Here is a 71,731-nt window from a genome sequence, read left to right as displayed (position 1 = left end):
GAGATCGAACTCACAACTTAATGATTAGAAGTATATGCCAATTGTCGTTGAACTATGTTCGTTTTAGCAAAAGAATGAGGTCTTTTTAGATTGCTTAACTATACTAGTTGTAATAAAATGAACTTTGCATTTCAAATAGGTCGGGTGCCTGTTAGACACATAAAATTGAAAATTTAAAGAATTATTAGATATTTTTAAAGTTGAAGAATTTATTAACAAAACGTTGAAAGTTTAGAAGCATATCAGACACTTTTTAAAATTAATGAACCTATTAGGATGCAACTCTCGAAGTTTGAGACTAAACTAATGAACCTATTAGAACGCAACTTTCAAAGTTTGGGGCTAAACTAGTAATTTAACCATATATTTGTTTTATAAAAATTCAATTGAATTGAATTTATCTTTTGTAAAAATATTATAACTTGAGGGAGAGATTTAAACCAACATTATAAGGAAAAAAAAATCGATATAAGACGTGAAGGTGGAAGATTCAAACGTATGACCTCCCGATCAAAATGAGGTATCTATTATCATTGAACTCAGGATCATAGTTATCAATTGAATTATGTTTACATTTACTTATTAATATAACTATCTCAATCATTTATAAATTATTCACGTTAAGAATTCCTCATATATAATATATTCTACTTTGAATCTGAATTCATTGTTCGACCAATCCAAACTTAAGCATTCCTTATAACAGTGTAGTAAACGCCCTTCCCAATATTATTATCATTAATAGAATCAACCAAAATTAAAATAATATAATTTGGTGACTTAGCTACTATTTTTTTCTCCTATGTTGAATAGCTGAATAATTGTGATTTAAGTAATCTCATTTTTTAAATTGTATTCAATAAAATAAGAAATTTATTACACTTAAAACATCCATCAATTCTTTTGCTTCTAGAGGAAAACGACTCCATATTCTTTAATTTGTTCAAAATTTTGAAGAATATTTTTCTAGTGATATCTTGTTCAACGATTTTAACAAATAAATATGTTTATGCTTATTTAATAATATCATTGATAGTTTCTTTAATCAAGGGAATACCATTGATAATTTCAACTATTTGTTTACCCATCTTTTAGTTATAGATTGGTTTTTGATAATTTCAACTATTTGTTTACGTTAAGATAGATTGGTTTTTGAGTTTTAAGGTTAAAAAATACTTTTGGTCATGTACTTTAACTAAAATAACGATTTAGTCACTGAACTTTACTGTGTATCGATCTAGTTTATGTACTTTCAAATTTGTAACAGTTTAGTCTTTGAACTTTAATATGTAACAATTTGGTCCTTGTAATTTAAAGTTTGAATTTTTTTGTTAAGTTTTTTTTTAATATATATAGATTAATAAACCAACGAGAGACCAAACATGTTACAAAATAAAATTTGGAAACTAAATTATTACTTTAGTGGAAGTACAGAGACTAAATCGTTACAAATCAAAGTTTAGGGACTCAATCGTTACTTTAGTGAAAGTACGAAGAACAAAAATGTTTTTCTAACCATTTTAATTCTTTTAACTTTTAAATATTTTATTTCAGTTAAATTTTACTTTAAAGAATTATTTTAATTTTTATCGTTAAATCTTTTTTTAATAAAAAGTAAGTTTTTTATTGCCTTGCCAAAATGATTAATCGAAAATTAATAATAAAGTATAAATTAATTGTATTTTTATATGCAGCTTCTGACCTATACAAAACAATTAAATGTGTTGAGGTTAGTAAAATAGAATATTTGAGATTTAGAATCCAAATGAAATAAATATGAAATTTTTATAGAGAAAATGACACGAAAATTAGCTAAAAGCGAGCGAAAATTCATCGAAAACAATTCTAGAAATCTTCATTTTGACTAATCTTCCAAACTAAAATCAAATAAGAAAAATATGAATTAAAAAATCCTTTAAAAAAAATTACATCAATTTTTAAGAATCATCCCTGCAAAAGAAATCTTACGTGCATAAATTTTGAACCATGAGATGATTTCAAAATACATTTCATAAATAAAAAAAAAATTAGAAGTTTCACTTTTTAATATGTATTTTAAAAAAATTTCATAAGTTCATTTTTTAAATATATCATAAATATGACTTTTCATGGTGTATTTAATATTATATTTGAATTTAATTTGAATCATGTTATTTTCATAGATTTCAAACTTTCTAGGAATATATATTTATTTTGTATCATTTATATGTAAATATCTCATAAAATTTTGAAAAAGATAAACTTTACTAAGATATTAATTATCTTTTAAATCATATAACTTCAATCCGGTTTAAATCTTGTGTTGAACCGTTATATCCCAGTGAAAAAATGTTTTGGTCCAAAAGTTTTAATATTGTTTTATTTACGTATTTTATTTGTTCTCTAAACTTTCACAATCCTTAAATTTGGTATAAAAACTATTTTCAATCTAGTTATTTTTTCTAAAAATTACTTAATACAAACACTAATCACAAAATATTTAAATTTCACGTGGTAAGTTAAATCTAGGTTTTCAAAACATTTTCAAAATTTGTGAAATGATAACTAAAAAAACTAACAATGATAACTAATATTCTTTTATAATATTTAAACACTAAAATAAAATATTAAAAAGTTAAATGAGAAAGAAAACAGGGACACAACGAAATTAATATAAACATTTTAATTTCAATACCTTGTTTAAATATTTTTTAAAAGAACTTTATTTATTCAAGATTAATGGTGCTTAATTTGAATTTGACATGATATGAATAAATAATTATATATGATAATATACATGAAAGCATATTTCTTATTCTTTTTTTTTTATTGTTCTTAAAATTTTATAATATATTATTGTTTTTTAATAATATTAGTACAGTTGAGGTGGAATTCAAACCTAGCTTTGTTTGTTTCAATGAGATTTTGGGTAAGTTTAAATCATAATGGATGCTAAATGTTCTTCTGTTTGAATCATAAAGGGACAAGTTGTTAAACCTAAAGTTGTTAAATATGAGGATTAAATTTCGGATGTTAAGTAGTCTTTAATCTATGTTCAAGTTGCAAAGTTTATTAGTCTGGAGTCTGTGTTGTGGTATGTTAAAGGTGCATAGTTATTAAGTTTGCAGTTGTGTGGATTGGAATTTGATTTATGTTAGGCTTTTTTTTATTTATCAAAGTTACAATTAGAGTTAGACTTTAATAATTTTTCAATTAATATTGGTTTATGTCAATTCTAAAATTTAAAATTTAAGTTATATTATGTTATGAATAATTTTTTAAAATAAAATTGATTAAGATTACAATTATATATTGTTTATTTCTTTTATTTTTATTTTATTTCATAATCTTATAATTTTATTAAGTAATGATAAAATTACTTTATATATATATATATATATATATATATATATATACTTTTGGTTATTTTCATTTGATTACCTTAAAAATAAAATACATTCCTTAGCTCTTTTAAATTCACTGTACTAAAAGTAAAACAATATATATTTATATTATGTTAGTTCAAAATGAATATCACACCTCTATATTTTTTATTTTGACTGTGTCTAATTAAATTTTAAATATCTTTTTTAATATAGATTTTATTTTAGTAAGTTCAAAATACAATAAAACTTATTTTGTTATTGTGAATAGCGCTAATTTGAAAAATAAATATATTATTTTATTTTAATATTTATTCACTTAAAATTATCTTTTATCTTTATAAATTCAAAATAAACTATTATTCTTATTTTAAAGTCACCAATGTTATTATTTTGAATGCTAATATATTTAACCAATACTTTCATTCTTTGAGGACGAGTCACGCAACGTTGATTATAGTGTTGGGTGGCTGTTGACACCTCTTATTATAGGAACCCAAGTAGCAAAGCTACACGACATCGATTTCGAGTTATAAAAAAAATTATATATTTTGTTCACTGATTTTTCTAAAAATTTTAATTTCACTTCTAATGTATCGATTTTTTTTCCAGTTAAGTCTTTATCGTCACTAAAAAACAAAATTAATTGACAAAATAATAGTATAATAGCAAAATACACTTTTACTAATTGGATTAAAAGTATTTTGTGCTTTAATTTGATGAAATAAATGGTACTAACCAATAAAAATAGAAAATCTACTCATTTCATATGACATATAGGTAGGAACTTAATTTCTTAACCTTAAATTGTTCGCTATCATAAAACCTTGACCCCTTTAAAATGTTGTTATCTATTAGCAAACTCATAAAAATTATTGGTTTTAAATCACATACCACCACTATTTTAATATTTAGTGACTTAACTAAAAAATATCAATCGACTTTTAAAAAATTATAAATAAATTAAAATTAAATATCCAAGATTTTAAATTATACACGTTGTAACTAATATTATCCTTTTCATGTTCAATATTTGTACATCAAAAAACATAAATCAACTAATTAAAACATTTACGTCAACACCCATCTCCGTATTTTATAATTTGAAAAAAATAATAATAATGAAATCAATATTTGGGTCTTTTCCAACCTATGGAAAAAATATATTATTCTCCATCTATGATTGGTCCGAAGACTTTGACTTTTTTCTTATCTTATTTTCGACAAACTGAAGACTTTTGATTAAACGATCAGACGAATCGTTAATTACAATGGAAATGACGAACGTGCCACTTGTCATCAATCCAAAGCCTGGAACCAACCTGACACTATCCAGAAGATAAATGTAATTTCACCACTAGGCACTAGCCTGATCATAATATCCCATGATTTATTTGTTAGAAAAGAAATAAATAAATAATTGGATTAATTTATTCTTTATGGCGCGTGTTTTTGCAGTCCTCAACATGCTACGGCGGCGCGTGCGCCCTCCACCACTTTCTATTAGATATTATTTTATAATGTTTTTTTTTTCTTTTACCAGTTCTTTTCCATTTATTTATTTTATGTTGTTCAACAATTCGAGAATATTGTATATAATATTACATAACTTTAAGCTATTTGATTTTGTACGTAAATCGTACGTTATTTTATTATAATATTATAATATATTTTTATTTTCAATTTATTTGTTTATTTTCTTGAGAGAGATGCAATTTTTATTATTTTGTAATTATAAAAATAGGAACCAGATAAAGATGTATTTTGTAATTCTTAAAATTGTTAGAAAAGTTTGCGGGAGAATTGGAAAAACAATCATGAACTATAGAAATAGATACAATCTTACCCCTAACTTTTCATTTGAGCAATTACCCCTACAATTATAAAATTTTCATCATTCAATTTTGTCATTATTATTCTTTTTTAAAAAGTAAATACACTATACATTAAAAAGTAAATACACTATACATTTTTGGCTAAATGTATGTTATACACTATACAGTTTAGCTAAATGTATGTTTTAGTCCTAGTGCTAGAGTATTTTTTCAATTCAATTTTTTTATATTATAGCATTTTTCAATTTAGTCTCTCACCATTAATAAATGTTAAATTTCACAAATAATAAAGTTATACGAGACAATTTGGAAGACTATATTTAAAAAATGGAAAAAGACGACAATGTCTAAAACTATTTGGGAAAAAATGCTATGTTTGGGGGAAAGAATACCCTGCACACGTGGAGGACAGCCATTGGTGTCCCAAGGTGACCATGAGTCATGCCTCAGCTCGGACCGCCGAGATCACCACCACTAGCGTTGACAGATGCTAAGTATGAGGGCCGAGGTGAACCTGGCCGAGGTCCGACCTACCGGGAAGCTCGGTGGGGGCCGATGTGAGCTACTGTCAGCGGCGTGATTATCGGGTATAACCGACGGTCCCGAGATTACCGGGTGTAACCGACGGTCTCGAGATTACCGGGTGTAACCGTTGCGAGATTAGCGGGACTACCACCCATAAGTAGAGGACTTCACTCCACGATCAGGTACGATGATTTCTGACCTCGAACTAAACTGGGAATTCGACCTATACTGACTTGATCGTCGGAGTGCTCACCTTTTTGTGCAGGTCCGCCCAAGAATTCAGATCGGTCCGTAGGCCGAGTTCGAGCTGCAATCTGAAATACACTGTTGTGCATATCCTTGCATAAACATTTGGCGCCATCTGTGGGAACGACAATCTAAGTCATCACAATCCTTTTAAACCAATACGCGAGCGAAAATGGTTCAACCAGCAAACTCGACCAATACGGCAGATCGAAGGACTCTAGCTGCCAACGATGCCCACCAGAGGGAGGTCGGAGCAGCAGTGGTAGAGGGGCAAGGTCACGACGGCCTAGCAACAGAACCCCTCCGCAGGTCGGCACGAATCACCGCGCCTGTCCTACCACCTGCGCACCCAAGGACATCCAAGGCCACCCGTGGCCGAGGTGGGACCTCTAAGAAGGGCGCCCGGGGTCCAGCCCCGGCTCCACCAAGTGAGAACTTTGACGCACTCCAGAGAGAAATGGAGGCAATGCGCACACAAATGCGGTCCATGGAGGAAATGTATAACGAGATGATACTAGCTGCAGGCGCAGGGTCCCGATCTGAAAATCGAATGACGCGCATTGACATACGCGAGCAAAGGGGTTCCCACCTCGGCCCAGTCGAGGAGGAACATCCCGAAGACAACGAGAGCGAGGGACACACTCGCCAGAGAGGAGACCTTCGTGAACACCTCAACAGAAAGAGAGGCTCATCTCTCCGAAAAGGACATTCACCATCCCGCTCACACAGGAGCTCCAACCAGCAGGCTGAATCCTCTCACAACCCAGCAACTCCCGCAGGGGTGATCACAAGGGCGGAGTTCGACCAGCTGAGGGGTAAGCTCGACGCTCAGGTGGAGGCCTTAAAGGCCAAATGTGAGCAGAAAGAAGGTTCACTGAACGATGACGACTTGGGAGAATCGCCCTTCACCTCGGACGTTTTGGAAGCACCGATCCCTCCGAAGTTCAAAGCTCCTACCGTGAAGCCTTATGATGGGTCGAAGGACCCCAAGGATTATGTTGAGGTCTTTGAAGGCCTCATGGATTTCCAAGCGGCATCAGACACAATCAAATGCCGCGCCTTTCAGATCGCGCTTACTAGCAGCGCGCGATTGTGGTATCGGAGACTGCCAGCCAGGTCGATCTCGACCTACTCTCAGCTGAGAAGGGAGTTCCTCGCCCAGTTCTCTTCTCGGAATTATGACAAAAAGACAGCGATCCATCTCGCCACCATCAGACAGAAGGAGGGTGAGACGCTGCGAGAATATGTCACCAGATTCCAGGAGGAGCAATTGAAGGTCGCACACTGCTCCGATGACTCGGCCATGTGCTATTTTCTCACCGGTCTAGCCGACGAAGCCCTCACGGTGAAACTTGGAGAGGAGGCCCCGGCCACCTTCGCCGAGGTGCTTCAGAAGGCGAAGAAAGTCATCGATGGACAGGAGCTTCTCCGAACCAAAACCGGCCGACCAGAACGAAAGATCGGCCGGGGCAGAAGTGGAAACGATATAGAAAAGGCAGATCCCAAGTCTAAGGACAAGGGATCCTTTTCCAGCAGCCGAGCTGAGTATCGAAGGGCGGAAATGGACCTACCAGGAGCCGACCTTACGAACGCTTCACCCCGACCACGATTCCAATTTCCGAGATCCTAACGAACATCAAGGAGTCTAGAATGGAAAAACTACTCAAGCGTCCTGAGAAGCTTCGGGGAGCCCCGGAAAGGCGCAACAAGGACAAGTATTGCCGCTTCCATCGGGAGCACGGCCATAACACGTCGGACTGCTGGGAGTTGAAGCGCCAAATTGAGGATCTAATTCAAGATGGCTACTTCAAGAAATTTGTGGGAAAGCCCAGGACCAGCTCGACAGAGAAAAAGGAAGAGCGAAAGCGTTCGAGGACGCCGCCCCGACGCACTGATCGACCTGCGGTCATCAATACCATTTTCGGAGGGCCCAGCGGGGGTCAGTCCGGACATAAAAGAAAGGAGCTAGCTCGTGTAGCCAGGCGCGAGGTGTGCATCATCAGGGAGCAGAGGCCGACCTGCCCAATCACCTTCGACAGTACAGACTTAGAGGAGGTCCACCTGCCCCACAATGATGCACTTATGATCGCTCCCTTGATTGATCATGTGGTGGTCAGGAGGGTGCTGATAGACGGAGGCGCATCTGCTAACATCCTGTCCTTACCGACCTACCTCGCCCTGGGTTGGACGAGGTCACAATTGACGAAAAGCCCGACACCGCTGGTTGGGTTCTTTGGAGAATCGGTCGTCCCAGAGGGTTGCATCGACTTGCCGGTCACACTTGGGCAGGACCAAACTCAGGTCACCCAAATGGCCGAGTTCGTGGTAATTGACGGTAGATCGACCTATAACGCCATCTTTGGGAGACCCATCATCCACTCATTTCGGGCCATTCCCTCGACACTTCATCAAATTTTGAAGTATTCCACCCCCAATGGCGTGGGCACGGTCCGAGGAGAACAGACTGCTTCAAGGGAGTGTTATGCCTCCGCACTCAAAGGCTCATCGGTCTGCGCCCTCGAAACTCTCGCCGGTAGGGATGAGACGCTCGAGTTCGAGGCCGACCTGCCGAGGAGGGAGTTTGCCGCACCCACTGAGGAGCTCAAGCTTGTTCCTCTGCTTAGTCCCGAGAAGCAAGTAAGCATAGGAACCAAGCTGGGGGCCACCGACAGAGAGGAGCTAATCCACTTCCTCAGATCCAACTCGGATGACTTTGCGTGGTCCCATGAGGACATGCTTGGCATTGACCCGAAAATTATGACGCATTGCCTCAGCATAGATCCGTCATTCTGACCTGTAAAGCAAAAACGAAGACCTATAAACAAGGAGCGGAGTGATGTAATTGTTGAGGAAGTTAGCAAACTTTTGAAAGCTGAATACATAAGATAAATTTCGTATCCCGAGTGGCTCTCCAATGTTGTATTAGTTAAAAAAATCTAACGGAAAGTGGAGAATGTGCGTAGATTTTACGAACTTAAATAAGGCATGCCCGAAAGATTGCTTCCCACTGCCGAGGATTGATCAGCTCGTGGACGCCACAGCCGGGCACGAACTGCTCACCTTCATGGATGCCTACTCTGGGTACAATCAAATCAAGATGCATGTCCCAGATCAAGGTCATACCGCATTCATAACAGACCAAGGTCTGTACTGTTACAAGGTCATGCTCTTCGGGTTAAAGAACGCAAGAGCGACCTACCAGAGAATGGTGAACAAAATGTTCGCCCAGCAGATCGACCGAAATATGGAAGTGTATGTGGACGACATGCTTGTCAAGAGCAAGCAGTCTAAGTCGCATCTCTCCGATCTGACCGAAGCCTTCGAGGTTCTGAGGACATATCAAATGAAGCTCAACCTAGCTAAATGTGCCTTTGGAGTCTCTTCGGGAAAATTCCTTGGCTTCATGGTGAACAACCAGGGAATCGAGGCCAACCCCGAAAAGATTAAAGCCGTGCTCGAGATGGAGGCACCTAAGACGCTGAAGCAGCTTCAGTGCCTCAATGGCAGGATTGTGGCCCTGAACCGGTTTGTTTCAAGATCGACAGATAAGTGCCTTCCTTTCTTCAAAGTCCTACGGAGGAAAGAGCCGTTTGAATGGACAGCGGAGTGCGAGCAAGCATTTCAGCAGTTGAAAAGCTACCTCTGTTCGGCATCTTTGCTCGCCAAGCCCATGCCGGGGGACAAGCTCCAATTGTACTTAGCAGTGTCTGACAGCGCCGTCAGCTCGGCCCTAATCAGGCAAGAGGAAGCGCGGCAAAACTCGGTCTACTACACAAGGAAGGCTATGACCGAAGCCGAGACCAGATACCCTCAAATGGAAAAGTTGGCTCTTGCTTTAGTCACCTCGGCCCGACGGCTTAGACCATACTTCCAAGCCCATACTGTGGTGGTGCTCACTAACTTGCCCCTAAAAAACATCTTCCATAAGCCAGAAGCTTCTGGACGCCTGATGAAGTGGGCAATGGAGCTAAGTGAGTACGACATCCAGTTCGAACCCAGAACTGCGTTGAAAGGACAAGCAGCGGCATATTTCATAGCCGAGCTCATACCACCTTCCGAGCTGAGCGAGTCTGACCTACCGTGGACAATCTATGTTGACGGATCCTCCAATAAGAAGGGGTGCGGGCCGGGGTCCTCTTACTCGGACCAGAAGGCGAGCGATTTGAGTATGCCTTGCGGTTCGGCTTCCGGACTTCTAACAACGAGGCTGAGTATGAAGCATTTATTGCCGGCCTGCGAATCGCTGGATCATTGGGGGCCTCTTGTGTTAAGGTCTTAAGCGATTCCCAGCTGGTTGTGAGCCAGATCAAGGAAGAGTACCAAGCCAAAGACTCCCGAATGGAGAAGTATTTGGGCAAGATCAGATCGTACCTCGCCCAGTTTCGAACTTACGAAGTAAGCTGGGTTCCCCGAGCAGAAAATTCTAATGCTGACGCCTTGGCTAAGTTAGCATCGGCGTATGAGACCGACCTGGCCAGGCCGGTCCCCGTCGAGATCTTAGATAATCCATCGATCTCAGAGCCAGATCTGATGGAGATCGGTGCTCCAGAGTCCTCATGGATGGACCCGATTGCGGACTTCATTAGGGGCAATTCACCACAAGACCCCAAGGAGCGCAGAAAGTTGGCAAGACGAGCAGCTCGGTTCGTGGTCCGAGGTGGAGCATTGTACCGACGCGGCTTTTCCCTGCCTCTATTGAGATGCCTAACCCCTGAAGAGGGCCTGTACGTCCTCAGAGAAATCCACGAAGGAGTGTGCGGCAATCACTCAGGCGCCCGGTCGCTGTCAGCCAAAGTGATCCGACAAGGATACTATTGGCCGACCCTCAGCCAGGACGCCAAGAAGTTCGTTAGAACTTGCGACAATTGCCAACGCTACGGAACCATAATCCACCAACCTCCCGAGCTGCTCAGCCCCATCTCGGCCCCGTGGCCATTCGCGCAGTGGGGGGTAGATATCATTGGTCCTTTCCCTTTGGGCAAAGGCCAGACCAAGTTCGCTGTGGTTGCTGTGGATTACTTCACAAAGTGGGCCAAGGTCGAGGCGCTCTCCCATATGATATTTGTCCTTCGTATGGACAAATATCATATGTCGCTTTGGTATACCGCAGGCCATTGTGACAGACAATGGGAAGCAGTTTGACAACGCCAAGTTCAAAGACTTTTGCAGCAAGCTTGGCATAAGTCGCCTTAGCTCGTCCCCCGCACATCCGCAAGCAAATGGACAGGTGGAGGCAGTGAACAAGATCATCAAGCGAGGCATCAAACTTAGACTGGACTCCAAGAAAGGCAGGTGGGCCGAGGAGCTACCAGAGGTTCTATGGTCGTACCGGACAACCCAAAGAGAATCGATCGGTGAGACCCCGTTCTCCTTAGCCTTCGGCTCCGAAGCTGTAGTCCCGGTTGAGATCGGCATGCCATCTGTCAGAGTAGAACATTACGAGCCTACGGCAAATGAGGAAGAGCTGCTCCTCAACCTCGACTTGTTGGAAGAAAGAAGAGCAATGGCCCAGCTACGCCTGGCGGAATATCAGGGCAGAATGGCCAGACATTACAACGCCCGCGTTCGACCTCGGACCTTCCAGGTCGGACATCTGGTCTTAAGGAGGGTCCAAACCCATGTGGGTGCCCTTGATCCGACCTGGGAGGGCCCGTTTGAGGTCAAGGGCATAGTCCGACCTGGGACGTACATATTGGCCGATCTGAAAGGAGACGTCCTCGCGCACCCGTGGAACGCGGAGCACCTGAAGCGTTATTATCCTTGAAATGCCAAAAGGGTTTTCAATGGATCTGTAAAAACTGTTTCAAAAGAATTATGATCGGAATAAATGTGATGATTTAATTTCATGATTCCGAGTTCGACCAGAAATTAAATGGGGGCCACAGACTCCCACGCAATCACATTCCAACAGTCGGTTAAAATTCAATCCTCCAAAACCTAAGGGTACGAGGTGCGATGCCAAAACCACTAATGAACTTAAAATTCAAACCTTCAAGGTAAAGGGACGATGTGAAAAGTTCAAAATGATCAAGCCTCTAAACCTGAGGGTACGATGTACGATATGAAGAACAACTACGGACTTAGGATTTTAGCCTTTTAACGTTTTTAAGTTAAGGGTGCGATGTTAAAAAATCCAGAGTTGGTGCAATGCATTGAACACTAGACAGAGATTCAAATTCAAACTTGCAATTATTTTAATTGAAGGCGCGACCTCAAAGGTAAGAGGTGCGAGGTGACATTGGCTGCAGTTCAAAGAAAAAGCAAAGAAAGGAAAGATGTTGCCAACACCAAAGTAAAAACGAACAAAGCTTCTTCATTAAATGGAGAGCAGAGCCAAGGCTTATAGACCTTGCAGCTCTGCCCTGACACTTACAAACAAAAAAAAGGAGAAGAGAAGAAAGACAGAGAAAGGCCTCATGAAGGATGATCGCCTAAGAGCCTGCCTGAGGAGCGCCCTCCTGAGTGGTGCCGACCTGGTCCTCTTCGAGATCGGAGTAGTCAGAGTCCAGATCTCTGACATACTTATCCACCAACGCTTGAGGGCCAGGGGTGCCGCCAGGCCCAGACGCCCACTGCTCGGCATACCTCTTTTTCAGACCACTGAGATCGATCTGAAAGTCAGGCATGTCGGAAGCAATGCCCTTCATGAGGAACTTGAAACCCGCGTCAGAGAAGTCTTTGGCAAATCCATCGAAGTCAGGATGTTGCCTAAACGATTCCTCCAATAGGACTCCATTGCTGAGACGCTCCTTCGCCGTCTCCAGCTCGGCAGTCGCATGCTTCAGCTCCTCATCCTTCGCTCCAAGCGCCTGGAGCATGTCGTCCTTCTCCTTCAGGAGTTGGAACTTCTCCTTCTCCAAGCCCCTGATGATAGCATGGGCAGCTCGGAGCTGGACCTTGCGTCTGTCCTCTTCCTTCTTCAGCAGCTCGGCCTTGGTCTCCACCTCGGCCTTCAAAATTTCCACTTCAGAGTGAGCCTTCAGCAGCTCATCCTTCATGGTGGAGGAAGCAGCCTCCAATGCAGCAGAGAACTCCTCTTTCTCCCTCGTTGCCAGAACTTCCCTCCCATCCAGCTCGGCCTTTACAGCCAGAGCCGATTGAATGGAAGCAACAAACGCCTGAGGAAAAACACCAAGAAGAAAATTAGACCGAGCTACCTGTTAGGTAAATTGAGCAAAAATGGAGACACCAGTCTTACCTCAGCGGCGTAGTCGATGGTCCTCTGCAGAACGAACCCTGGATCACTTACAAATTTGGACGCCCTCCTTAGGCAGCGGTCCAAACTTGCCGCCGAGATGCGGGACACCTGGTCCCTCACCCCAGAACTTGACGACTCAACTCTGAACCGTGCCGTCACGTCGGACGTCCCGCCCATCTTGGCTTTAGGATCGTCCACCCGATCTGCAAAGCTCGCAGGCAAGACCCCACGAGCTCCGACCTCCAAGGGGGAGGTGGTCTTCTTCTTCTTTCTCCTTCGCTTTAGAGGGACTTCCTCCCTCACCTCCTCGCCCAAGGGCGAGACGTCCACCGCCTCGGTCTGATCCCTGGGGCGCTTCTCCCTCGAAGGACCCCCAGAAGACTCCAGCTCGATCACTGGGGCTGGATCTTCCGAGGCTGGCCCTACCACAGCAGGAGTGGCAGGTTTCGAACTCTGGGCGGCCTCAAAAGCATGGGTTCGGCCCTTGGACTTGCGTTTCACGTTACTCGCAAACCGCAAACCATGGCTGCAAAACAAAGGAAAGAAATCAGCACAAAGTTAGAGGAAAAGGAGGGGGTAGCAAGCTCGGCATACCTAATTCGGAGTTCGGCCTTGAGGATTCAATGGGACGAACTGCAGGGTTGTAATCTAGCAGCTCGGACTCGAGCAGCAGCTTGTCGGTCACCAAGGTTCCGACCTTCCTACCCCTCGAAAAATGCTCCTTGTAATATTTCAACGTGTCGAAAGAGGCTTGCGTAAGCTCGGGGACTGGTCGGATTGAAACTGCATGAAGATAAAATCCGAGTTAGACTTGAGTGACAGGAAAGAAAATCACAAAAAGTAAGAACTACTCCGTACCTAGGTTCCCAAACCTAGTGGGAACGTCAAAGAAGGAACGACCTGACTCGTCCTTTGCAAGCCATTCCCCAGAAGCGTAGAACCACTTCCTCACCCATCCCTTGATGGAGGTCGGCCCCTTAACTATACCGCCTGCACCTTTCCTTGCGCACATATAGAACCGACCAGGCTTCTTAGCTATCCTTTTCGCTTCGAAGCACGCGAGGAGCTGGTCTACGTCCAACAGCTCGGCCTCTTCACTATCCCGAGCTCGTAGCCAAAAAAGGATGGCCAAAGCGAAAATGACACCCCACCTATTGGGGGCCACTTGAGCCGGAGCCAGCCCAGTTCGGAAAAGAAACTCTTGGACGAAAGGGTGAAGGGGAAGTCTGAGGCCGTACTCAAACATTTTGAAGTAGAGAGTGACCCATCCCTCTGGAGGATTGTCAGCTCTCTCCCCCTCCTCCGGAATCCTAAGGAGGATGTTCTCAGGGATAGCGAACCCCCTACGAAGGGATCCGAGGTAGTGCTCAGGTATCCTAGAAGGGTATTCCAAACCCTGACCCGAGGTGGAGGCATCACTATCCTCCCCGTCATCGGAGAACCTAAAGTTTTCTATCTCCTCGAGCTCGGACTCTAACCTACGAGCTAAATCCTCATCGGATCCTAAGTTGCTACTAAAAGAGGACGACATGGCAACTACGTTCGAAAGAGAAAGTGAGGGAAGAGACCGACCTACCAAGGGTTCGAGCTGCCTTCAGATCGAACTTCAAGAATTCAGGAAACGTAAGGTATGACCTGAAGGGTTGGGGGTATTTATAGCTTGTCGGAAAATTTCCCCACCGTACACGTGTAATCAACGAGCGGCTAGGATCCTCCCGGAGATCCGAAGCGTCGGAATATTTGAATATTCCGATGATAAATCCACCGCAACGGTTATGTTTTCCCACGAATAGGGAGTCGCCACGTGTCCGAAGCAAATCAAATGAACTTCTCTGCCAGGTCGGGATCTGACCAGACAGAGAGGGGGCCAATGTTTGGGGGAAAGAATACCCTGCACACGTGGAGGACAGCCATTGGTGCCCCAAGGTGACCATGAGTCATGCCTCAGCTCGGACCGCCGAGATCACCACCACTAGCGTTGACAGATGCTAAGTATGAGGGCCGAGGTGAACCTGGCCGAGGTCCGACCTACCGGGAAGCTCGGTGGGGGCCGATGTGAGCTACTGTCAGCGGCGTGATTATCGGGTATAACCGACGGTCCCGAGATTACCGGGTGTAACCGACGGTCCCGAGATTACCGGGTGTAACCGTCGCGAGATTAGCGGGACTACCACCCATAAGTAGAGAACTTCACTCCACGATCAGGTACGATGATTTCTGACCTCGAACTAAACTGGGAATCCGACCTATACTGACTTAATCGTCGGAGTGCTCACCTTTTTGTGCAGGTCCGCCCAAGTATTCAGATCGGTCCGGAGGTCGAGTTCGAGCTGCAATCTGAAATACACTGTTGTGCATATCCTTGCATAAACATGCTATTTTCTGTGTGTTATGTAAATGAGGAAATACTTGTCTCATCAACGATGGAGAAATATTTTCTTCCTTACTATTAAATATTTCACAACTCATTATTATTTAAAAAAATTATGCTTTTGCATTTCTCTCTCCTAATTCAAATATTTAATGGTGAGGAGGACAATCTTTAAGGAGTTAAGTATTTTGTATCCATGTAAATGCATCTTTCTTTCTTTTTTTTTAGGAAACACGTACATTTCCACGTGGCATGCGACCAGCCGCAGAAAATGTGCGTTCTCAGCTCCTATCATAGTATTTATTCCAAGTTGGTTGGTTGTTGGGAAATTATGATGAATGATTGTACTACCATTAGAGGATCTGGATTTTGCTATTTGGAATGATATGAATAATTTGTACCACCAAAAACAAATTCCTAATCTTCTACTAAAAAATCATATCTAAAATATAAAACAATTAATATATATATATATCATATTCATACTTTAAGAGTGTGTTTGTTTATAAAAAGAAAAAAAAATCAAAAAAGTGTGTTTGGGAGTGGTGAAGATGTTACATAATTAACCATCATAGTTTTTACATTATAAACAATTACATTATATGATAGACTTTCATAAAAACAAATTACAGTGATGGAGTTTGAATTTCAGTAATTTTGTAAGTTTGAGTACATTCTAACAAACTCTTTTACCATTTTTTTTCCTTCTGACATCAACATTAAAACTAACTTTATGGAAAACTAATATGGAAATAACCTGAACTATAGGTCAAATTATGCCAAATAAGTTTCAATTATACTCCAATTGTTTTAAAGTATATTATTTCTATATCATCGACCTTTTAAATTGTTTTAAAACAATCTTATGTCAACTTTTTCGTTTAAATGAGAAGAGAAATATGATCACGTGGTGAGTGATGTGGCAATGAGGTGCAAAAACATAGAGATATACATTTGAGCATAAGTGGTTTCAATTATGCTCTTGAAGTTGGAGTAGATTTCAATTATGCTCTTATCATTTCAAAAATCTCACGTTGACCCTCAACTTTTAAAATTGTTGTCAACTTGATTATATGGCAACTTGTTAAGACATATATAATTGATTAACTAAAATTTTCGAATTCACGCCCTCAAATCTTGAAAAAAAAAACCTTTTAAAACAAAGATGAAAAATTGACATGGTGGCCAGCAGTAAAAGTATTGAAGGGTTTTTGTCACCCTTGAAATGACATGATCATTTTGGGAGAGAGTTTTTTGATGGTAAGAGGTTAGAGTAATTAAAATATTGTTCATTCTCTCAGCATCAAAATATTTTGAAGGAAACAAAATTTTCGAAGTATAACAAAACTCCAAAAAGCAAACAAATTTTAGCACCTTCTACTCATGATCAACTGACAAAAATTAACGCTAAGACATGAACGGGAAAAAAAGAAAAGACAGACAAAGAAACCCAAGACGGTTAAACCTATAAATAATAATTGTTCGATAAATTTTTTAGATTTGAGGATAGAAACCGCCTTCCACATACGCATACTTTCCCCGCACCTGATTTGTTTGGGGATAAAAATATTGTGGACACGTGGAGGACGCTCGGTGGTGCTTAGAAATAAAAGAGTATTCCAGGTCCACTTCAAACCTGCCGAGGAGATCGGATTTGTCCATAAACAAGGCTAAGTGTAAAAAGTCGTGGTTCGACTATGACGGGTTCGATCTGCTCAAACCCGACAAGTTCGACATGAAAAAAGACAAAGGTAACCGCCGGTCGCAAGTACTGTCGGACCCACCACCTATAAATAGAGGGCCTCATTTCACACTCAGGTATCGAATCTCACCTCAAACTTAATATTGAGTCCGACCTATACTGACTTGATCGTCGGAGAGTTTGCCCTCTTTTGCAGGTTCACTCCACGATTCGGGTCGAGTTGGTGATCGAGTTCGAGCTAGGTTCGCAAACCTCGTTGTGCAAATCCTTGCATAAACATTTGGCGCCGTCTGTGGGAACGACAATTTAAGTCATCCCGATCTAAGAAAGATATACAAAGATGGTTCAACCAGCAAACTCAACCAACACGGCAGACCGAAGAGCTCTGGCTGGTAACAATGGCCTCCAGAGGGAGGTCGACGCTAAAGGGGCAGAGGATCAGGTTCAGGAAGGCCTAGAGACCGAGCCGCTCCGTAGGTTGGCACGCATTACCACGTCTGTTCTGCCGCCAGCACATCCAAAACCATCTAAGGTCAATCGCGGCCAAGTTGGTGCCTCGAGAAGAACCACTCGAGGAGCAGCTCCAGCTCCTACTAAGGAGAACTTTGATACCCTCCAGAAAGAAATGGAGGCAATGCGCACCCAGATGCGAACCATGGAAGAGATGTACAATGAAATGGTGCAAGCTGCTGGTGTCGGGTCTCGATCTGAAGACCGAGCAGCGTACGACGAAGTGCACGAACAAGGGGGTCTTCACCTCGACCTAGTCGATGAGAGCACCCCGGAGGCGATGGAGATGAGGAGTATACTCGCCAGAGAAGCGATCTCCGCGACCATCTCAACAAAAAGAGAAGCTTGTCCCACCGAGGAGGACGAACACCAACATGCTCGCGCAAAAGCTCCAACCAGCAGGCCGAGTCCTCTTATAACCAGATAGTTCCTGAAGGAATGATCACAAGGGAGGAGTTCGACCAGCTCAAGAGCAAGTTTGATGCTCAAGTAGAAGCCTTGAAAGCAAGGTGCGAGAAGAAAGAGACAGTGTTTGATGATGGCGACTTGGGAGAATCGCCGTTCACCTCAAATATTTTGGAGGCTCCAATTCCTCCAAAGTTCAAAACTCCCACTATGAAGCCGTATGATAGGTCTAAGGACCCAAAGGATTATGTAGAGGTCTTTGAAGGCCTCATGGATTTTCAGGCGGCAACAGATGCCATAAAGTGTCTTGCCTTCCATATCGCGCTGACCGGCAGCGCGTGCTTATGGTACAGAAGGTTGTCGGTAAGGTTGATCTCGATCTACTCTCAGCTGAGGAAAGAATTTATTAGTCAATTCTGCTCTCAGCATTACGACCGAAAAATGGCGACTCACCTCGCTACCATAAGATAGAAGGAGGGTGAGCTGCTCAGAGAATACGTCATAAGGTTCTAGGAGGAGCAGCTGAAAGTCGTACACTGCTCCGATGATTCGGCCATGTGCTACTTCCTCACCGGCTTGGCCGATGAGACTCTTACTGTAAAACTTGGAGAGGAGGCTCCAGCCACTTTCGCCGAGGTCCTCTAAAAGGCAAAAAAAGTTATCGATGGGCAAGAGCTCCTCCGAGCCAAGACCGGTCGACCAGAGAAGATGATCGACCAGAAAAAGTCTGATCAAGAAAAGAGTAAGGCTGATCCCAAGTCTAACGACAATGGGCCATCTTCCTCCAGTAACCGGACCGATTATCGCATGTCGGACATCGGTTTCGGCCGAAGCCGACCTTACGAACGTTATACTCCAACCATAATTCCCATCTTAGAGATACTTACAAACATTGAAGAGATTGGGATGGAGAAGCTCTTCAAACGACCTGAAAAGCTCCGAGGAGACCCAGAAAAGCGCAACAAAGATAAGTATTACCGTTTTCATCATGACCACGGCCATAACACATCGAGCTGCTGGGAGCTCAAACGCCAGATTGAAGACCTCATTCAAGATGGCTACTTCAAAAAGTTCGTTGGTAAACCGAGGTCCAACTCGGTAGAGAAGAAAGATGAGAGGAAGCGTTCAAAGACGCCACCTCATCGAGATGACCGACCTGCGGTCATTAACACCATCTTCGGAGGCTCGAGTGGGGCCAATCTGGAAACAAAAGGAAAGAACTCGCTCGGGAAGCCCGACGCGAGGTGTGTATTATCAGGGAGCAGAGGTCGACCTGCTCTGTCACCTTTGATGACTCCGACCTGGAGGGGGTCCATTTGCCCCATAATGATGCACTAGTCATCGCCCCTCTCATCGATCATGTTCTGGTCCGGAGAGCGTTGATAGATGGGGGCGCATCCACCAACATTCTATCCCTTCCAACATATCTCGCTCTAGGATGGACCAGGGCACAATTGAAGAAAAGTCCCACACCCTTGGTTGGATTTTCTGGAGAATCAATCTCCCCAGAAGGGTGTATTGACTTACCGTTCACAATTGGGCAAGACAACACACAAGTCAGGCAGATGGCCGAGTTCGTTGTTATCGACGGCAGATCGGCCTACAATACCATTTTCGAGAGACCCATAATCCATTCATTCCGGGCTGTTCCCTCAACACTTCACCAAGTTCTGAAGTATTCAACTCCTCAAGGGGTGGGCACAGTCCGAGGAGAGCAGAAGACGTCAAGAGAGTGTTACGCCTCTGCATTAAAAGGGTCATCAATATATGCCTTCAAAAGACAAACCAAGTGGGACGAGCTGCAAGAATCCGAAACCGACCTGCCAAGATAAAGCAAAAGGGAGTTCTCTGCACCAACAGAGGAGCTCGAGCTTGTTCCTTTGCTTAGTCCTGAAAAACAAGCATAGGAACCAAGCTGGGGGCCGCTGATAGGGAAGAGTTGATCAACTTCCTCAGGTCCAACTCGGACGTTTTTACGTGGTCCGACGAGGACATGTCAGGCATAGACCCAAAGATCATGGTGCATCACCTCAACATAGACCCATCATTCCGACCTATAAAGTAGAAGAGAAGATTTGTAAATAAGGAGATGAGTGATGTAATTGTTGAGGAAGTTAACAAACTCTTAAAAGCTGAATATATAAGAGAAATTATGTATCCCGAGTGGCTCTCTAATGTTGTATTAGTTAAAAAATCCAACGGGAAGTGGAGAATGTGCGTAGACTTTACAAATTTAAATAAGGCATGCCCAACAGACTGCTTCCCACTGTTGAGGATCAATCAGCTCGTAGACGCAACAGTCGGGCGCTAGCTGCTCACCTTCATAGATGCCTACTCCAGATACAACCAAATCAAAATGCATGTCCAGATCAAGATCATACCGCATTCATAACAGACCAAGGTTTGTACTACTATAAGGTTATGCCCTTCGGCCTAAAGAATGTGGGGGCTGTTGGGTGTGTTGCCCTAAACTAGTAGTTTGTATTTTGTGTAAAAACAAATGTATATTCAATAAAGTTTTATTCAATAAATTTGTTGTTGAATTCATAGCATTGCATTGTCCAAAATTCAATAAACTAAACATCCGAGGTTATTTTTGTGTAATCGGGACAGTATATGTACTGGATATATATTTGATATACTAGGTATATATTTGATATATCCCTGATATACGAGGTATATATTTGATATACCTTGATATACAAGTGGATAATGTCCCGTGAATAACCTAAAGGGTCTATAGTATATGGATAAGGCTGGGTACCTTATCCTGGCAACACTATCGATACGACCCACTCTGTAAAGGTTACAGACGGCTCGATCCAGGTCGTTCGTGTGGAGACATGCGAGTGGGGGCATCCTATACAATGAGTTTGTATAAGACCGGACCACGAAATAGCCAATCTTTAGATGTAACACCATTAACTAATAGATTGCTGTTTCTTAGGATGACCAGGCAACTCATCTCAATCTTGAGTGAGTTATGGACTCCTGCCCGTGAGGACTCGTCCTTTGATATGTATGGGTGAGAGTGGCCCAAGTTGCCGACTCAACATTTCTACCATTTCGGGGACGAGACCGAGTGGGAAGTTGGGAACATAACTTCACAAGATGAAATTCACTCCTCTCCGACTTTAAGGGAGTAGGTGAGTGTTCCCTTAAATGCTGACTCTGGGACTTGAACAAGGGGCCCCACCCTCTCATTGGTCCGAGAGGGACCTCCGATTATTGGTCGGACCATAACGGGGTTGTTCATTAGAGGAGCAGTGGTATTTAAGGAGTAAGATGTAACTCAGGGGTAAAACGGTAATTTGACCCAACTTGAGTTACGAGCAATCTTGAAGGATTGACTCGTCATTAATGGTCGTATATCCATGGACACGAAAACATTCTGCAGTGAGAATAGTGCAACTGCGGGTCTTTAGTGGAATGACCCGTAGTTAACGAATCTTGATTAACTCGGTTAATGAGTTTGACCGATTAATCTTGCATCGTTGGAGCTTCTGATATGTAGGTCCATTAGGTCATCTTGCTAGCTCATAACGGGTAAAACGAGGATCAAGTTTTTGGAAGAATTTGAATTGTTCAAATTACTTGAGGGATTATATGTATATTGATATATTATAATATATAGTTAATTATAAATTAAAACTATATATTATGAGAGAAATTATTTGAATGAGATTCAAATAAAATTAATATGAATAAAATTCATATTAAAACTATAGGTTAAAAATAATGTGCATAAGATGTATATTAGAACTATAGGTTATACGAGAGAAATGTTTTAGAATATGATTCTATTCATGTGATAAATAATTAAGGGTAAATTATTTATTTGATATATATATATATATATACATATATATTATTAATTAGATTAATAATTAATTAACATTTATTAATTAATATGATTAATTAATTAATTAATGATTAATTATTAATTATTATATATATATATTATATTAATTATTAATATTAATATTAATATTTAACTCCCCTGCATTGCAGGGAGTGGGGGAGTTATGTGACTGGTTTTCTGTAAAAGCCTACAATTGTTACAAGAAAAGAAAGAACTCCCAATCTCTCTTTAAGTACTCTTTCAAACTCTCCCTCTCGTTCCAAAGAAACGCTCCCACAAGCATGATCTCGAAACTGAAGAGGATAGCAAGGAAGATCCAGTGGTGGTGTTCGAGGGGAATTCATTGAAGAAAAGTTCTTCAAAGGTATAATTTTCCCCTATTTTTCCTTCTTGCACATTTTGATTTTGTTTCCCAAATATCACGAACAACGGTCCGCTTCCACTTCGGGATTCACATCCCTTCAGGAGCGACCTACCAAAGAATGGTGAACAAGATGTTCGCCAAGCAGATCAGCCAGAATATGGAAGTGTATGTGGACGACATGCTTGTCAAGAACAAGCAGTCAAAGTCGCATCTTTCCGATATGACCGAAGCCTTTGAAGTTCTGAGGAAGTATCAAATGAAGCTCAATCCAGCCAAGTGTTCCTTTGGAGTCTCCTCGGGTAAATTCCTCGGTTTTATGGTAAACAACTGTGGGATCGAAGCCAACCCAGAGAAGATAAAGGCCGTGCTCGAGATGGAGGCACCAAAAACTCTAAAGCAGCTTCAATGCCTCAATGGCAGGATTGTAGCCCTAAATAGATTTGTCTCGAGATCAACCGATAAGTGCCTTCCTTTCTTCAAAGTTTTGAGAAAGAAGGGACCATTTGAGTGGACGACAGAGTGCGAGCAGGCTTTGGACCAGTTGAAGATCTATCTCTGCTCGGCACCACTGCTTGCCAAGCCTTTACCGGAAGACAAGCTCCACTTGTATCTGGCGGTATCCGATAGTGCCATCAGCTCGACCCTAATCAAACAGGAAGGAGTATGCAAAAGTCCAGTTTATTATACAAGTAAGGCCACGACCGAAGCTGAGACCAGGTATCCACAAATGGAAAAGCTGGCCCTTGCTTTGGTCACTTCAGCCGGAAGACTTAGGCCGTATTTCCAAGCACACACCATTGTGGTGCTTACCAACTTGCCGTTGAAGAACATCTTCCACATGCCAGAAACATCAGGACGCCTGATGAAGTGGGCAATAAAGTTGAGCGAGTACGACATCCAATTCGAACCCAGAACTGCGTTGAAGGGGCAAGCAGTTGCAGACTTCATCACGGAGCTCACTCCACCATCTCGGCTCGCCGAAACCGACCTCCTGTGGACGATCTACGTCGACGTATCTTCCAACGAGAGAGGGTGCGGGGCAGGAATCCTTTTGCTCGCATCATATGGCATGCGGTTCGAGTATGCCCTGTGATTCAACTTCCGGACTTCAAACAATGAGGCCGAGTATGAAGCACTTCTGGCAGGACTCCGTGTTGCCAAGGGATTGGGTGCCGCCCACATTAAGTTTTTCAGTGACTCCCAGTTAGTGGTAAGTCAAATCAAGGAGGAGTATCAAACCAAAGACTCCCGGATGGAAAAATATTTAAGTAAAGTCAGGTCGCACTTCGCTCAGTTCAAAACTTACGAGGTGAATCAAGTTCTAAGATCAGAGAATTCAAACGCAGATGCCTTAGCCAAATTGGTGTCAGCGTACGATACCGATCTAGCGAGATCGGTCCCGGTTGAAATCTTGGATAATCCTTCAATTTTGGATCCAGACATGATGGATATTGACACACCAACGCACTCATGGATGGATCCAATTGTGGAGTTTATCAAAGGAAACCCACCGCAAGACTCAAAAGAACACAAGAAGATGGCACGAAGAGCAGTCCGGTTCATACTCCGAGATGGAGCATTGTACCGGCGAGGGTTCTCCCTGCCTCTCCTTCAGTGTGTAACTCCTGAAGAGGGGAATTACATCCTCAGAGAAATTCACGAAGGAGTATGTGGCAACCATTCAAGAGCCAGGTCGTTATCGGCCAAGGTGGTCCAACAATGATATTATTGGCCCACCGTTGATCAGGATGCCAAGCAGTTTGTGAGGACTTGCGACAACTGCCAGCGCTTCGCAAACATTATCCATTAGCCTCCCGAACTACTCACCACCATCTCGGGCCCATGGCCATTCGCACAATGGGGGGTGGACATTATAGGTCTTTTTCCTCTGGGCAAAGGACAAACCAAGTTCGCCGTTGTCGCTATGGACTACTTCACCAAGTGGGCCGAGGCCGAGGCACTCACCCACATCACAGAGTTCAGGGTCACGTCGTTCATATGGACAAATATCGTATGTCGCTTTAGTATACCGAACGCCATCGTAACAGACAATGGGAAGCAATTCGATAATGCAAGGTTCAAAGACTTTTGTAGGAAGCTGAACATAAGCCATCTCAGTTCATCCCCTGCCCATCCAAAAGCAAATGGGCAAGTCAAAGCAGTAAATAAAATCATCAAACGCGGACTCAAGCTGAGATTGGACTCCAGAAAGGGAAAATGGGCTGAGGAGCTACCCGAAGTCTTGTGGTCATACCGGACTACTCCAAGAGAGTCAACTGGTGAAACCCCATTCTTACTGGCCTTTGGCTCCGAAGCTGTTGTCCCAGTCGAGATCGGCATGCCAACAGACAGGGTAGAGCAGTACGAACCATTAAGAAATGAGGAAGAGCTGCTCCTCAACCTTGATTTATTAGAAGATAAAAGGGAAATGGCTCAGCTACGCTTAGCGGAGTATCAAAATAGAATGACCAGACATTACAACGCCCGAGTTTGACCCCGAAGTTTTCAAGTCGGACATTTGGTCTTAAGGAAGATTCAGAGTCATGTGGGCACCCTCGACCCAAGTTGGGAGGGACCGTTCGAGGTCAAAGGCATTGTCCGACCCGGAATGTACATGCTGGCTGATCTGGAAGGAAATGTGCTTGCGCACCGATGGAACGCAGAGCACCTAAAGCGCTATTACCCTTGAAATGTCGAAATGGTCCTGAAATGGACTTGTAAAAATTTTCAAGGGAAGGAAACCTTAATAAGACGGAGGAGTTATTTAATTTCACGATCCCAAATTTGATCAAAAATTAAATGGGGGCCACAGACTCCCATAGGGCTTAAAACTGGCAGAGTAACGTAACAATCGCCAAAGTAAATTGTATTAAATTCAATCCTCTAGGCCTACGGGTTCGAGGTGCGATGTTAAAATTGCTCATGAACTTAAAATTCAATCCTTTGAACGTTTAAGTTAAAGGGGCGATGTGGAAAGTTCGACTGCTCAATGTTATCCTTTAGGCTTCCGAGTTCGAGGAGAAATGTTGAAGTTAATAAAGGAAACTTTCAAATTCAAACCTTTAAAGAAGTAAAAGGTGCGATGTGTCGAAGTTCCTCCTAAACTCAATCCTCTAAACTTACGAGTTAGAGGTGCGAGATGAAACTACATACATACGATCAACTCTACAAAAGTAAGTTTAAAAGCTCAAGGGAAAATCAAGAAAAGGACAGAGCTCAGTGAACAGAGTTGTAGAAGTAGAGATTTCATTAATAAAAGGACAGAGCCAAGGCTTATGTACCTTGTAGCTCTGCCCAAAGACTTGTACAGAAAAATAAATAAAAGTGGAAAAGCATTACAAAAAAAGGAAGAGACAAGAAGCATCAGCTACTCCCGAGGTGAGAGGACAACTCACCCTGGGAACCCAGAAGGTTGACCTCCTGGGACCCGCCCTGCTGCGAAGGGACTTCCTCCTGTGTAGTGTCGACCTCGACATGCTCCTGACTAGGAGAATCTTCATCTTCCAAGTCAGAGTAGTCAGAGTCCAGCTCTCTGACATACTTCTCCACCAGTGATTGAGGGCTGGGAGTGCCATCAGGCCCGGAGGCCCATTTCTCAAAGTACTTTTTCTTCAGATCGCTGAGGTCGTTTTGAAGATGAGGCATGTCGGCAGCAATGCCCTTTATAAAAAACTTGAAGCCTGCATCGCTGAAATCTTTGGCAAACCCGTCAAAGTCTGGGTGTTGCCTGAACGCCGCCTCCAGAAGAACTCCGTTGTTCAGACGCTCCTTCTCCACCTTGAGCTTGGCAGTGAGGCGTTTGATTGAGGCGTCCCTCTCCTCTAGGACTTGAAGCATGTCATCCTTCTGCTTCAAAAGCTGAAACTTCTCATTCTCCAGCCCTTTGGTGATAGCGCGCAGCTCGAAGCTGGGCCTTATGCTTGTCGTCCTCCTTTTTCAGCAGCCGAGCCTTGGCCTCCACCTCAGCCCTCAGAATGTCCACTTCAGAGCGAGCCTTTAGCAGCTCGCCCTTCATCGTGGTGGCAGCTTCCAAGGCAGCAGAGTAGTTCTTCTTCTCCTTTGCTGCCATGACTTCCCTTCCATCCAGCTCGGCTTTCATCATGACTGCAGAGTGAATGGAAGCAATGAACGCCTACAAAAATAAATCCCACGAGAGTTAGATCGAGCTACAAGTTGTAAAAATAAAAACAATTAAGGCAGCAGGTCTAACCTCAGCAGCGTGGTCGATGGTCCTTTGCAGTACGGACCCTGGGTCGCTTACAAACTTGGACGCCCTACGGAGGCAGTGGTCCAAGCATGACGCCGAGATGTGGGACACCTGGTCCTTCACCCCGGAGCTTGACAGTTCAACTCGGAACCGTATTTTCACGTCAGACGTCCCCCCATCCTAGCTTTGGGGTCGTCCACCACATCAGCATGACTCGTGGGCAGGTCCCCACGAGGTCCGACCTCCGAGGAGGAGGTGGTTTTCTTCTTCTTCCTTCTCCTCTTCACAGGAGACTCTTATCTCATCTCACGTAGAGGCGACACGTCCAGCGCCTCGGACTCGTTCCTCAGACGCTTCTCTCTGGAACGTTCCCCTGCAGAGTCCACATCGATCACTGGAGTTTGGGCTTCAGTAGACGGCCCAGCTTTGTTTTGAGCCGGAGGTTGAGTAGTAGTAGGAGTCGTTGGCTCCGAGCTCTGGATAGTCTTAAGGGCGTGAGCACGGCTCTTGGACTTGCGTTTCATGCTGCTTGAGAATCCGCACACCATTGCTGCAAAAGAAACAAGCCCAAAGGTCAAAGACCAAGATCGAAAAGGAAATTCAAAATTGAGGTCGAGCACGACTTACCGAGTTCGGAGTTTGGCCTTGAGACTTCGACTGGACGAACCAAGGGGTTGTAATCTAACAACCCAGATTCAAGCAACAGCTTGTCAGCCACCAAGGTTCTGACCTTCCTGCCCTTTGGGAAGCGGTCCTTGTAATACTTAAGGGTGTTGAAGGACGCTTGAGTAAGCTCGGGAATTGGTCTGATTGACACTGCACAAGACAGAAAAGAATTAAAGTTAAGTATGAGAAGCAAAGGAGCTGTAAGATATAAAGCCACAAAAATAATTGTAATGACCTCGTACCTAAATTCCCAAACCTAACGGGAACGTCAAAGAAGGGACGACCAGACTCGTTCTTTGCCAGCCATTCTCTAGAGGCAAAGAACTACTTCTTCACCCATCCCTTAATAGAGGTCGGCCTTTTGACTATACCACATGCGCCCTTCTTTGCGCACATATAATACCGACCTGACTTCTTAGCTATCCTTTTGGCTTCAAAGCATCCTAGAAGTTGCCCAACATCTAGCAGCTCGGCCTCGTCCTCTTCCCGAGCTCGTAACTAGAAGAGGATGGCCAAGGCAAAAATGACGCCCCATCCATTGGGGGCCATCTGAGCGGGAGCTAATCAAGTTCAGTGTAAGAACTCTTGGGCAAGGGGGTGAAGAGGAAGTCTGAGGCCGTACTCAAACATCTTTAAGTAAAGAGTGACCCACCCCTCTGGAGGGTTGTCAGCTCTTTCCCCTTCCTCCGGAATTCTAAGGAGGATATCATCCGGAATACTGAATCCCCTACGGAGGGATCCAAAATAATGCTCGGGCATTCTTGAAGGATATTCTAGACCCTGGCCTGAGGTGGAAGCATCACTATCTTCCCCATCATCAGAAAACCTAAAGTTCTCTATCTCTTCCAGCTCGGACTCTAACCTAAGAGCTAAGTCTTCCCCAGAGTCACTTGACTTAGGGGGCGAGCTGCTTATAGTCCGACCTACACTCTCTAAGCTATTGCTACTGGAGGGGAAAGACATGAAGACTACCATATTTCAAATCAAGATTAAAACAAAGAAAGCGACTGACCTATAGAGAGTTTGAGCTGGTTTCAGATCGAAATCCAAGAATCATGTAAGGTTTAACCTAAAGTTTCGGAACTATTTATAGCCAACCGGAAAAACCTCTACACCGTACACGTGTAATAAACGAGCGGCTGGGATCACCTCGGAATTTCTAACGTCGGAATACTTGAGTGCTTCAACAGCCTGACAGATCGAAACATCTTCCAGTTCCACAACGGTTATATTTATTCTACGAATCAAAAGTCGCCACGTGTCCTAACTTGAACCAGGTAACTTCTCTGTCAGATCGAGATCGAACCTGACAGAGAGGAGGCCAATTTTTGGGGATAAAAATATCTTGGACACGTGGAGGACGCTCAGTGGTGCTTAGAAATAAAAGAGTATTCCAAGTCCACCTCGAACCTGCCGAGGAGACCGGATTTGTCCATAAACAAGGCTAAGTGTAAAAAGCCGTGGTTCGACTATGACGGGTTCGATCTGCTCAAACCCGACAAGTTCGACATGAAAAAAGACAAAGGTAACCGCCGGTCGCAAGTACTGTCGGACCCACCACCTATAAATAGAGGGCCTCATTTTACACTCAGGTATCGAATCTCACTTCGAACTTAATATTGAGTCCGACCTATTCTGACTTGATCGTCGGAGAGTTTACCCTCTTGTGCAGGTTCACTTCACAGTTCAGGTCGAGTTGGTGACTGGGTTCGAGCTAGGTTCGCAAGCCCCGTTGTGCAAATCCTTGCATAAACATGATTATTCTAAAATTTTTCTCTTACAAATATATTTCTCTCAAAGTTGTCTCTTGATCCCACTTGGACTTTATTAATGTGTGGTTTTTAGTCCATGACATTTCTCACGATGCAACTTGCTTTAAATGATGTAATTTTGAATGAAACTCTAATTCCTAAATTTGCTTTCCCTTCCTAATCAGCACTATTATGAATATGACTAAAGCTCTCTTCAACTACCATCTATGCTCCTACTTAACCTCTATTTTTACAATTTATTCGTCTTGATTTTGTGTCTTCGTGCTAATGGAGAAAATTAATAAAATAGCTGTCTTTAAACAATTTTAGGGTTAAGAGTTATTACGAATGTGACTAAGTCACTTCAATTGCCATTTATGCTCCTAGTAACCTCCATTTTTACAACCAATTACCACACATATTTTTGTCTTCATGTTAATGGAGGAAAGTTAATAAGTTGTCTTGAAACAAGTTTAAGGGTTAAAAGAGTTATTATGAATATGACTAAATCTCTTTCACTGCCATCATAGTAACCGTTATTTGTACAACCAATTACCACACGTGCTTTTGGCTTCATGTTAATGGGAAAGTTAAATAAAATAATTATCTTGAAACAATTCTAAGAGTGGTGAAACTTTTGAAATAATAAGGGCGTAATTGAAATTTATCAAGTAAAATTTACTATCTACGGGCACGTGTGATCTCTATTTTTACAACTCACCGACACTTCCCCTATTATATCATATTTATGTTCTTTTTTAATGAAAAACAATGATAGAATAGTAATTATAAAATAATTTTAGAAGATGATTATAGAAATGAAGCTTTTGAAACGGTAAGAAGATGATCGAAACATTTTCCAAATTTGAAGGGCATTTGAATAAGAAATGAGAATTAAAATTTTCATTCACATGATGTTTACCAAGATCCCACCTCAAACTTCCTAATTATATTAGGTAATCTCATTTCTCTCTTACAACCTCATCAATCCCATTTTCATTCCTTATTTTGTAAACCCTACATATTTTTATAATCACTTTACAATTTTTACTCTAAACCCGTAACTCTTTTAATTAATTGTTTTGTACTTTTATTATTATTTTTTTATTTATACTACTAATAATTTCACTTCTAATAAAAAATTATATCATTTTTATGAGGGCTATGTGATTTTATTATATAATATTATTGATTTCTTAATTTTATTATTAACTAATATCAACAAAAAATTTTAAATAGAATTCATTAATATTAGATATTATAATAATAAAATTTAATATTAAATGATGGTTGTTTTGATGGAAATAAAATTATTTATTAATATGAAATAAATTGTTATAATAAAAAATATTTACTATTAATAATATAGTAATAAATTAAATTAAAATTTATTATTATTATAATTAAAAAATTAGTACAATAATTAGTTAGAAGGGTATGATAGTAATTATAATATAATCGATTCCGATTCCATATAATTTTAGTAAACAATATCAAATGACTTTTGATTTTGACCTCAAAAAATTTATTAATAAACAATATCGAACTAATAATATTCTTATTACGATTGAATCAAATACTCATAGGATTTTTTTTAAAAAATAATATTTTTTAAAAAACAAATGACACAAATAAAGTAGGTTTGAAAGTATTTTCAAAAGTAGGGTAGTGAAATCGCAGCCATTAGATGCGACTTCAGGTAAATCGCATTTAATGGCTGCGATTTTAGGCCGAAATCACAGCCAATGACTGCGATTTTGTGAAAGTCGCAGTCATTGCCCACGACTTCGGTGTGACATCGCTTTAAGGATGCCATGTGTTGAGCATGCAGTTGCTGCGAGTTATATATACTATATATATTATTTTGTCATTTGATTCAATGGTAGGAATTGTGCAGCATTGGTCATAAAGGACATTATCAATCCACAATATCGGGGTTCGAATCACCGCTCCGGCGTTTTGACCTTCATTTTTTTCAATCTTTCTCTTTTTACTTTCTTTTAAGTTTTTTTTTTCTTTCAATTTCTCTTTTAACGTTTTCTATTTCGTTCTCTTTTGACTTTTATTTTAACTTTTATTTTTCCATTTCTCTTTTCACGTTTTTTTTTATTTATTTCATTTCTCTTTTTACTTTTTTTTTAATTTTTTTCAATCAATTTTTCTTTTAATCTTTTCCATTTCGATTTCTCTTTTAATTCTTTTTTTTTTTTTTCCAATTTTCCTGCTCCACGTTTTTTACATTTTTCTATTTCAATTTCTCTTTTAACCGTTTTTTTATTTCATTTTCGCTATTAACTTCTTTTTATTTTCAATTTTTACTCTTCCAACGTTTTTTAACTTTTTTTTCTTCAATTTCTCTTTTAACCTTTTTTTTAATTTAATGTTCTCTTTTTACTTTTTTTTTAATTTCATTTTCTCTTTTTTAACTCCTTGTTATTTTCAATTGTTTGTTGCCGTTACATACATGCGATTCTTTTTATATAAATTATTGTAATGTTTAGTATGATCTAAGATTTATTGAAAAAATATGTTATAGACAATTATACTTTTACTTATAATAAAATAAATTATATTTTATAGGTAAAATAAATAACAACTATATAGAAAATAGAAAATATAAAATAAATAAAATATTAATAAAATAAAATATTTTATTCATAAAATAAATAAAAGACTAAATAAATAAATATATAAATATTTTAAATGAAAATCGCGTTCATTGTACGCGACTTTCCATAAATAGAAATTGCCTACAATGTACGCGATTTCTATAAATGGAAAGTCGCGTACAATGTACGCGATTTCCTTGCTGTGTCATTATTCGAGGTCCACCTCATCTATGTCATGTTGGCACCTAAATCGTATCCATTATATGCGATTTTTGACTTTGACTAGCACCTAACCTATTTTTGTCAATAGTTTGAATGTATAACTTAATTTTCTAATTTTTTATTTATACTACATTTATTTTGTTATTATTTTTAAATATACATTATTTTTGTAATTAATTTTTTAAATTACATTATTCTTAAACTTTCTCCAATACTCGACGGAAGGAAAAAAAAATAGGCAAAACAAAAAATAGAGCGAAAAAGTACGAGTGATTGTGCGGGGCGTGTGAGGTTTCCCGCGAATTCAAATGATAGCTCATTCTCCTTCTAGACTTCTGTTTCTGCTGGCTCCATTCTTCGATTCTTTCTGTCAGTTTCGATGTGGAGATTTGTTTATTTTTGCAATTTGAATAATGGGTTCCTGAAATTTTCTCCTGCTATATAATAATACTAAAATTGCTAGTTTTCTCCCTCCGTTAACGCTTTCCGGGAATCGACCGAAGTTGAAAGTGTCGTACCGGGGAGTAGACCACACGCGTAAGTGTAATTAAAGCCACCCCTCTTGCGAAGTCAAAATGCGAGGGATGGAATCAAAGTCTTTGTTCAACGATTCAAGGTATCTCTCCGAAACATTTTAATTTATATACTTGTATTGTATTGCTTGATTTCAGCCTTTATTTATTCATTTGGTTTACCTATTTATGCCCTTCACTTTGATTCTTCAATCCCCACTTCAAATCTTGGGTTTGTTTGAATTTTCTCCTCTGGAGGCGAGTGTTTCGTTTTTTGTCTCTACTTTGGCGCTTCTTCCCTGTTTCTTCTTTCCACTGTTTTTCCCATTGCCTTGTGCTTGGTTTTCCGGCATTTCACTGACTTTTATGTCACATTTTTTTGGGGAAATTTAGTGGGTTTAGTTTCTTTCTTCGATTGATTGGCTGGTTTGAGGTTTTGAGTTGCAACTGTTCCTGGGGTTTGACTCTGGTTTTTCCTGTTTCTGGGGATTCATAATTCCACTTTTTGGGGTTTATTGTCATCGGGTTGCTATTGGCGAACGTGTAGAAGCTGGCATTTATCATTGAGAACTTGTCTTCCCAGGAGGAACGCGTGTATTTCAAGTTGGTTTAATTTGAAGAGTTGGAGAATTTTAGCTGCTGGTGGTGGCCTCTATCGGGGCTTGAGTGGATTTTGTGTTGGTCCTGGAGAAAATGAGGACTGGAAAGAGGAAGCTGAGGTTAAGCAAGATCTATTCATTTGCTTGTGGAAGAACATCATTGAGAGATGAAGATCAATCACAGATTGGGAGGCCGGGGTTCTCCCGAGTCGTTTTCTGCAATGATCCGGATTGTTTGGAGGCAGGAATGCGTAATTATGTTGACAACTCCATCAGGTCTACGAAGTACACACCTATCACTTTTGTGCCCAAGTCCCTGTTTGAGCAGTTCAGGAGGGTGGCTAATTTTTACTTCTTAATTGCTGGTATTCTAGCCTTCACTCCTCTTGCTCCTTATACTGCTGTCAGTGCAATCATTCCTCTCATTGCTGTTATTATCGCAACAATGGTTAAAGAAGGTATTGAAGATTGGCGGAGGAAGGCACAGGTAAAAATTGTTCTCTCTTATTTGGTTTCATACTTCTTATCTGTTCCACGGTTATTAATCAACACTCAATAAGAAGAACTAGAATGGCTCTTGCTGAATTTTATGTAGATTGATATGACTAGTGTATGCTATGTGATATCAGTTGAAGAGACCTTTGCTTCTATGGGATGTTTTCCAATCTACTTTGCGTAATTTGCTAAAATGATAAGGGAATATTCTAAGGATGAAGAAGATACTGTCGAACGCAACAGAAGTCTTCTAGTTTTCTTTTAACATTATGTTAAGAAAAGGTTCTTAAATGCTAGCTAGTCTTTTAAAGCAAAGTTCTTTCTATGATATTTATTCAATTCTTCTGCTTCCCATTGGTTAGTTTGGAAATTTTAGTTCAATTTGAGCAAATACCAAGCCCGCTATAAATATTGTGCTATAATAAATCTAACTGTAAAATGGGCTATGTCTTCCTCAAGTGTGGGCAACGTCAGTTTTCTTGTTTAAATTTGTATATAATAGAAAATTACTCTAAAATGTTTTGAGTAGATGAAAATGAACACTTTGGTATACAATGAAAATAATGACATTAATTCTAAAAAGTTTTAAAATAAAAATTATTTTTTTTTTTAATGTTTCTGCTTTGAAAATTTTATGTTGTATGAAATAATATTTGTTCAGTTTAAATAAAAAATTAGAAATAAAATTTTAAAAATAATAAGTGAAAGTATGTAAAGACAACATCTATAAGTAGGTAAGATATTTGATGTGAAGGAAAATTGCCTATTACTTCCCTGGTCCCTGGGTGGAAGTGTGTCTAATAGAGTCAACCTAGATGGAAAGTACGTACTTTACCCATTTAAATACATTCTAGGGATGTGTGATAAAAAAAATGTGTTTGTGTTAGGTATAATAAATAATAAATCAAAATTAAATCTCTTTTGGAAGATAATTGGTTTCTAGTTAGTTGGCCTTTTCAACTAATACTAATTTTTTAAAAAAAGGTTGCATGCTCTTTCCTTGCTGCAGAAAGAATAATGCTTTTGTTCACAGTTTGTGATGACAAACTAACAAACTTTTTTTTTTTAGATCTTTTGCACTTTCTTAATCTTTCAACTGGTGCGTTTATGCAGGATATTGAGGTGAATAATAGAAAGGTTAAGGTCCATCAAAGCAATGGAGTCTTCGATTATACTGAATGGAAAACTTTGAGGGTCGGAGATATAGTGAAGGTTGAAAAGGATCAATACTTTCCAGCCGACCTTCTTTTGGTTTCATCCTGCTATGAGGATGGAATCTGTTATGTAGAAACGATGAACCTTGATGGGGAAACAAATCTAAAGGTAAAGCAAGCACTGGAAGTAACTGCATTTGCAAATGAGGATTCTAACTTCCGTGACTTTAAGGCTACAATAAAATGTGAAGACCCAAATGCAAATCTTTATACCTTTGTTGGAAGCATGGACTTTGAAGAGCAACAATATCCACTATCTCCACAAAATCTTCTCCTAAGAGACTCTAAGCTCCGAAACACAGAGTATATATATGGAGCTGTTGTCTTTACGGGTCAAGATTCAAAGGTTATTCAAAATTCTACTGATCCACCTTCTAAGAGAAGCAAAGTTGAGAAGAAGATGGATAAAATAATATACCTGTTGTTGAGCATTCTTTTCTTGCTGGCATTTATTGGATCTATAGTCTTCGGCGTCATGACTAAAGATGATTTGAAAAATGGGAGGATGAAGAGATGGTATCTTAGACCAGATGAATCTACTATTTACTTTGACCCCAAAAATGCACCAGCTGCTGCAATTTTTCACTTTCTGACAGCGCTAATGTTGTATAACTACTTTATCCCTATATCCTTGTATGTGTCTATTGAAATTGTCAAAGTTCTTCAGAGCATCTTCATCAATCAAGACATTCACATGTACTATGAAGAAGCTGACAAACCGGCACATGCTCGCACCTCCAATTTGAATGAGGAACTTGGTCAAGTCGACACTATACTCTCCGACAAGACTGGAACTTTGACCTGTAACTCAATGGAGTTTATCAAGTGTTCTGTGTCTGGAACAGCTTATGGCAGCGGTGTTACTGAAACTGAGAGAGCTGTGGATATCAGAAATGGTATGCCAATGCTTAATGGCAATGGAAATGGAAATATCTATAGGCACAATGAGGATGCTAAAGATTCAAGTCCCTCCGTCAAAGGCTTTAATTTTAAGGACAAAAGAATTATGAATGGAAACTGGGTTAATGAACCTCATGCAGATGTCATCCAGAAGTTCTTTCGCCTCCTTGCAACTTGTCATACTGCTATTCCTGACGTGGATGAAAATACAGGCAATGTTTCGTACGAAGCTGAATCGCCAGATGAAGCAGCATTTGTAATTGCTGCCAGAGAAGTTGGTTTTGAATTCTACCAAAGGACACAGACAAGTATATCATTTCGTGAACTGGATCCTAGGTCTGGAAGGAAAGTTGAAAGGTTAGTCTATAGCTTTGACATAAAAGTTATATAAGGATCTCTCTTTCCAGTGAGCTCTCTAATTCATTTGATGTGCATGCATGAAATGTTGATTAGTACTTGCATAATATGCTTGCCTCATTGTTTACTGCATCTTATATGTGCTTGAATTGTTCATTATGGATGGTCAGCATCTATCTTCTCACACTCTTTATATGTGAATAGAGGTGTTATCAAGACTATTGCTCTAGTTATTAACTTTACATTTCACAGGTCGTACAAGCTTTTAAATGTTTTGGAGTTTAATAGTGCCCGGAAGAGAATGTCAGTCATAGTAAGAAATGAAGAGGGTAAAGTACTATTACTATGCAAAGGTGCTGACAGGTATGTGAATTTTGATCAATATTATCCTCAAGTCCTTACATATTCTTTAATTGCTATGCATCATCATAATATGATCCCCGTGCAGTGTCATGTTTGAGAGGCTTGCCAAGAATGCTAGCAGATTTGAAGAGAAAACGAAGGAACATATCAATGAGTATGCAGATGCAGGGCTAAGGACCTTGGTGCTCGCTTATCGTGAACTTGACGAGGAGGAATACAAGGAATTTGATAGGAAATTCTATGAAGCAAAGAATTCAGTTAGTGCAGAGAGGGAATCATTGATTGATAAAGTAACAGATCGCGTCGAAAGGGATTTAATTCTTCTTGGTTCCACGGCAGTTGAGGACAAGCTTCAAAATGGGGTGAGTGGAATGCTTAGGTTTATCAATGGTTAAACCTTACACTATGATTTAAGGGTGGCCTAATGAAGGACTCCCTCCATTGGAGGTTCATCCCTGTCGCCGTTTTTCTTAAACCTTCTATCCTACTGTCTTCATTTATAGTATGGGCTTGAAATTGAACTTTTTCTGCATTTCCACTGGGCTTACTAGGTCCCTGAATGCATAGACAAGCTTGCTCAAGCTGGGATTAAGATCTGGGTTTTGACCGGGGACAAGATGGAGACTGCCATCAATATTGGGTATGGCTTTTTAGAAAATAAAGTTTACTTCTTTATATTATTGACAAAAATTTTACTCACTCAGAGATTGGGAATTTGCAGTTTTGCTTGTAGTTTGCTTAGACAAGGAATGAAACAGATTATTATAACTCTGGAAACACCAGAAATTCAAGCCTTAGAAAGGACGGGAGAGAAGGATATGATTACTAAGGTAAATCTATATGCGGCCCTTGACCTTTTATAACGTGCATGAATATTTAGTTATTTTATTACTTTATTATTTTATTTTTTTGATTGAAGAGTCTAATGGCAGTCATTGAACTGATGGACAGGTGAACAACTCAATCACATTTTAAATTTTTTAACAATGCCATTTTTTCAGTGTTTTTTTTTTAATTTATAAATTTGAAAGGAGCAAAAATCCCTCAACCTAATTTCAGTAAGTTTCGGATTTGGCAACTACTGCCTAAAACCCTTTCCTCCATCCCCTCTCTTAAACTGGTAGCACGAGGGATTTCAAAGCTATGACCTCTTAGTTGAACCTGCGAGGGCCCTTAACATCTTTGTCAAATCATTGAAATGTCATGGCGATGTTTTTTGTATTCAGATATAACTCAATGAAAATATTAATTGTTTTATTTAACTCTCCTGATTCTGAACTTCCAATAACCCAGACCACTGCAGTGCCAAATGGAAAAAAAAGTAGCTCGGTTGTGGAGTATTTTCTGATGGTTTAAGTTGAAAATGCACTCTCTTAATCTTTACTCTCTAGTCTGAAAATGGAAAAGGACATCACAGTATAACTGGCATGTCTAAATGTATTTCCTCACTTCAAAATGGACAAGATAAAAATATTCCTTAACCAGCTCAAGTTGAGCTTTAATAAAAATTTATCTTCATCAAAATATTTTGATGTCAACTGTAGAAGGAAGCCTACATGTTAGCTTAAACTTTGATATCTTGAATTATAGCTTCATCCATATTTATGTAAGGAAACGTGAATAGAATAATCTCTCCAATGTTGAACTTAGTTCTACTTTACTGAGGAAATGGGGGATCTCCAGCGTTGAGGCTGTGAGGAAGTATCAAAATGTGGTTATGAATAGTTTAAATTGTTAAAATTGCGTAGCATGTTGATAGGAATTTTCTGATTTTATTTTAGGCATCAAAAGAAAGTGTTGTCCACAAGATCACTCGGGCGAGGTCTCAGCTCACTGCATCAAGTGGAAGCTCTGAGGCTTATGCCTTGATAATTGATGGGAAATCACTTACTTATGCTTTAGAGGATGATGTGAAGAATGTATTCCTTGAGCTTGCGATTGGATGTGCATCTGTTATTTGCTGTCGCTCATCTCCAAAACAAAAGGCTATGGTAATTGTTTAGATCTCTATCTTGGTGTTCGAAAGTGTCATTTCAAATATTATCGTCTCAACAATGGAAAAACATTCAGGTCACTAAGTTGGTTAAACTTACAACGGGGAAAACAACATTAGCAATTGGTGACGGCGCAAATGATGTTGGAATGCTTCAAGAAGCAGATATCGGAGTTGGAATCAGTGGTGCCGAAGGAATGCAGGCATGGAAAGCGCTTATTATTCTTGTTTACATTCCAGATATTTACTTCAGCCTTTTGTTCAGTTTCTGATATCTTCTGTTGCATTTTGTCACATCCGATCACCTCAGGCAGTCATGTCGAGTGACATTGCTATTGCCCAGTTCAGATATTTGGAGCGCCTACTACTCGTACATGGACATTGGTGTTACAGAAGATTATCTTCAATGGTAATTCCGTTCACCATGATGGATAAAAAAAATCATAGTCAATTTTACCTACCGGAAGTAATAAATCTCTCTGACATTTGTTTTATTTGCTGCTCTTCTTTTTGGCAGATATGCTACTTTTTCTACAAGAATTTCACATTTGGTTTTACACTTTTCTTATATGAGGCATACACTTCATTCTCTGCACAACCTGCATATAACGACTGGTTTATGTCACTCTACAATGTTGTATTCTCCGCATTGCCAGTTGTGGCTCTCGGGGTGTTTGACCAGGATGTGTCTGCAAGATATTGCCTCAAGGTAAAAATGTGGAATTTACATTTTTTTTTCTTTGTTTTATGGGTGGCCGTTAATTCCTAGCCATAGCTAGATGACCTTTGTTGGTAACCATTTTATTAATCCTCAGCACCATATGAAAACTTTAATCTTCAAAAATAAAACTAATCTTGTATTGTATCTCACTATATTTTCTAAAACTAATCTAAAACAATGCTTGAATGTTATTAAGAACTGCTATTCCTTGTTAAGTAGAATGACAACTGTTTATAATTTAGTTTTCACGACTAAAACCACTCCCTCCAAGATCTTATAATTTGTTATATATGTTTTCAGTCATAATGATTAGTAATGAGAGCAATTGAATTGTTTCTTGTGCAATCGATGTATCCTAAACCTCTATGTTCGATGTGGCAGTTTCCTCTGTTGTACCAACAAGGTGTGCAGAATGTCCTCTTTAGCTGGCTCCGGATTGTCAGTTGGATGTTTAATGGTCTGTGCAGTGCGTTGATCATTTTCTTTTTCTGCACAAATGCAATGCATCACCAAGCATTTAACCCTGACGGGAAAACCGTGGGGAGAGATATTTTAGGAGCAACGATGCTGTCGTGTGTTGTTTGGGTTGTCAACTTGCAGATGGCACTCTCTGTTAGCTACTTCACCTTGTTACAACATATTTTCATCTGGGCTTCAATCTTTATCTGGTACCTTTTTCTGATGATATACGGATCCTTTCCTGCCAGCATCTCGACAAATGCATATCGCGTTTTCCTCGAAGCCCTTGCCCCCGCCGGGTCTTATTGGGTTCTGCTGATCTTCGTTGTGATCGCTACTCTCGTTCCATTCTTTGTATACTCAGCATTACAGATGAATTTCTTCCCTATGTACCATGAAAAAATTCAGTGGATAAGGCACGACGGTCAGGGTCAGATAGACGATCCCGAGTTTGTCAATATGGTCAGGCAACGCTCGTTGAGACCGACAACTGTGGGGTTTTCTGCACGTTTGGCAGCCAAACTAAGAAGAGAAAAATCATAGCATGTTGATTCTTGAAGATGCAGACCCGTTGCTGTATGTTTAAATTCTGAAGTTGCTTGATTGACTTTCTTGTACAGATGCTCCAGTCTGCTTTATGGTAGAATATGGTTTGAATATTGTTATTATTCTTGGTTTTCTTTTGTGGGAAGTGATACATTTTTTTGTTCAGAATTATGATATACAGCTGAGAGATCACCCATCTGGTAGATTAGTTCATATGTTTATGTAATAATACTCGGCCCTCTTTGCTGTTCTTGAAGTTCATTTTTCAATACTTACAAAGCTTATTCAGAGTTTGCCCCTTCCCCTCTCTCTGGTTATGATATTTCTGATTTTTAGGTGAAATTTGGCAGAAAACCAGCAGGAAATGAAGAATGATGAATAGAGAAGTAAAAAACAGAAAGGCCATCATCTCATGTACAAGGAATTACTTGAACTAATTGATAGTGTACAATTGTATCATTAAATTCCTCTTCATCTCTGCAGGAACCTAAATTGAAGTACCCTTTCCCCAAAAGCTTCCAAAACCAAACTCTCCCTTCTCATGCAAATCCTCCATCACCTTCTCAATCTCTTCCATACAACTCCTCAAACCAAACCCATCATCTCCTTCAATTCTCATACATCTTCTACTTCTTCCACTATCAACTCCTCTGTAATCCACCATCTTCTCCTTCTCTTCCCTCTCTCTCTGTCTCAGCTTCCTTTTTGCAAACTCCCTCGTCTTCCGGACGAGTTTCGACGGAAGCTTGAGCAGCAAAAGGAGAATGATCTGCAATGCCAGGCATTGGCAGCAACAGGATATGACAATGCAGTCGGCGGCTAATGCGTTGAGATCTTCCATGTTGGCGGAAAGTGATGGAAGGGAGGAAGAAGAAGAAGACGATCGAAAGAAGAAGACATTGCTTGTTGAGGAATTAGTTCCATGTCTTCCAAATGGGTTTGGGGAGGTATTATGAAGGGTAAAGCAAAAGAAGTTTGATATGTGGTTAAGAATGCAAAAAGAAAGTAGCAAAATGGATCTTTCCTTTTAAATCATTGCTTCACTTTAAATCTAACGTTCTCTGTAGCTTCCATATGGATTTGACAGATAAGATGGGAATATTAAAGTTGAACGCCAAAGGAAAGGAAACCAAATAATCTCATTTTCTTTTCCTACACAGTTTTTGGATAACTTAATGCTTTCTTATTTAGGTCCCATGGACCATTCCTACCTCATGACTGCAAAATCTAAGCAAACTCTGGATTCTAGAATGGCACAAAGATTTTCCTTTTCAATAGTTGACCTTGAAGAGCTTGAGTTCCAGTCGTGGAAATGATAAGAACTTTTTTTTTTTTTTTTTGGTTGGCAAAGGTTTAAGGTCTCCTAATCATCGAGTGAATTTAATATCAGAACTCTTTGATGTCTCCCAAGTCTGGGCCTTAGGGCGGACATGGGTGTTCATAAGGAGCTTTGACTCTGGGTAATCAAAAGAAAAAAAGAATATTACTTCCATTTATTGTTTGCCGTCTCAACAATATTTAAGAACGGGGTTTATGAGATAACATAATATATTACTTAATGATGTGTCAAATTGTGAATAGAAGTAGGTACTACCGTAGTACTAGAAATTTCTCCGTTCATAATGAGATGATATATCACATTGTTATCTGTTGGATGGCCTTATCAAGCATTTGCATGTGGGTTGTTGGGTCCATGTATCATGTCTATGGATGTCCCAAACATCTAACTGTTTGAGTTCTACCATGTCGTCATATTTGAATCATTGGTTTGCTTCTCGAAACTAAAAACTGGTTTTACTTTTAGGAAGAAATACCTTTTCGATTGATGGGATCTGAGATGAGTTTTTATTTAGTCTATAGGTTTGGTCTCTAAGATTTTTGATAAGTTTCTATTTAGTCATTAGGTCACAATTTTTATTCATAATATTTCAATAGTGCTCCACTCCTTTTCCCACCTTTACAATTGGAGAAATATATGCCTTAAATAGTTAAGCTATACTTAGATTGTGAGGATTTTATTCTTTTTTCGCCACGTAATTTCAAATAATATTATTAAAATAAGTATTTTGCCTCATCAATATATAATTTAATTTTAAATAGATTCAATAGAAACTCAACTTATTATTTGTTTTTATTTTATTTAAATTCATTCTAAAATTTAAATGTTGGCAATAAAATTAGAAATACGTTGTTATAAAAAAATCGAAAATAATGTCAAACAAAGGTAAACCTTTTTAAAATCAAAATGAATATTATAGCATCAAATTACTCAAAATTTTCCACTCGAGTTTTTCTTTTCTAACATTTTCAAACTTTTTATGCGGCAAAAGCATAAACCTTCGACATCAAGAGAAGGAGTACATGTTATTTTACTATTAGCTATTTTCACGTTGTATTTCAAGTTAATTCAAGTTATTTGAAAGTGAATGGAAAAAAAAAAAGAATAAATAAATAAAATAAATCTGATATCCGGCAGATATTTTGCAAATTTTATTTCATTTATTAATATATGTAGCTTCTATTCTATTGTGCTGTTAACTAAAAGTATATATCAATTCTGTACCCATATTTTATTTTATTTTTTAAATCAAATTTCTATTCAATGAAATCGAATAAACTGATTTTTAATAATAAATATCCATCCACTCTAATCCGATTAAAAAAAAATTAAACTCGTCCTACCAAAATTAAAAACTCACCCGCTAAAGCCCTCTTGATAACTATTTCCCATTTTTTAATTTTTGGGTTTTCTATTCTCTATCTTGTTTTTTGTTTTTTTTTTATTTAAAAACAACAACTATAAAAGTAGCTGTTTTTGGTTTTCTAAAAAACAGGTTTTCTATTTTAAAAAAAGTTTAGAGCTATTTAAAATGAGAAATTTTAGAGAGAAAAGTTAGAGACTAAAAATAAGATATTTTAAAGAAGGGCAGAGGAAGTAAAGTTGAGAGCAAAATATATGTTAAAGAAACAAAGATAAATTAGAAAGAGAAAGAAAAGTTATAGTGAGAAAAATTTAGATAGACAAAAGTTAGAGATATATTTTTTGGAAAAAATAAAATTAGAAAAAGAAAAAAAATATATAGAGGAAAAAATTCTAGACGAAAAATTTGATTTAGTAAGTTCAAGACTAAATCGTTACTCTCAAAATTTCAGGGACTAAATCATTACTTTAATAAAAGAAATGACGAAATGCATTATTTAACCTATATAATTCTATAATTTCATTTTTTATAAGCTTTAGAAATAAACATAATCTGATTATTCCTCTGTGGATGGGCCATCAAAGTCCTTAATCCAAGTCGTTGGATAATTATTTTATATTAAATTTTCTATTTCTAACTATTATATATTTCTTTATTTTGTTATTTTCAAAATTTAAGTCAAACTTTAAAATATAAAATAAAAGAGTACTTTTTAAAAACTTATTTTGTTTTTAAAATTGACTAAGAATTCAAATGGTAAACATGATTTTTAAAAATAGAAAATTAAAAAACAAAATTATCATTAAAATTGAAAAAAGAAAAATCATTCTTTAAACAAAAAAGCATAGTGATTGTTGTGGTGCAGTCTCCAATCAATTGATTTGTAGTGAACAATTTTGTAATTCACATTATTGAGTTAATTTATTTTTCAAATTCATAGATTTGGAGGCATTGTGTGGTTCTGAGATACAAACTTGGAGGATGAGCAATAAAGTAAGTACCTAAAAAGATCAATTTGATAATCTAGAATTTCTTCTGGACAATACCTCGGCTGCCCACCTCTTTCCTACGTCAGTCTGAAATTTTCCTGCAAAATTCACATAATTTAGTCATTTTGGAAGCCGGAACTTTGCTCCCCTATACCAAGGACACCCATGCCCGTCCCAAGATCTAGACCCAAAAGACATCAAGGTTTTTTGGTATTAAGCTTGCCGGAAGATTCGAATTTGAGACCTCTAAACTAGTATGACCCAGAGACCCCAAGTCTGTATAACCAAGAGATTCCAAGTCCTGAGTTGTCCTTGGGCTCACATAATTCAGTCATTAAATGCCATACTAAATATACTTAGCAAAACAAAACAAGTAAAACAAGTAGAATGTACCAGCTGTTGAAAGGAAGAACTCATCCAGCTCCTTCCCATGTTCTGCCAGTGTAATTATCTTCATGTCAAATGTCAAATTTCAAACAGCTCTAATACTTGTATTGCAAACACAACAAAGTTTCAGAGTTACCTATTTCATATTCAAATGCTTGAAGAATCAATTCAACCTGCAAAAAACACAACATTCGGTGGGGGAGTGATCTTAATCTTACATACCAACCCGCCACAGAACTAGCACCTAGCAGATTGTTTATCGAGACAGAACAATTTCCATTTCTTAACATCATGGTTCATTGGTAATAAGATGCAGAAGGGATACATACTTTATCAAAATCCTTCACGAGATTAGCCTCCAATGAAGAATTGTTTTCATACTCGGCCCAAAGTTCTTTGATCTCCTCGGCTGAAAATATTAAAAAAGATACCAAAAGGAGAAATAAATATGAGATGCCGATATTTTTCAATCATTAACCAAACTGAGATCATGAGAAGTTTTTCATACCTCTCATACCTCCACCAAGAAGTTCGCACATTTCATTTAAAGCTGCTGCCTCTCTTCTGCTCTTTTCCTCTTTTGGAACCCCATCCGATGGGGTTATATCTCCAACAATAGCTATCATAGTCCACAATCCAATATAAACCATTAACAATCAGTAGAATACACAAATATTGCCAACTTGAAAAGCAATGAAATATGAACACAAAAAAAGTGTATTTCAATATGATCTAGATAAGGTTTAAATCTCATTATGGACTCTAAATTTTGAGTTGTATTTCGTTTTGTTCTTGAACTTTCAAAACATTTATTTTAATTTCTAAACTTTCAAAAAGTGACCATTTTTTATTCTTGCAGTTAATATGTGATTAATTAGTTAACAACTTGGATGACATGACTTGTAAATAGGTAGCCAAACAAGCAGGTTGAGTATCTGGTCATACCTAATTAGATATGGGTCAATTTTTAGGGTTGAATATCTGAAGCTAAACTCCCCTTCCACAGGTCAAATTTGTGTGTCAGCTTCGGATCACGATCACGTTCTATGTTATGATTCCATTGGTTTAGCTGGATTGTAAAAAGATATTGGGTTGAATAGTAAGCACGAAATTTCTTCCCAAAGGAAATTGATCAGAATTTAGTGAGAATCCTTAATGGATACCATTTCCGAAAAGGGAAAGAAGAATCTTATCCCGAGAACTGAGAATTGGTAGGCGCTACATGGTGGCCATTATCCAAAACTTTTTTTTAGTAGAATTGGGATGGGGAGATCCAAACTAATGACCTCTTAGTGATAGACAGGTGCCAAGCTAAACTAACTTTTTTCTAACACTAGTTCAAAGTTTAGATGATACAACTGTTTACGATTGCATCTGGTTAATTCTTACCTTTTACAACCGATTTGCAGATATTAGCCGACATTGTATGTGACCCAAAAAAACCCAACTTCCAAAAAGAGGAGTAAGGAGTTGACCCGTTGACCTGCTAGTTTGGCAGCATATTTATAGGATCTCTACTCCAGATGGGCACCTATTCATCTCAACATATTGGCCATGTGCATATTAACAGCAGGGATCAAAATTGTCAATTTTGAAAAGCTTGAGGAGTAAATCAGATGTTTTGAAAGTTTTAGGTGCCAAAATGGAATAATGCTTAAAGTTCAAGACCACAATGAGATTTAAACCTAAAAACAATACAATAATAATGCTTGTGACTTATTCGCAGGAAAAAGAAAAGATATTGGATAACCCTCCAACTGGGAAGTGTGCCAGTTACATCCAAATTTTAAAAAATAAAATAAATTTAAATAAAAAAAAAAGCATGGTAGACTTGTTTGTGATGGTGAGACGTGAGAATATATAGTCTCAAGATGATACAGATATGGATAAGGGCATATTCCTCCTATATTCAGTGTCAAAAGTGACTCTATGGAGGTTATAAACTTACATGGAGTAACCCCAAGATAAAACTCTTGAGCACTAGTTGAACGATGTATTTTATATCTACTAGCATGGCTAAATGGTAGAAAAGGGTTGAAAACAACGTTCTGCGGTTTCAATGTAGAATTAGAACGGAGAGAAGAAAATAGATGCCCGTATACAGGCAATGAGAAAACAGGTTGACCAGAGGCTCAGATATAGCCATGAGAGAACAGGTTAATAGAGGACCTTGAACAATATCATGAAACGAGCTTGCAGTGGAAGATCTCCTCTCTTCTCTAGTTTCCCTCAACTGTTTAGGCTTTTAAATCATCCATTCTCCATTGTGGAATCTGAGGCCATTTCTTTGGAACCTACTGTCAGCTCTAACTACAATTCCAGAAGGGAAAAAAAACCTATACAGTGAATTCCCCAGTCATGCACTTTCCATCCCTATTTCATGACTGAATTTCTATTTATTCCACTTCAGCTAAAAAAAACTAAGGACTCTGAATCCTTCAAAGTTATTAAAAATTGATTTTTAATTGTCAAAATTCCTATTTGGCTATTTCCTTAAAAATGTATGAAAAATACAGTTCCATATGTAGCTCAACCTCAGCCTAAATGACAGAAAAATTTCCATTTTTCCTCCAACTCAGTGGTGAGTTATTTGCAGAGCTCTTGATATGATCATGAAAATGCCTATCCTTGACAAATTACCAAGATCCTCCCAATGAGCCTTGCCTTGCACCCCACACTGACTCAACCACGCGCACGCTAACCTCATAAGACCCTAGCGTGCACATTCTCCAATCAGCACGCCAACAGCCCTTGCATTCTCACACACGCTTCCTTGTCCACATGCCCCACCTGCACACATGAGTCTCACCAATGTGCACATTCCTTAACAATTGTCAGTTGCCCCTTCGCCTGCTGGCCTGCACCTACCCATTTGTGCACATGCACATGCCACGCCTATGGCTCATCTGCATATTAAGAACCTCCAAAGTTGCTGCTTGAACAAGCCGCCCACTCATTTGACACATTTGGGCTTTACAACTATTTTTTATTCCTTTACATTGTTATAATGTTTTCTTATGAATTTTAGGAATCAAATGTCTTGGAATATTTTATTTGCTTTAGGTTAACTCTTTTAGTATAGGAGTATATTTTTCTCTCCATTGCTTTTAGCTTCTCTTGATTATTTTATAAGGATTTATCATATTTCCTTCTAAGATTGGATTAGATTTTATTAGATCGGAATTAAGGTTTTCTTTTCCTTTTTGTGAGCCACCCCTTGTTGGTTTTATATAGCCAAGTTATGAATCATTGTAGAACATACTTGATTAATGAAATTCAGTTTTCACTCCTTTAATTTTCGAAAGCATTGAACCCCTATGCACTTCTTGTTTTAGTCTTGCATACCCTAAAAGCATTCAAGTTTGATTGGTCATCAAATTTGTGGAATGTTTAAACCTTGGGGTAGAGGACTTGTTCTTTATCTCGAGGTGATTGACATAAAGGTAATCTATATCTAACTTAATCCTTTAAGTTGAATCAAACTAACAAGTGAACTTTCCTATTTTTGTGCTAGGAGTTCCGCACAACCACTAAGGTTCTTATCTCATTTGATGTCAAAGCATCTTTGGTATCACATAAGCTCCAATAGATGAAGATCACCACTGTTTTTTATGATTATCGTCATTATATTTTTTTAGCAAAAGGACCATTTGTTATTACACTACAGTATCATTGATGGGAAAATGATATAGATAACCTAAAAAAGTTTCTAGTTTGCTCAATTGACCTTAATTATAAAAATTGACTCACCCAATTTTAACTTTTCTGACATTTCAGAGAGTATGTAATTACGAATATACCCTCGAATTAATTAAATTACAACGAATCTGGCACGGAATCACGTAGGTTGGTATAATTAAAACCATGGGCGAGTTTGATTCATGGCCATGAATTTATTAAAATACCACCAAATTATTAATTTCCCACTAAATTTTTGTATTATCATTAAATATATACCCACACATTTGCACAGATTGCAAAAAATAAAAGTATGTTTCAGTCCTTATCATCCTCATGCACATCTTTCACGTTTTTTTTTTTTTTTAAGAACTTCCATACCTTCTCCAACATTTTTCACATCTTGAATACCTTAAAGGAAGTCAATTTTTCATCTTTGACATCTTGAACGAGGTTAGTTTTTTATTGGTTCATAATATTGTTTTCGATTCGTCCAGAATATGATGTATGTAGTTGGAGTGAATGAAATTTCTGAACTTTTATGAGTATTTTTGTGGGTCAAAAGTTACGTAAGTCAATGGTCGTGGTACGACCGTGAATTTGATTCTGTCCAATTTCAATCCCCGTGCAAATTGAACAAGGATATTGATTCTGTCGAATTTCAAGACCATGACCATGGTCGTGGTATGACCATGAATTTGGACAGAACGTAAAGTACATCTAATTCACGACTGTGGTCTTAACTTACGTAAAGTACATCTAATTCACGACTGTGGTCTTAACTTTCAAGGTCATGGTAAAACAAACAATTTAACCACCGTCAAACCTTGCCCATTAGTTGTCTTTCATGAACACCACGACTGTGGTACTATTTTTCACGGCCATGGTCAAGCTAACAATGGGTTAGGTTATTTTCATAGTCATGGTCAAGCTAACAATGGACTAGGTTTTCATGGTCATGATCAAGCTAACAATGGACTAGGTTGCTTTCATGGTCATGGTCAAGCTAACAATGGACTAGGTTTTCATAGCCATGGTCAAGCTAACAATGGGCTAGATTTTCATGGCCACGGTTAGTGTTAGCTTGGCCATGACCATGAAAATAACCTAGCCCATTGTTAGCTTGACCATGGCCATGAAAATAACCTAGCCCATTGTTAGCTTGACCATGAACGTGAAAAATAGTACCACGGTCGCGGTGTTCATGAAAGACAACTAATGGGCAAGGTTTGACCGTGATTAAATTGTTTGTTTTACCATGGCCTTGAAAGTTAAGACCACAGCCGTCAATTAGATGTACTTTACGTTCTGTCCAAATTCATGGTCATACCACGGCCATGGTCGTGGCCTTGAAATTCGACAGAATCAATATCCTCGTTCGAACGGGGATTGAAATTCGACAGAATCAAATTCACGGTCGTACCACGGCCATGGTCATACCACGGGGATTGACTTACGTAACTTTTTCGACCCACAAAAATACTCATAAAAGTTCAGAAATTTCATTCACTCCAACTATATACATCATATTCTGGACGAATCGAAAACAATATTATGAACCAATAACAAAACTAACCTCATTCAAGATGTCAAAGATGAAAAATTGACTTCCTTTGAGGTATTCAAGATCTGAAAAATGTTGGAAAAGGTATAGAAGTTCTTCAAAAAAACGTGAAAGATGTGCATAAGGACGATAAGGATTGAAACATACTTTTATTCTCTGCAATATGTGCGAATTTGTGGGTATATATTAAATGATAGTACACAAATTTGGTGGGAAATTAATAAGTTGGTGGTACTTGAATAAATTCATGGCCATGAATCAAGTGGAACTCGTCCATGGTTTTAATTACACCAACCTACGTGATTCCGTGCCAGATTCGTTGTAGTTTAATTAATTCGGGGGTATATTCGTAATTACATACTCTCTGAAATGTCAGAAAAGTTAAAATTAGGTCAGTTGAGTAAATTTTTATAATTGAGGTCAATTGAGCAAACGATAAACTTTTTTAGGTTATCTATGTCATTTTCCCATCATTGATGGTGCAAATTTTTGGACCCTGGTGCACTTGAAGGCTTCACTTTGAGACCTTGAGACTCTAAAACATCTTAGTTTAAGAGTGTCTTATTAAGAAAATGAATAAGAGAATGAATTTACTATAACCGTTTATTTTTTTATTTTTTATTATTTTTTTTATTTTTTGATAACTGGGAGTCCGAGCTTTGCTCCCCTATACCCAAGGGTACCCACACCTGTCTCAAGGTCGAGGCCTAGATAACCTATTAAAAATATTTATCCAAAAAAAAAACCCTATTTGCCTAAGTTTTTGGCAGTGATTTCGAGGCGCACCTGGGCGCTCACCTCAGGCGAGAGGCGGGGCGTTTTCGCCCAGGTGCGCCTCGCAAGGTGCCCAGGCGAGCGCCTTCAATCGGGCGCTCGCCTTTGGGCGCCTTGGCGTGCCTTGGCGCGCCTGTCGCCTGAGGAAAGGCGATCGCCTCCTTCAAGGAGGCGATCGTCTTTTTCTTTTTTTTTCTTTTTTTAATTTTTGAAGCTTTTTACTTTTTAAATTTTTAAACCCCTCTCGACAACGAAACCCATTCTGCCTCCCTAGTCCCTCTCGACATTCATCTTCAGCCTGCCCTTCACCACCGGAAGTCTTCGCCGGCCGTCGCCGTCTGCCCCGCCGCCGCCGGCCCCGTCTCCGACCATCATCGTCGCCGTCTGCCCCCGCCGCCGCCGGCCCCGTCTCCGACCATCAGCGTCACAGTCCTGTTAGGGTTAGTTAAGGATTCGTAGGTTTTTTTTTTTTTTTTTTTTTAATTTCTTATATCTCATTTACTCCTTTCCGTTTCCTCTCTTTTATTTCACACAAAAGTTTTCTAAATCTTTGGCTTTCTTCACACTTCACGGTGGCTCTTTAGTCTTTCCTTTACATTTTTTTTTTATCTTCCAAATTTGAATTATATTAGGATGGAAGAAGGTGGAAACAAACGCAAGCATCCCGGTTGGCAATACATCATATTGGATGATCCAAAAGATACAAACACGTGCAAATGCGTGTTTTGTGGAAAAATTACCAAAGGTGGAGTTTGCCGAGCAACAAACCATTTGGTTGGGGGAAATAGAAATGTAAAGGCATGTTTGAAATGCCCAACTAATGTGAGAGAAGAATTGAAGGAGTATCAAACAAGAACAAAAGCAAGAAGGGAAGAGAGTAATGCCCTCCCAACGTATGAAGATTTAACTTTGATTGAAGAAGATGATGAAGATGAAATGGAAGTAGTTGGTGGTAGTGGTAGTGGATCTGGATCAACATCAACCCCAATGAACAAGCGAACAACAATAAACACAGGTGATAATGTGAGTAGTATGGGTGGGAGAGGGAGAGGAAGTGGGAGTGGAAGTGGAAGTAGTAACTCTTGTAGTCCATCAGTGTTAAAACCACCGCGACCAAAGGGGCCAATAGATAAATTTGTTTATCAACATCCTGGAAAAGTTGTTGATGATAGAAATCGATTGAAGAGGTTGAAGCAATCAACTATTACTGAAAAATATGATAAAGAGGGGAGAGATGCTACAGTGCAATTCATCATGCGTTGGATATATCAAGCAGGTATTCCTCTAAATACTATTCGCTTGAGAAGTTTTGAAGTGATGCTAGAAGCTGTGGGGCAATTTGGCCCTGGTTTGATACCTCCTTCTTATCATGAAGCTCGAGTAACGTACTTGAAAAAAGAAGTACAGTACACAAAAAATCTTATGGGCGATCATGAGGTAGAATGGAAGAGAAATGGTTGTTCGCTGATGTCAGATGGGTGGACTGATAGGAGGGATAGGACACTAATCAACTTTTTAGTTCATTCATCTGTTGGAACGTTGTTTATGGAATCCATCGATGCATCTTCATGCATCAAAACTGGAGAAAAGATTTTTCAACTCTTAGATGGAATGGTGGAGAAGATTGGAGAAGAAAACGTTGTCCAAGTTGTGACGGATAATGCCTCAAACTATGTCCTAGCTGGAAAACTTTTAGAAGCCAAGCGACCTCATCTATATTGGACACCATGCGCTGCTCATTGTCTAGATTTAATTTTGGAGGATATTGGAAAGATTGAGCAAGTGAAAAGGTGTCTTCGGAAGGCTGTGGCACTTAGTGGTTTTATTTACAACCACTTGTACGTGCTAAACATGATGAGAGAATTTACTAACCAACATGAATTGGTAAGACCATCAGTGACTCGCTTCGCAACTTCATTTTTAACCCTAGCCAGTATTCACAGAAATAAAGCCAATTTGAGGAAGATGTTTATTTCTGAGAAATTGACCACCTCTAAATGGGCGAAGGACCCAAAGGGGAAGAGAGCAGCTGAAACCGTTATGATGCCATCTTTTTGGAATTCAGTTGTGTATACTTTGAAAGCATCGGGCCCTTTAGTTCGTGTGTTGAGGCTAGTAGATGGTGATAAACCGGCTATGGGTTATATTTACGAAGCTATGGATAGGGCAAAGGAGGCTATTAAGAGTGGTTTTAATGGAAATGAGGCGAAGTATAGACCGATTTGGGAGATTGTTGATAAAAGGTGGGATTGTCAACTTCATCGGCCTTTACATGCAGCCGGATATTATTTGAATTCATCTCTTTTTTATGACAACAAAGAGAGAATAATGCAAGATCCTGAGATCATGGATGGTCTGATCAAAGTTATAGAACGATTAATACCATCTATCGATGATCAAGTTCAATGTTCAATCGAATTAGAATTGTACAATGAAGCAAAAGGCATGTTTTCGAGTAATGTAGCAATAAGGACAAGGGGTGTTAAAACACCAGGTAATGACATTATTTATTACTTTTAGTTTTAAATTTTTAATAGACATATTTAAGTTTGAACTATTAAAATTCTAAATCATTTGTTTAATATGTACACAGCTGCGTGGTGGTCTCTTTATGGTGTTAATGCTCCGATTTTACGAAAGTTAGCCATGAGAGTCCTTAGTCTAACATGCAGCGCTTCTGGCTGTGAGCGCAATTGGAGTGTTTTTGAACACGTAAGTGAGAATAATTTGGTTTTTCCCTTGTTAGTTGAAGATTGAAAAATCCACTTTTGACTCTACATCGTTAATAATTCTGTAGATTCATTCCAAGAAGAGGAACAGGTTAGAGCAAAAGCGTCTCAATGACTTGGTTTATATAAAATATAACCAAGCACTTAAAGAGCTCTACACTCTACAAGACCAACTTGATCCAATTACTTTGGATCATATTGATGAAAGTAATGAATGGTTGATCGGAACACTCGAAGAAGAAGATGGTCAGGAAGAAAATGAGTTGGTCTTTGATGATGACGACCTCACATGGGGAGATGTAGCCGAGGCTAGTGGTGTTAGAGAACCCATAAGGCAAACTAGAACATATGCAAGATCTAAAGGAAAGTCGCCTGCTACTCCCGCTCCTACGACTTCAAGAGTTCGAAAATCAGTGCAAGTTGTGGATGGTGATGATGATGATGACACAAAAGAAGAAGAAGAAGAAGAATTGGAAAAGGAAGATTGTGAGAACGTCCAAGATGAAGAGAATTTAGATTTAGATGAGGATGATGAGCTCTGATTACTTATATTTACTTTTTGTTCTATTTCAGACTCTACAATTTCTTAATGTTGCTTGTCTTTATTTGGAACTAAACTTATAGAATTTGGTTGTTTTATGCATCTTGTTGACATTTACTATTTTCGTATTGATTTTTTTAAGGTAATTAATGCACTATATATATAATTTTTACTTATTTATCAAGGTGCGCCTCGCTTCAACCGGGCGTCGCCTTTGTATCGCCTCTCGCCTCAAGGCGATCAAAGGACTCGTCGCCTTGCGGTGCGCCTTGCGCCTCGAAAACACTGGTTTTTGGGTATAGTGGTAGTTTAATACATATCAAAGCGAACCTTTATATTATTATTTCCTTCCAAATTAATATTGATTTCACTTATTGGGCTTTGTGCTAATATCCAAACCCACTCGTGAGAGAAATTATTAAGTGTATTAATGAAAGATTAAATATATTGTAACCTATTCGCTTAAGCTCTTGAGTTTAGTGATAGTTTACATATCTTATTATCGATATATTTTCAATTGTTAACTAGGGATGTGTGTTATAGAGAGAGGATCTTAAACATACACCTCACTATTCTTTCTCCTCCTTTCTGCAGACTAATTCTTCCAATAATTTGGTTGGTTTCTATGGTACTACCCACTAAATTGGGCCTACTCTTGAAGGAAATTTTTCATCTATCATTATTTCAAGAACATAGTAGAACTTTTGGGAATTCCAGACTCATCTCCATTACTTGGAAACTGGAACATTTGGCTTAAAATGGAGCAAATTTTTGGAGGTACGCTTCCAAATGCTATGTGCATAGCTACTTGTTAAAACCTAAAACTCTCTTTTGACTCAGACTTGTAAAATTAATGTTTTGTGAAAGTTCAGTCAGTATTTTGGATCTCTTATCTACTATCCTATTCTACATAATCAAACACTTACCATGATCTATCACGGAGACTTGGATGCAAAGAAGCATAAGAACAACTTTGAAACAAATTTCATATGAAATTGTAGCACAGAACATTTTAAAACCAATAATGTCTGTCATTACCCAACAGAAATATGCCTCCTTGCGGGGATTAAGTTCTGGAAATTAAAAGAAATTGTGCCAAGAATTACCTTCAGCAATATCATGAACAAGAGCTATCTTGATACACCTAGAGAAAGGACAACAAGGACAGAGAGAAACAAAGTTCAATAAAAAAGACCTTCAATAACATATTATTAAATGCCAAGATGAAGAAAAAGTCCAAGTGCAACCTTTCTCTATTCACTCCAGGAAGGTCACCAGCTATCAAACTCATCAAAGCCATGCGGTACATATGATCAGCAATCGACTCAGGCCCATTTATTCCGTGATTGATCCAGCCCCTTCTCTTTGTAGTCTACAAGAAAGACAGAATAGCCAAATGACTATTACCTCTAATGATGATTATTTTAAGATCACCTCTACGCATAAACAAATACCAGTCCTATACCAACAACGAAAGAATCTGAAAATCACTTCTAATTGGCCAAATAAACTAACATTTCTACCAACCCAGAAACTACAAATTGGCAATACCCACTTCACCCGACTTACAGTTCATTTGAGAATCGGGTAAAAACGAGAGGTTAGCAAATTCTTAACAATGAAATTGTGCGTATACCTTAAGACGATGGCACAGTGTGAGGAAATCGATAACCGAGGACGACGAGGGCGAACCAGTGGACTCATCGAGACCGAGCGGCTGCTTGGATCCGAAGGCGCCATCGGCACTCGGAGAGCGGGCACGAACCGAGACAAGGGTCCGCGTGGGGAAGCCAGCGGCGGAAACAGGGCGTAAGAAGATGCGAGAAAAGAAAGCGAAAGAGGAACGAGGCAGCAAACGATGCGGCGGAGGCGCAAGATGGGTGGATGAATTAACGGCCATTGGAGACGAATTTGGAGAAGAAGGTGAAGGGGAAATCTGGGGACGGGTTCGAAGTGCTGTAGCGATGTCTCTCGGCCGCTGGTGGAATGACAGCCACCGCAAGACAGAGCCTCTTCCGGAGGAAAGCACGTGCGGCCACAGCAATGTCTATTCAGTTCTTCTCAGCGACTCTGCAATTTCTCTCTCGTCTCTATGATTTCTTGGCTGCTTCTCAATGGAACATTCATGGTATATTTGTTTGGCAAGTCCAAAAATAATTAATAATAAAAAGAAATTGTATGGGAAAATTTAAAAATTGTTCCAAGGACAAGAAATTCCACAATGTTATAAATATGATAATAAGTTATATATCTATATTTGTTTAAAAAAAATTATACATCTATATTTATTCACCAACTTTTATTATTCGCCAACATGAGTTTAGCTCAGCGGTAATTGGTATCTGTCTCTGATATTCTCTCACGACTTATCATATCTTTTATTTAGTAACCACAATTTTAACAATCCTAAAGGTGGTAGAGAACATTTGTAAACATACCTTATTGATGATCATCGCCACACACATTCTAATGCTTAAGTTAGAATTGGGTTTATATCAAGTGTAGCAAGAGTTATGGTTTTGTTGTGTAACTTGATTATGAGCTTTCATCTATTTACAAGGAAACCCTAGAGCCATTAAAACATCTTCTTTTTTAGTATTCTTTAGATCTCGGGATCTTTTAGTCTGATGTATACAACCAGTGGCGTATCCATAAATTTTTTGGGGGGGGTTTCACACTAAATTTTTTTTTGACGTCAGTTTCACACTAATTTACAAGTAAGTCATTTCAAGAATTCATAAAAGTATGATTTTGAGGCTGATAAGGTCATTTTTGTAAATATGTTTTACGAACTTAGCCTCGAATATTATCATTGTAATCAATAGTGACGGATCCAAAATCTTATTTCGGTTTTTTTTTACTAATTATTATATTCAAAATAACCTCAAATTCATAGTACGCAAAGTTTAAAAAAATGTAGCTTAGACAATTAATCTCAAAACTGTCGACTTCTTTGGACTCTACAAAATTCAAAATAAAAATTATATAAAAGAAAAACTCAAAAATTTGATAAAAATGAGTTGCAACAGTTAAACTAAAGAGATAACTTGACTAAAAAGACTAAAGAAATAAAAGATGTATATGTATAAATTGAAAAAACTTAAGGTGACTTAACCATTTAAGTGTTAAAAAAATCTTATTTTTAGAAAATTAGAGTCTTAAATTCTCATATTATAATATATAGATTTTTTTAATAAATGAATAACAATAATATACATTATTTATATATAGTAAGTGGGATTTTTTTTAAAATAATTATTTTTTAAAAACAAATGACAAAACTAGTGTAGGTTCAAAGTAATTACAAAACTAGTGTAGATAAATCGCAGGGATGGGCTGCGATTTCAACAAAGTTGCAGCCGTGGGCTGCGATTTTGAAATCGCAGCCATCACTCACAACTCAGGATGAAATCGTGATTGATGATCGTGATTTCAGTGAAGTCGCAGCCATTGGCTGTGACTTCTCCTTGACGTGGCTCCACTATCAACGAAAGTGAGGACTTCTCCTTGACATGGCTCCATTATAAGATCCTTACAATACGAATGGGCACAATTATGTGAGGACTTACTAGGAGTACGACCTCCTCAACTTAAGGGCTGTAGGTTGAGTATTCCTTGGCTAGCGGCACAATTCACTGAATTACCACTAGATGTTAATGACATTACGATATAGAGATGCACACAAGCATATATTATGCAACTCATTGGTGGATTTTTATTTCACGATAAATCTAACACATTAGTTCATCTCATGTTCCTTCCATTACTGAGCGATTTCGAGGTAGCCGGACGATATTCATGGGGTAGTGCATGTCTCGCATGGTTATATCGAGACTAGATACCCTCAGATGGAGAAGTTGGCTCTCGCTTTGGTCACCTCGGCCCGACGACTTAGACCATACTTCCAAGCCCATACGGTGGTGGTGCTCACTAACTTGCCCCTTAAAAGTATCTTCCACAAGCCGGAAGCTTCCGGACGCCTAATGAAGTGGGCAATAGAGCTAAGTGAGTACGGCATCCAGTTCGAACCCAGAACTACGTTGAAAGGACAAACAGCGGCAGATTTCATAGCCGAGCTCACACCACCTTCCGAGCTGAGCGAGTCCGATTCAATACATTTCTTATGTACCCATAGGTGTTATATTGGATTTGAATCAGATTTCGGATCAATCCTCAAGGCATTTCTTTAGACAAAGACATGTCGACGGATCCTCCAATGAGAAGGGGTGCGGAGCCGGGGTCCTCTTGCTCGGACCAGGGGGTGAGCGATTTGAGTATGCCTTGCGGTTCAGCTTCCGGACTTCTAACAACGAGACTGAGTATGAAGTATTTATTGCCGGCCTGCGAATCGCTCGAGCATTGAGGGCCTCTTGTGTTAAGGTCTTCAGTGACTCCCAGCTGGTTGTGAGCCAGATCAAGGACGAATACCAAGCCAAAGACACCCGAATGGAGAAGTATTTGGGCAAGGTCAGATCACACCTTGCCCAGTTTCGAACTTACGAGGTAAGCAGGATTCCGCGAGCAGAAAATTCTAATGCTGACGCCTTGGCCAAGTTAGTATCGGTGTACGAGACCGATCTCGCCAGGTCGGTCCCCGTCGAGATCCTAGATAATCCCTCGTTCTTGGAGCCAGATCTGATGGAGATCGGCGCTCCAGAATCCTCATGGATGGACCCGATCACGAACTTCATTAGGGGCAATTCACCACAAGATCCCAAGGAGCGCAGAAAGTTGGCAAGGCGGGCAGCTCGGTTCGTGGTCCGAGATGGGGCATTGTACCGACGTGGCTTTTCCCTGCCTCTATTGAAATGCCTAACCCCTGAAGAGGGCCTGTACGTCCTCAGAGAGATCCACGAAGGAGTGTGCGGCAATCACTCAGGCGCCCGGTCGCTGTCAGCCAAAGTGATCCGGCAAGGATACTATTGGCCGACCCTCAGCCAGGACGCCAAGAAGTTCGTTAGAACTTGCGACAATTGCCAACGCTACGGAACCATAATCCACCAACCTCCCGAGCTGCTCACCCCCATCTCAGCCCCATGGCCATTCGCGCGGTGGGGGGTAGATATCATTGGTCCTTTCCCTTTGGGCAAGGGCCAGACCAAGTTCGCTGTGGTTGCTGTGGATTACTTCACCAAGTGGGCCGAGGCCGAGGCGCTCTCCCACATAACGGAATCCAGGGTCACGTCCTTCGTATGGACGAATATCATATGTCGCTTTGGTATACCGCAGGCCGTAGTGACAGACAATGGGAAGCAGTTTGACAACGCCAAGTTCAAAGACTTTTGCAGCAAACTTGGCATAAGTCATCTCAGCTCGTCCCCCGCACATCCGCAAGCAAATGGGCAGGTGGAGGCAGTCAACAAGATCATCAAGCGCGGCATCAAACTTAGACTGGACTCCAAGAAAGGCAAGTGGGCCGAGGAGCTACCAGAGGTTCTATGGTCGTACCGGACCACCCAACGAGAGTCGACGGGTGAGACCCCGTTCTCCCTGGCCTTCGGCTCCGAAGCTGTAGTCCCGGTTGAGATCGGCATGCCATCTGACAGAGTAGAGGATTACGAGCCTACGACGAATGAGGATGGGCTACTCCTCAACCTGGACTTGTTGGAAGAAAGAACAGCAATGGCCCAGCTACGCCTGGCGGAATATCAGGGCAGAATGGCCAGACATTACAATGCCCGCGTTCGACCTCGGGCCTTTCCGGTCGGACATCTGGTCTTAAGGAGGGTCCAAACGCATGTGGGTGCCCTTGATCCGGCCTGGGAGGGCCCGTTTGAGATCAAGGGCATAGTCCGACCTGGGACGTACATATTGGCCGATCTGAAAGGAGACGTCCTCGCGCACCCGTGGAACGCGGAGCACCTGAAACGTTATTATCCTTGAAATGACAAAAGGATTTTCAATGCATCTGTAAAGACTGTTCCAAAAGAATTATGATCGGAATAAATGTGATGATTTAATTTCATGCTTCCGAGTTCGACCAGAAATTAAATGGGGGCCGCGGACTCCCACGCGATCGCATTCCAGCAGTTGGTTCAAATTCAACCCTCCGAAGCCTAAGGGTACGAGGTGCGATGCCAAAGCCACTGGCGAACTTAAAATTCAAAACCTTCAAGGCAAAGGGGCGATGTGAAAAGTTCAAAATGATCAAGCCTCCGAACTTGGGGGTACGAGGAACGATATGAGGAATAGCTACGGGCTTAGGATTTTAGCCTTTTTACCTTTCTAAGTTAAGGGTGAAATGTTAAAAATCCAGAGTTGGTGCAATGTATTGAACATCAAGAGATTTAGACTCAAACTTTCCAATTATGTTAATTAAAGGCGCGACCTCAAAAGTAAGAGGTGCGAGGTGACATTAGCTGCAGTTCAAAGGAAGGGCGAAGAAAAGAGGTTGCTAACAACAAAGTAGAAGCAAATGGGAGTCTCTTTATTGAATGAAGAGCAGAGCCAATGCTTATAGACCTTGCAGCTCTGCCCTGACACTTACAAACAAAAAAGAAAAGGGAGGGAGAACAGCGAAAGGCCTCGTGAAGGGTGGTCGCCTAAGAGCCTGCTGGGGGAGCGCCCCCCTGAGTGGAGCCGACCTGGTCCTCTTCGGGATCGAAGTAGTCAGAGTCCAGATCCCTGACATACTGCTCCACCAACGCTTGGGGGCCAGGGGTGCCGCCAAGCCCAAACGCCCACTTCTCGGCATACCTCCTTTTCAGACCGCTGAGATCGATCTGAAGGTCGGGCATGTCGGAAGCAATGCCCTTCATGAAGAACTTGAAGCCCGCGTCAGAAAAGTCTTTGGCAAATCCATCGAAGTCAGGATGTTGCCTAAACGATTCCTCCAGCAGGACTTCATTGCTGAGGCGCTCCTTCGCCGTCTCCAGCTCGGCAGTCGCATGCTCCAACTCCTTATCCTTCGCTTCAAGCGCCTGGAGCATGTCGTCCTTCTCCTTCAAGAGCTGGAACTTCTCCCTCTCCAAGCCCCTGGTGATAGCGTGGGCAGCTCGGAGTTGGGCCTTGCGCCTGTCCTCCTCCTTCTTCAGCAGCTCGGCCTGGGACTCCACCTCGGCCTTCAAAGTCTCCACCTCAGAGTGAGCCTTCAGCAGCTCATCCTTCATGGTGGAGGAAGCAGCCTCCAAGGCAGCGGAGAACTCATCTTTCTCCCTCGCTGCCAGAACTTCCCTCCCATCCAGCTCGGCCTTTACAGCCAGAGCCGATTGAATGGAAGCAACGAACGCCTGAGAAATGATACAAGGAAAAAGTTAGATCGAACTACCTATTGGGCGAAATCAAGCAAAAATGGGGCATTAGTCTTACCTCGGCGGCGTAGTCGATGGTCTTCTGCAGAACGGACCCAGGGGCGCTCACAAATTTGGACGCCCTCCTTAGGCAGCGGTCCAAACTTGCAACGGAGATGCGGGACACCTGGTCCCTCACCCCAGAACTTGACGGCTCAATTCTGAACCGCGCCGTCACGTCGGACGTCCCGCCCATCCTGGCCGCAGGATCGTCCACCCGATCTGCGAAACTTGCAGGCAAGACCCTGCAAGCTCCGACCTCCGAGGGGGAGATCGCCTTCTTTTTCTTCCTTCTTCGCTTCAGAGGGGCTTCCTCCCGCGCCTCCTCGCCCAAAGGTGGGGCGTCCGCCGCCTCAGTCTGGGCGTCCACCGCCTCGGTCTGATCCCTGGGACGCTTCTCCCTCGAGGGACCCCCAGAAGACTCCAGCTCGATCACCGGGGCTGGATCTTCCGAGGCAGGCCCTGCCACGGCAGGGGTGGCAGGTTTCGAGCTCTGGGCGGCCTCAAGAGCATGGGCTCGGCCCTTAGACTTGCGCTTCACGCCGCTCGCAAATCCGCAAACCAAGTTCAGAGTTCGGCCTTGAGGATTCAATGGGACGAACTGCAGGGTTGTAATCTAGCAGCCCGGACTCAAGCAGCAGTTCGTCAGTCACCAGGGTTCCGACCTTCCTACCCCTCGGAAAGCGCTCCTTGTAGTATTTCAGCGTATCGAAGGAGGCTTGCGTAAGCTCGGGGACTGGTCGGATTGAAATTGCACGAAGACAAAATCCGAGTTAGACCTGAATGACAGAAGAAAATTACGAAAAGTAAGAACTACTCCGTACCTAGGTTCCCAAACCTAGTGAGGACGTCAAAGAAGGAACGACCTGACTCGTCCTTCGCGAGCCATTCCCCGGAAGCGTAGAACCACTTCCTCAACCATCCCTTGATGGAGGTCGGCCCCTTAACTATACCGCCTGCGCCTTTCCTTGCGCACATATAGAACCGACCAGGCTTCTTAGCTATCCTTTTCGCCTCGAAGCACGCGAGGAGCTGATCTACGTCCAACAGCTCGGCCTCCTCAGTATCCCGAGCTCGTAGCCAAAAGAGGATGGCCAAAGCGAAAATGACACCCCACCCATTGGGGGCCACATGAGCCGGAGCTAACCTAGTCCGGAAGAGAAATTCTTGGACAAAAGGGTGAAGGGGAAGTCTGAGGCCGTACTCAAACATTTTGAAGTAGAGAGTGACCCATCCCTCTGGAGGATTGTCAGCTCTCTCCCCCTCCTCTGGAAGCCTGAGGAGGATGTTTTCAGGGATAGCGAACCCCCTACGAAGGGATCCGAGGTAGTGCTCAGGTATCCTAGAAGGGTATTCCAAACCCTGACCTGAAGTGGAGGCGTCACTATCCTCCCCGTCAATCGGAGATTCTAAAGTTTTCTATCTCCTCGAGCTCGGACTCTAACCTACGAGCTAAATCGGATCCTAGGTTGCTGCTAATAGAGGACGACATGGCAGTTATGTTCGAAAGAGAGAGGGAAGAGACCGACCTACCAAGGGTTCGAGCTGCCTTCAGATCGAACTCCAAGAATTCAAGGAACGTAAGGTATGATCTGAAGGATTGGGGGCATTTATAGCCCGTCGGAAGAATTTCCCCACCGTACAGGTGTAATCAACGAGCGGCTAGGATCCTCTCTGAAGACCCGAAGCGTCGGAATATTTGAATATTCCAACGATAAATCTTCCGCGACGGTTGTATTTTCCCACGGATAGGAAGTCGCCACGTGTCCCAAGCAAGTCGAATGAACTTCTCTGCCAGGTCGAGATCGGACCAGACAGAGAGGGGGCCAATGTTTGGGGAAGGGAATACCCTGGACACGTGGAGGACCCCTATTGGTGCTCCAAGATGGCTCATGAGTCATCTCCAGCTCGGATGGCCGAGATGGCCGCCACCAACGCCGACAAATGCTAAGTATGAGGGCCGAGGTGAACCTGGCCCAGGTCCGACCTACCAGGGAGCTTGGTAGGGGCCGATGTGAGCGGCTGTCTACGACGTGATTATCGGGCGTAACCGTCGGTCCTGGGATTACCGGGTGTAACCGACGGTCCCGAGATTATCGAACGTAACCGTCGCGAGATTAGCGGGACTACCACCCATAGGTAGAGGACTTCACTCCACGATCAGGTACGATGATTTCTAGCTCCGAACTAAACTTGGAATCCGACCTATACTGACTTGATCGTCGGAGTGCTCACCTTTTTGTGCAGGTCCGCCCAAGTGTTCAGGTCGGTCCGGAGGCCGAGTTCGAGCTACAATCAGGAACACACCGTTGTGCACATTTTTGCATAAACAACGTCAAATATACATGTTTGCAGAGAAATCACAGGTATTGTACGTGAGTTTTGACTTTTACTTTGATCTAACCTATTTTTGTCAATAGTTTTGAAAAGTTACCTTACTTTGGAATTTATTTATTTAAATTACATTTATTTTGTTATTATTTTTAAACTAACATTATTTTTGTAATTTATTTTTAAAACTAGATTATTTTAAAACTTTGTTCATAGTAAGTGTGGGTGGGGATATTTCGAATTATATAACAGATTTTTTATGCCGTATATCTTATAATATAGTATTCATTACGTAGAACCCTAAATTTGTGCAGTATTCCATTTCATCATTCTTTTTTTACTTAATTTATAGTAATTTTCCAATGGAACTTTTGTTTATATTTTATGGTAAATATATTTTATCGAAAAATAAAAATAAAAAAATAAAAGTATTTGGTTTAAATATCGATTTACTTATTATTATTATTTTTTTAATCAAAATCATTTTTAATAAAATAAAAAAAAGTAAAAAAATCATAAAGATTATTTTTATTAAACGTGAATTTCCATGTCTTCTCTAAAATAAAATATTTTCAATAAAAATAAAACAAAATCTTACCCATATGAAAATGTTTTAAATTTGATTTAACATAATTTTGGTTAAAATCAAAATTTGTAATAAAATTATAAGATTTGATTGATTGTGTAATGAATGAAAATATTTTTTCCATTTGTAAATTCGGGTTTTGAAACACTATAAATAGGAGCTTGGTGGTTAGGTTTAGGGGGACGGAGGAAACACATCGCAAAAGAGGTCTACTAGTCTTGGTTTTTAATATTTGCTCTCTTCTAAAGTTTGCTTTCTTTTGTTTTATCTCGATTGATCAATTTATCATCCTCCCACAAACTCCTATCTCACCCCACCTCACTCGTTTCTCATATTCCACCACACGGTCTCTCTCTCGTTCTTTATTTTTTATTTATTTGTTTTCTCTCTTCCACTCACCATGACTTTTTCATCCTCTTCCTTTTTTTTGGTTACTACTTTTGTTTTATTTTTTTCCCCTCTCCTTATTCACTTCTCTCAATTTTTGCTCTACCACTATTTTCTCCACAATCTTCTTCTTCGTCTTTTGACTCGCGCCGCTTTTGCTTGCAAAACGGTAAGTTTCCATGTTCTTGCCGAATAAAGTAGGTTGATGTACTTCGTCATATATATATATATATATATATATATATTTATTTATTTATTTTGCGTACCTATATTCCAAGTACAAGTTTAATTCTTTCGACATTATTTTCGGGATATATTTCTTATCTTGTTTTTCCTTTTCCCCATTGCCAATTTCGTATTATAGTTGCTTGAACTATTTGTAAGATGAGATTTTATTGATTATATTTCTAACATGTCCATTTAGATTATGTGTATGATATTTAGCAAATATATATATTATGTAATATTATCCAATAAATGTTATTTTTCTTGATTTTATTAAATATCTTCAACTCAAATTTTACAAAAGGGAACCTCCCAACGATGAAACCTTAAAATGTTCGGGGGACAGATGTTCTTGGATTCTTGAGGATAAAGATCAATATTTTGGAAAGCCAAGATTTGATTTTTAACATGTTTCCTAATGGAATGATGTATTTTTAATAGTTTTCTCATTTATCCCTTGTTTGGTTTTAAAAAGTAATTGAAATACTAATACAAAATTGTTTGCATTTTGTTTTCCTAAAAAAAAAATCATTTTTTTGAAGTAAATAAATATCTTTTCTTTAAAAAATAAAAATATATTTCGTTTTTGTGAATCTGCTTTTATAAGAATTTTTTTACTAAAAAAAACATTTAAATAATAAAAAATAACATCTTTATAAAGACATTTCCTCCTAAAAAGTTGCCATTTTTAAAAGCACTCATGATATTTCTAAAAAGTCAAAAATAAAATCTTTTTCTAAATCTTATTTTAATATATTTTTTAAAAATTTCTTATGACAGAGATTGGAGAATTCGAGAGGTCGATTCCCTAATATTCTCGAGGTGATGAATTTATTTTGGGAAGTCAATTTAAATTCAAATAAACAAAATTTTCTTTATGGCTTTAGGTCACTCATAATTATTGCTCATTATTTACCTTATGAATAATGATCAATAAAATGTGAGACATTTGAAAATAAAAATAAAATTCTTTTTTTAAAAGGCCATTTTCTTGAAAATAATATGAAAAATAAATTATCGTTCATTGAATGAGTGTTGTGGGGTGCTAACACCTTTCCCGTACACAAAAGACCCCCGAACCTAAATCTTTTTGTATAGATGGACTTATCCATGCATTTGGGTACCTAGTCACACCTTATAAATAAAGACTGGTGGTGACTCCATTTTTCTTCTATCGAGAAGAAAGACGGTCGCTCCACGTCACAAACCCGTAGCGACACATTATTTTATATACATATACAACTATAATAGGCAGGAAATTCTTTTAATAAGAAAAAAGCTTGCGTTAAGGCTCAAACGCGAGCAGTCCAAGGGGGCTTGGCCCTATGCTCCACTGCACCAATTTGAAAATTTGTGACCTCTTAGGCTATTAATTACTATATAATCAAAACAATTCAAAGTTGAGGGGGGGGGGGGGGTCTAGCCCCTCTCGACCTACTGTAGATCCGCCCTTGAGGAGGTTGTCGAGCTTAGACGAATGTCGTTGGGCAGTGGCTTGTTAGCGTAAGGTGATCCATGGGTGAGTCAGCCTAGGCTAACCTTGGTAGGGGTGATCAAGCATAGCCAAAAATACGAGCCAGCAATTGAAAACGACCAAATCAAAGTTGTCATCTAGTTTAAGGGGGTCCATGATCGGTGGTCAATTTCAAATATTCAAAATTGACCAATCGATCAGTCAATTCCCTTGAGTTTCCTTTTTCACCATTCTTTAGCTCTTCTTCGTGTCGCACTCTGTTTCTTACTCTCTCTTGCTAGCATCTTTCTCTGGAATATTCTAGCTCTCACTCTATCTCTCATCTTTCAAATTCTAAATATTAGAAGCTCGCTGTTCACTAGTTTTTAACCTCTCTCTTCCTAATAACTCTTTTAACCTAATTTGGATTTTAGATGTGTTTTTTTTCTAAAATATTTTTTTGTCTCCACATCCTCTCAGGTTCCAAACATGATGATCTTCACCAAGGTGAGATATATTAATAAATATATGAAAAAATTGTTCACATTTTTGTTTGCTTCTCTCTCCTTTATCCCACGTCCCTCATCCCCCTCTTTTCTCTAGCCTTCACTTCTCTTATTTCTCTTCTCCATTACTCCCTTCTCTATCCACTTTTCTTTCTAAGGTGTTTGGTTTATTGGTTTTGAAATGGATGGTAGAGTTAGCTAAGCTAAATCCATGTTTGTTTGACAGTTTAATAAACTCATATTTACTACAGTAAATGTTGGGATTTATGCCCTAAGCTAGTGAATATTTGGTAAAATATTTAAATATAAATAAAATAAGCTTGATAAATGGATGTGCATTATTGTCAAGCAAATTACCATTTAATGCTTAATCGCTTATAAGCTATCAGACATGTTCATAAAATTGGTATGTAATGGACATAAGGGAGGATCAAGTTCAAGATTAGTAGCTCAAATAGTCTACAGTATATGTGATACGCGACAATCCAAGCGTATTTAGCTACTCGAGCCACAAGCCACAAGCCACTTGAATCCAATCGTATAGTTGGTTCAACCCAAAAGGCCAAGGTTAGAGGGATTACCTTTGCAGTCGTTACCTTGAGCAGACAGATGACTCACAATGCTCGAGGTCGGAAACACTCCACGAGTTTGATGACCAATCAAACAAGCATGCTCCGAGGGGTTCAAATACGAAGGCCTAAGTTCAACCACACAAAGGGATTCGAAATTTGAGGGGGGTTTGCACAAGGCAATGAGAGAAAACACTCAACTCTATTTATTCAATTCGAAAATTCTAAGGTGTGTTACAATGAAAGGTACAAGCCTATTTATAAGCCAAGGCCATTGGCCTTTTAAGGAAAATAACAAAATTAAAAGAAAATTAAAATTGATAAATTCTTAAAATGCCTAAAACTTGCCTAAAGATGAAATTTAAATTTGATAAATAAAACAATAAATCAAATGTAAATCCTAAATCAAATCTCCCAAGAATAAACCAAAATCATAAGGAAATACATTCCTTATTTGGGAGGAGTGGGCGGCAAGGCATGGTTGGCGCACGCAGGGGCAGGGCTGGCATGGGCGGTGCGTGCGCATGGGCGTTGGGATGGGGCACGCTGAGCGTGCGGCATGGGCGCTGGGCGTGCGGCATAGGTGCTGGCAGGTGCACTGGGCGATGAGCGGTAGGGGCGCTGGTGATAGGCGGCAGGGGTGCTGGTGAGAGTGCGGCGCGCGCGGGCATGGGCGCTGGTGGCGGCATAGGCACGTGGGTGGCGGCAGGGCGCGCAGGCGTTTGAGTATGCAGGGGGGCGGTGGTGCGCGGGCGGAGGCGACTGGCATAGGCATGGGCAGGCGACAGTGCGCGCATGGCATAGGCGTTGTGAGGTTAGCAGCACGTTGGCGTGCACGACAGGGGCGCGCGCACGCAGGGCGTGCGACTGGTGGTGCTTGCGTGCGAGTGGCCTCTCGATAGGCTTGTCCTTGAAATGGGGCCACTTGCTTTACCTCTTTTCTTCTCCACGCTTCCTCTTGATCCGAGTGGGTTCTTCATTGGCCTTCAAAATAGTAAAAATTTGTTGATGTGTCCAATGAAGTCTCCTTCGTTTGGGGGGTCTTTCCTCAAGTTCTTCCTTGTTGGTGTAGATGTCATTTTGGAGTGTTGGGTCAAATATGATCACATTAATATGGATAGGGTTAGGGACCTTATCTTAAAGACACTGTTGATACAGTTCACCTTGTAACTGTTACAAATGGCCATATCTAGATCGTTCATGTGATGTTGGGCATTTGCTTAATAGCTCTAGGGTAGAGTGCAAGTGCACATTGTCACAAGTAATAATATGGAAATATTCCATGTTCGTCTCCACAGGGACTAGTTTTATTTTAAAATCAATTTGCAAACCGCTTGAATGAGCAATCGGGTTGAGGATAAAAATAGGTGAAACTTTTGGGAACAAAGTTTAAAAACTCAAGGATAACAAAATTTAAAAAACCAACCCCCCTACTACTGTTTAGTTCTGAAAAGATGAATTACATCTACCAAATGCGCTAAACATATTTTCGCTCATTTTATGCAAAATGGTTCAACTCCTATTCCAACCGCTTTTGGTTTGTTTAGAAGCTTAGGCTAGCATTTACATATGTCATGAAACACTATAATCCTAAATTAAGCAAACTCCAACTTACGTTTAACGGGTAAGAGATCCTATGTCTAAGATCTTGTTTTAGTTCTTATATCTAAGTAACTTCCCATTTTACCTTGATGAAATCCGTTTAAGTCTAATCTTTTCAGAATTAAATTCAAACTATTGTGATTTAAATAAGTGGATCAACTGGGTAAATTAAATCAATCAAGATAAGCAAAAGAAGCGTAATACGGCGTGCTCACTGATAGATGTAATTTAAAATAAGATGAACTAAAACATTGGTAGGAGGGTTGAAAAATTAATTTAGCTACTCATGAAAAAAATGAAATTGCAAGAGAAATTAACAAAAGACTTCATTTTTATTAAGCTTGGATAAGAGTATAAAATTAGAACAAATTGAATTGCATTAAAACAAACAATAAACAATTACTAAAAAATAATTAAAGAGATAAACAAAGATTCATGCTGGAAGTGAAAACAAAATTCTATAAAAACTTATAACGGAAAAACCCAAGTGGAAGTGTGTTGTGAATGATCTTAAAGGCTTGCATTTATAGACTTGGAGTTTGCATGTTGTTGAGAATTTCATGGGAAGTTGGTATAACTTTGTTGGAGAGATCTTTGGGGTGTTAAACAAAATCCTGGACCAACCACTCTTAACCTCATCTTGCATGATCTTAGGAAGAATAGAGTGGAAGCTTGATTCTCCCAAATCGCTTGGTCAAATTAAGCTAAAACGCGCGTTTTGACAATCTGGGCAAGGAATGCGTCTGGGGTATTTTGGATGCAGTACGATATTTCAGCAGAATGTGGTGAAAATTTGGGAATGTTATGCGTCTGGCGCATTTTGCTCACTTTTTTCTACAAAACAACCATATTTGAATCAATTATCTTGTATTCACCTACGTTACAACGCCTGAGTCTTTAATCACAGAATATGCACATTTTTGCTATGTTATATGCATGATCATACATTTTTCATCCTAAATACCCCTCAAATAAGCCTGACAACATGTACATTTTAGCCTTTAATCAAGGCTCATTAGATGACATATGAGTGGATGTATCGTATGCAATGAGGGATTACATAAGACTGGACCACGATGTGTCTTGAATTTTCTAATAAGATCGTTAAAGAAACTGCATACACATTAATATTGATGATCATAGGTTCATTTGATCTTAATCCTGATGGAACTTTAGACATGCACAGCAGAAGCTAATGATCATAATACACTTAATGAAGCAATTTGACTCATGGAAGTTCTTTATATAGGGTAGGCTGACTATATGTCTTTTTCTTTCACAAAAGGCATTGGGTAATGATGAGCATATGTCATTTTCAATGAGTTTTTTAAGTTTGGTAATTCGTTCTTGGATGTTGGGATTGTTTAATTGTTCCTCAATTCTTTTGTGGATTATTTCTTCCTTTAAGAATTGTATCTGTTGGGTCTTTCTTTTAATTAGATTAATACTTCTAAATATTGAGGAATTCTGAACAGAATGTATAGTCTTTGTTGACACTGGATTTAGGAATCTAAAGATAATTTCTTGATTAAGGATCTTTGAGGTTATTCCTTTTTCGCTAACGGAAAAGGGATAGAGTTGAGCTAAGAAGGGATTTCCTAATATTATTTCTTCATCTAAATCTTTGACAAGAATAAAGGTATTCTTGAAGCAATATCCTTGATTGCAGATATGGGCATTAGAGAGTTTGTATTTGATATTTAGTCGTTGTCCATTCGCTCCATGAAGTCGTTCGGAGGTTTTTTCGAAATATTTTGTTGGGATTAATCCTTCTCGGATACAATTTTGATCGGCTCCTGAGTCGATCAATACTTTCAAGGTTAAATGATATTCTTTGCGTATAATGAGATTAATGATGGAGTACCATTTTTGTAGGTGTATCTTATTTGATAAAAGATTCGTCATTTATCTTATTGTCTATCTCAATATTTCCAAGTGTTTCATAATTAGAGCTCGAAGGTTGGTCATGTATTTGCTGAGCTTGTAGAGTTAATAGTTCAAAACGCATTTGAGAAATTTCTTTTTTAGCATTAGAAATTTCTTCTTTTAAGAGATTAACTTCTCTTTGGAGATCTTGAAGGGTTATAGCTTTGGTTTTGGGTTCAAAAAGTGAGAATATTTCATTAAGGTTATAATGTTCTATATTTTTGGCTTTGTTTTCATTGGTTAGTAAATCCTTTAATTTCAAGAGATATTCTTTTTTGATTTATGGGTCGTCTATTTGTTCTATAAGGTCTAAAAGGAATTCTTGATCTCTTGTTATAACATTAATTGTTTGTTTACAGGTACAGGGTTCAATTTGATTCCCTCATGATGATTCTTCAGAGGAGCTTTCTTCGGAATAGTCTTGGATTTCAAATACTTGATCATAAGAAGATTCTTCATCATAATCAGAGGATGAGTCTGTTAATATATTTAATAGTTGATGCTTCAGTTCTTCGTCTATTTCAAGGTTATTGATTTTCCCTTTGTAGGACAATTTGAGGCAATATGTCCTTTTATTTTGCACTTGTAGCAAATTATTTCTTTTCGTTTCTTGGTATTTTTGAAGGATTTACCCTTTCGTTTTGGGGGTGATTTATAATATTGTTTCGGGTTGTATTGGTAATATCTAGGTTTCTTATAAGGAGTTTTATAAGAGGTTTGATAAGCCTTGATTAAAGGCTAAAAATGATAGGTTTGTATGCTTAGTTCGAAGTTAATTATGATGAAAAATGTATGTTCAAGCATATAATTTAGGGAAAATGTGCATAATTTGTGATTAGGGTCTTTGGAATTCAGTTAAAGCTAAATGAAGGCTAATTTGTGTAAATATGCTTATTTTGTAAGGAAAAGTGAAAATTGATGATCAAAATGCATCAGGCACATTGCAGGACCAGCTTACTAGAGGAATGAGCCAGACAAGTTACTTTGAAAGTTCCAACTTCACAATGCTTCAGCCACATTCGATGCCTATATTGTCAAAACGGGAATAACAACTTTTGACCAAGTAATTGGTCCAAGATTTGTTATTAGTTCTTAAAATCTCTACAACTTCATTTGGTTCCAACCTCCCATGTATTTCTCAACATCTTGTTACCTCCATGACCTATAAAAGGAGCTCCCAAGCATCACTTCAAGACATCTAATTTTTCATGCTTTGTTTTTTCTTTCTAATTCTTATCAACTTTAGCTTCTAAGTTTTAATTCCAGTTTTTAAGTTTTATTCTTCCTTTATTGTTTTTAAAATTATTTTTGTTTATTTTTCTATTTTGTCTAAGTTTGTACTTTCCTTTCCATTTTAATGAAAATGCATCCCTTTGTTACCTTCTCTTGTTTTGTCGTTTATTTTACTTCCATGAGTAGCTAAATTATTTCTTCAACCCTCCTACGAATGCTTTAGTTCTCATCACTATAAATTACATCTATCAATGAGCACGGCGTAT

At 39.6% G+C, this 71,731-nt stretch overlaps 4 protein-coding genes across 8 annotated transcripts; 2 read left to right on the top strand and 2 right to left on the bottom strand.

The window, feature by feature from the left end:
• Positions 1 to 32,188: 32,188 nt before the first annotated feature.
• Positions 32,189 to 40,282, top strand: LOC111015200 (putative phospholipid-transporting ATPase 9). Of its 2 annotated transcripts, none has more exons than XM_022290147.2 (12): positions 32,189 to 32,451; positions 32,931 to 33,433; positions 34,555 to 35,912; positions 36,165 to 36,275; positions 36,361 to 36,637; positions 36,827 to 36,915; positions 36,997 to 37,105; positions 38,057 to 38,266; positions 38,346 to 38,471; positions 38,579 to 38,677; positions 38,786 to 38,977; positions 39,371 to 40,282. In XM_022290147.2, exons 2-12 carry the CDS (start codon positions 33,041 to 33,043, stop codon positions 39,989 to 39,991), a joined length of 3,585 nt encoding a protein of 1,194 aa, XP_022145839.1. In that variant the 5' UTR covers positions 32,189 to 32,451; positions 32,931 to 33,040; the 3' UTR covers positions 39,992 to 40,282. The 2 variants fall into 2 exon arrangements, with proteins under 2 accessions (XP_022145839.1, XP_022145838.1); XM_022290146.2 differs by having other exon boundaries at positions 32,895 to 33,433.
• Positions 40,283 to 40,373: 91 nt separating this feature from the next.
• On the bottom strand, positions 40,374 to 41,965 carry LOC111015201 (uncharacterized). Its single transcript, XM_022290148.2, is given in 2 exon segments — positions 40,374 to 40,487; positions 40,490 to 41,965. Coding segments are annotated over 2 exon segments (429 nt in total). The 5' UTR covers positions 40,836 to 41,965; the 3' UTR covers positions 40,374 to 40,404.
• Positions 41,966 to 43,547: 1,582 nt separating this feature from the next.
• On the bottom strand, positions 43,548 to 55,510 carry LOC111015177 (Metal-dependent phosphohydrolase). Of its 4 annotated transcripts, none has more exons than XM_088122728.1 (8): positions 54,995 to 55,510; positions 54,606 to 54,730; positions 54,465 to 54,502; positions 44,590 to 44,691; positions 44,402 to 44,481; positions 44,209 to 44,245; positions 44,079 to 44,136; positions 43,548 to 43,783 (listed from the first exon to the last, which is right to left on the bottom strand). In XM_088122728.1, exons 1-7 carry the CDS (start codon positions 55,256 to 55,258, stop codon positions 44,099 to 44,101), a joined length of 684 nt encoding a protein of 227 aa, XP_087978854.1. In that variant the 5' UTR covers positions 55,259 to 55,510; the 3' UTR covers positions 43,548 to 43,783; positions 44,079 to 44,098. The 4 variants fall into 4 exon arrangements, with proteins under 4 accessions (XP_087978854.1, XP_022145817.1, XP_087978853.1 ...); XM_022290125.2 differs by having other exon boundaries at positions 44,079 to 44,120; positions 54,995 to 55,504; XM_088122727.1 differs by having other exon boundaries at positions 44,581 to 44,691; positions 54,995 to 55,502.
• LOC148211919 (uncharacterized) lies at positions 50,923 to 53,359 on the top strand. Its single transcript, XM_088122497.1, has 3 exons — positions 50,923 to 52,582; positions 52,649 to 52,800; positions 52,886 to 53,359. Exons 1-3 carry the CDS (start codon positions 51,025 to 51,027, stop codon positions 53,357 to 53,359), a joined length of 2,184 nt encoding a protein of 727 aa, XP_087978623.1. The 5' UTR covers positions 50,923 to 51,024.
• Positions 55,511 to 71,731: the final 16,221 nt, after the last annotated feature.

The sequence above is a fragment of the Momordica charantia genome (assembly GCF_013281855.1).
Source record: "Momordica charantia cultivar OHB3-1 chromosome 4 unlocalized genomic scaffold, Mcharantia_2.0 BLBB01000004.1, whole genome shotgun sequence".
NCBI lineage: Eukaryota > Viridiplantae > Streptophyta > Magnoliopsida > Cucurbitales > Cucurbitaceae > Momordica > Momordica charantia.
The sequence above is the reverse complement of the archived record's forward strand: the minus strand, read 5'-3'. Positions and strand labels throughout refer to the sequence as shown.

Coding starts and splice junctions, on each gene's coding strand:
- LOC148211919 (XM_088122497.1), top strand. CDS start 51,025: ATGGAAGTAGTTGGTGGTAGTGGTAGTGGATCTGGATCAACATCAACC. Junction 52,583..52,648: donor AAGGGGTGTTAAAACACCAG/GTAATGACATTA, acceptor TTTGAACTATTA/AAATTCTAAATCATTTGTTT. Junction 52,801..52,885: donor ATTGGAGTGTTTTTGAACAC/GTAAGTGAGAAT, acceptor ATAATTCTGTAG/ATTCATTCCAAGAAGAGGAA.
- LOC111015177 (XM_022290124.2), bottom strand. CDS start 55,258: ATGGCCGTTAATTCATCCACCCATCTTGCGCCTCCGCCGCATCGTTTG. Junction 44,482..44,580: donor TCTTGGTGGAGGTATGAGAG/GTATGAAAAACT, acceptor TAATATTTTCAG/CCGAGGAGATCAAAGAACTT. Junction 43,784..44,078: donor GTTCTTCCTTTCAACAGCTG/GTACATTCTACT, acceptor TGAATTTTGCAG/GAAAATTTCAGACTGACGTA.
- LOC111015200 (XM_022290147.2), top strand. CDS start 33,041: ATGAGGACTGGAAAGAGGAAGCTGAGGTTAAGCAAGATCTATTCATTT. Junction 35,913..36,164: donor TCTGGAAGGAAAGTTGAAAG/GTTAGTCTATAG, acceptor TACATTTCACAG/GTCGTACAAGCTTTTAAATG. Junction 36,638..36,826: donor AGGACAAGCTTCAAAATGGG/GTGAGTGGAATG, acceptor TGGGCTTACTAG/GTCCCTGAATGCATAGACAA.